This window comes from Zalophus californianus, chromosome 10 (assembly GCF_009762305.2).
Source record: "Zalophus californianus isolate mZalCal1 chromosome 10, mZalCal1.pri.v2, whole genome shotgun sequence".
Lineage (NCBI taxonomy): Eukaryota > Metazoa > Chordata > Mammalia > Carnivora > Otariidae > Zalophus > Zalophus californianus.
The window spans coordinates 55,762,622-55,834,710 of record NC_045604.1 but is presented as its reverse complement, the minus strand read 5'-3'; the positions used below and the strand labels follow the sequence as shown (position 1 = coordinate 55,834,710).

Genomic DNA, 72,089 nt, shown 5'->3' with positions numbered 1-72,089 from the left:
ATGATTCAATTAGCATGCCTATGTAATGAAACCCCAATAAAACTCTGGACACAGAAGCTCAACTGAGCTTCCTTATTGGTGATACACATCAGTGTAGGGAGACACTTCTATAGTGTTCAATGCAACAGAGACATCAAGAGTGATGTGCAGTGCAATGGTCACCAGCTAGACCCCAAGACCTGGCCTTTACTGCCCACCTGCTTGGACTCATTAACCCTTGTCTTACATTGTCTCCTAAATTCTTCTTTCTGGCTTTCTCCTTAACTCAGACAAATAAAACCTGAAACCACCCCCCAGGTGATGGCAACTGCCCTGAAAAGACCACCCACGAGCACAGACCACCCAGACTGATTAAGCTAAACCTGATTCATGCCTGTGCAGATGGACCATGGAGTGACCTCTGGCATGACCTACAATTACCTTTACCTCATGACAATACTAAATCTCCACTGGAGGAGGAGCCTCAGCCTCATTTACATAACATGCAATGTATGTATAGGCATGTTTCCCTAAGGCACATGTGTGACCTTATGCCTGCCTTTACACAGGATGATAAGGCTTCCCTATCTAAATATTCATCCTAACCCTAGACAAAAGGAACCCATTCACCCTCTCACAGGGCGTCGCAGCTTTGGAAGCCATTCCTTGTGATCTCCTTATTTGCTGCAAATAAACTGAACCCGGTGTAGTTTCTGACCTACCAAGGAGCGAACTCCTGTTGGTTTGGCTACACAACATGCCCATTCCATTAGATATACCAATTATGAAAATCTCTGGCCAAGCTTAGCAAGAAAAATTTTAAGTGAGTAGAGGTAAAAGACAGGTTGAGAAGCAGTTGAGAATCAAAGTATGGATAGTAATGAGTATAAGTTAGTTTTCCTAGAATCTTAGTTGCAGGGGAGAAGGTAGAATAAGTGGAAAGACAGAGTTAAGGAAGGGGCTTTGAATGGAGAGTCATGCATGTTTATATACTGACTGGAAGGCAATAATTGAGAAAGAATACAAAAGAGAGAGTATACTTGATGAATCAACTTCTCTAAAACAGATGTTGGGATAGGGTCCAGGTAGTTGAATTGACTTAGGAAAGGAGGTAGGAGAACACTTCTCTGAGATAGTTGAGTGCCTTTCTCTATTAGTGTTCATCAGATTGAGTTCATTCACTGCCATTCAACGGATTACTTAATCCAGTCCAGGAGAGCAAGATTCAATTCCGGGCCACAAGGGCTGCTCCTGGTGAGTTATTGTGAGAAAGGCCTTCGTTACCTCTAATTTGAACTCATCCTTTCTACTTTCTTCTTTCCAGCTTGCTCTTGGCTCAGGTGGGAAGACCCTGAGGGCAAAGCATCCCCAGATGGGATGGGAACCAAAACTACCCGTGAGCCAGCAAGACGCTACCTGTGATTGACTCCAAGACAGTGAGAGATTTGACTTTTCATTGCCTACCTGCATGTACCCACTTTTGCCCCACAGTTTCCTTATATAAACCTGGTTGTATTTTCAGCACATTGGAGAGTCTTTGAGCCACTACTCCACTGTCTTCCCACTGTTGACCTCATTGAAATAAATTCCTTTCTTGTTTCACCACCACTCGTCTCTCTTTGGATTCTGTCAGCGGTGAGCTGCCAATCCTGGTCTGTTTGGGACCTCAGGAGCCAAGTACTCTTGCACTCCTGTGCCCCCGCTACAATTTTAGTTGTTACTGACAGCCTACTCCCAGGCCTAGAGTCCGTCATCATTTCCAAGATGGTTCTAGTTGTCTGTACCCCCCAAAATAATTCCTAGTTGCTTAGGGCCACCAGGACGTTCTGGTTTCCTTTGTTGAGTTCTATTGAGCATGGGGACCAACAAAGCAAATTATCTGGCTGAGACCTATTTCCCCCATGAAGCTACATTCCAATAATTTTCCTAGGCGATGTTACTCCCTCATTGTGTGTGTGCTCTGTGGGATAGGCAGGATTGGCAACTCATTCTCTTGGTAAATGGAACCATGTTTTAAAGGCCCATTGGAAAGAGTCTTGGAAAACACTATGATGAGTTAAGTGTAAATGAATCAGAAATATAAGGATTAGATTTCCCTGGAAATATAAATGGGCTGAAAAATGAAGGGAGGGAAAAATTTCCACCCAAGGTCCTTAAGAAAGCCTTGGAATGTGTTGCCAAGAAATGACAACCTGTTTTTCCAACACTCAAATGCCATTTGAATTCTCTGCCTTTCCTTTTCAGGCACCTGACAAAAAGCGTTTGCTTGTCAGTTGTTTTCCTCCACCCTGAAGTATGACCTTATTAATTCAATTAACCAGGATCCAGTCCTTCTTCCCATTACATAAACTAAAGGGGCACCTAGAGTCACAAGAGCAGCTGATGAAAGAATGGGAGGCAGGCAGCTCTCTCTCGGGAAGTACTGAAGCTCTGAGGAGCCTTTGCTCACGGGCTTCTCAAAGGGGAGGAGGAGATTATGTTACCACCCAAAGTTAACCAGAAGAAGCTTCCATCCCTGATAAAGCTTGCTTTTCTTGAGGTAAGGAGGCACAAGATGTGCCCTTTGCCTGCTGGTTCACTTCCACCATCTTCTTATTGGGAATGAGATCCTTCCTTTCCCAGATACCATAATAATGGAAAAAAAGAACAGTTGTTCTCTGAGCTTGAGTAACTAAGCGTATCGATTAGCTTTTGTGATGTGACAAATCACATCAAATGTAGTAGCTTAAAAGAGCAAAGATTTATTATTTCTCAATATTGATTATTTGTCAATCCTATGGGTTGCTTGGGAGGTTCTCCAGGTCTGAGCTGGCTTTGCTGGTGCTTAAGGGTCTAGGATGGCCTCCCTTCCATTTCTGGGTTGTGGATAATTTCTATTGTGTAGTCTTCCATTTTTATATGTTCCAAATTATGTATACTAGTACCCATTAATATTTATATGGGTAACTATTTTTGTCTTACATATTTTTTCTCTAATATTTATGTAATTAGATTCATGATGTACATAGTTTTGTATTCTGATTTTATTTACTAAAAAATTACATTTTTAGAGTTTCCTCATCTTTAAAAATTCTCCAAAACAAAATTTTAATAGCTGCACAGTATTCTTTGATTTTAGGTATGCCTCACAATCAAGGTAACCATTTTTCTTCTGTTGATACTTACATTATTCCTATGTTTCACCATATAAATACTACTGTGATGAAAGACCTTTGTAAACAAGATTTTGAATGAGTCTCTATCTCTTTTAGATCTTTTGAAGTGTGATTGTGATGTCACAAAGCAAGAACTCTTCCAAGGGTCTGGATTTATGCCTCCTAATTTAGTGACAGGAAGGTCCAAACGTGTTCCCACAACACTGGGTGACAACTTCTGAGTGTAGCCTCACCCTCTTCTCCCCTGCAGTGTTGCTGGGAACACACATCCTGAAAAGCAAAAAAAAAAAAAAAAGGAGGTGGAGCACTTGGTAGTAATTTTCATCGTTTTGATTACTGGTCAGTTTGAGCACTTAGAATATCTTTCTTAGTCTTTTCTTTTTCAGTAAATTTTATCTTCATGACCTTTGAGGGTTTTTTTTAAAGATTTTATTTATTTATTTATTTGAGAGAGAGAGAGAATGAGAGACAGAGAGCACAAGAGGGAAGAAGGTCAGAGGGAGAAGCAGACTCCCCGCTGAGCAGGGAGCCCGACGTGGGACTCGATCCCAGGATTCCAGGATCATGACCTGAGCCGAAGGCGGTCACTTAACCAACTGAGCCACCCAGGCGCCCCCTTTGACTTTTTTTATACTGGATCTTAGTCCTTTGAACACTGATCTGTCAAGCCTCTTTAGATAAGACTATTGACCCATGCTTGTCATGTCTATGATACATTTCCTCCTGGTTTGTTATTCACATTTTATGTTTTTTGATATTACAAATCTGTAGGTGTAAAATCTATCGATATTTTCCCTTTTGATTTTTTCCCATTATTTTTACACTCAGATCTTTTTCTCTTCAGAGGTCAGAAATTTGCTCATATTTTCTGCTCTTATTTTTTTTTAGACCTTTATCTCTTTAATCCAACTTAAATTTCTTTTGCTGTCCTGTGTAAGTTTAAGTTCTAACCTAGTTCTCCCCTGAATAACCAGTTTTGCCTGTACTCTTTGTGGTCTAATCCATACGGTCTCCAGAGGCTTGTGATGCATCCTATCTCATAAAACTAATTTGTCAAATCCAATTGTCTTTTCAGCATCTCTACTAGAACATCTGTCTAATTAATGTATAAAAACTGATCTCCTTTTCTTCCACACCATCCTTGCTCCCCTCCACCCCAGACTTCCCTGTTTTACAGAATGTCACAGACGTCCTTCTATTTGCTCATGACTTTCTCTCACACCTCCTCATGTAATCCATCAGCTAATACAGAAGCCCTATGTTAAAACAGTCTGAATCTGACTGCTATTTTCGTCCAGTACCATCACCTCTTACCTAAATTATTACGACAACCTATGTGCTTTTGCATTAGGCTAACTTCAGACTGTTCTCAAAACAAAATCAGAATGGTATGTCAAATCATGTCCTTCCTCTACCCAAAGCTCCCAGTGGCTTCCCTTCTCATGCATAGCAGTGGTGAGATCTCTCTACTAGCCTAATGACATCCCCCCTATTACCTCTCCTAATGCTTCACCCCTGCCTCACTTATGTCCTGCTACAGTGGTCTCCTTGATGGTCTTTGAGAAGTGCAAGCATGATCTGGCCTTAAAGCATTAACACTTGCTGTTTCCTCTACTGGAATGCCCCTTGGCCAGGTAGATGCATGGCTCTTGTCACTCCCTGTGGTCTTTGCCTAAACATCACTTTCTCACTGAAACACTTGCTGTCCATACTATTTAACATTGCAAATTATACTCACTCCTCTTATGCCCCAAATCTCTGCCCCTCCTTTTACCTTGTTTTACTTTGTAACACTTATAACTATATGGCATACTACATTTTGTATTCATTTACTTGTTTATTGTCTATCTCCCCATACTAAAAGGGGAGTATGAGAGCAATTATGTTTCTTTTTTTTCACTGATGAATCTTCAGTCTCTAAGTTTTTATATTTATAATCCCATCAGAGTATTCTTTGATGTTTTCATTCTATTAATGCTCACGAAAAACAACAACAACTCCAGGTGTTTAAGTAGATCATATTTTTGCGAGCCATTTTTTGTTTGTTTTTATTGAATGTAGATGAGTTTCTATGTTTTTTATCGACTTTTGAAATTTGGTAGTATAAAAGGCCAGAAAAAGTATTATATGTCCTGTGCCCTACATTTTACAAAGAGTTTTTTTTTAAATAAACATTTGGTCCCAAGAATATCACAGATTTTTCATATTAAAAGACTTCCATGGAATCCTGAGTCCCTTCACAACACTTCTCAAATTTTGTTATATAATAGGATGTAATAAATTAATTGTGTGTTATAATTGTTAAGGACTTTCCTCCTTTTTCCCCATTTTCCAGTACAAGAATTTCATTCTAAATTCAATAATCTGTCCTTAGAATTACCATGTCTAAATGAAAGTGCTATATAACTACCCTTTCCTTCTAAATTAAGGCCTATTGTTTGGGGGATTTTCTTCAGTGTGAAGGTGGGAAGGTTTTTCTTCATTTGCTTGTTTGTTTTGTTTTGTTTTGTTTTACCAAAACTTGCACAATTATCTGTTGTAGTCTTAAAGAAATGTTCTTATTAATTAAAAGAAAAGTCTAAAATAACTAAATGAAATAACAAAAACAATGGAACTAAATTATAATGTACATGCTGCGGATGGTGCCAGCGTGCTGCTCTCCAGTTGATTTTTCCATTAGGTATGGTTTTCCATTAACATTATTTTTAGCTTCATATATTTACCATTCCTATAATTAAATGCTAGGGAATTAAAGAATCAGAATAGTCCCTGCTCATCTTAAACATGTCCTTTCTATTTTGAAACATGACAAAAAATAAAAAGAAAAGGAAGAGAAAAAAGAGTGGAACATGGGGGTAGAAAACAAGGAAGTTTCTTTGGACAGTTTATAAACATGGGAAGGGTAGGACTTTTTAAAGTTTTCATTAATAAGAAACCAATACCTCTTCCCCATCTCCTTCCCCTCCCTTCCCCCACTGCCTTCCTGCTCTTTCAAATGTTCACCATTCAGCCCAAAAAGTGGTGGTTCTCTTGTTCCTCAGCTGTACTCTTGAGACTCACCATGAAATAGTGTCAAAATGTATTTTACCGTAAGATCTATGAACAACTTTCTAACAGATCCATGTTACCATAAATGTGTAATATAAAATTATAATCATGAAAGTGTTACTTTGGAAAAATAAGCCATAAGTCTAAGTCTGATTGGTTGTTTAACACATCTTCCAGTAATAATGCTTGTTATTTATTCATTTATTTCGTTAAACAGATAATCAATAATGACACCAAAGATTTAAGTGAGATTTATGAAAGAATAATTTTTAAATTAGAGAAATTTTCTTCACCTTTCATCTGCAAATTAGGAAAAGACTTTCATTGTTCAACTGGTGACTTTATTTATTAGCAAAAGCTTTCCTAAAACTAAATCTCACTTTGTTGTATATTTCTCTGTTAGGATTTTGTTTGTGTGCATGTGACAAAAACTTAGAACAGAAGATTAGAATATATGTGTTTATGAATATAGCCCAGAGGTACACTGTGCAAGGCTGCCAAGTTAGTACCATGACCATCAAAGCCCTCAGCACAGGGCTTCCACCTCATTGTCCAGTCTGCAATTATCATGCAGACAGTAGGAAACAGGAAAAAAAGACAAAGAGAGTCTCTTAATTTACAGATGGCTCCAAGAATTTGTATATGGACCATGATAAAGGAGGCCGGGAAATGCAGTCTTTATTCCAAGCAGCCATTCCAATTTTAGCAGCTTAGCTAAAATTTGGGAGTTCTATTATTATAGGAGAAAATGCCACAGCATTTAATACATTAAAGGAAAGAAAAGTATACAAATAAAATTTTTAAAATATGTTAAAGAATATCAAGTCTTCAAAAAACTGAGGGAGAATGGCCAGCCAGAAGAAAATGCTTAGCTTGCATCTTGTGAAGTGCAATTAACTGTTTCTAGTAGGAGCTTCTGAATAGCTCCAAAGCACTACTCAGAGAAAGAAACTTGACTGCCCTCTTCATCTCTCCTTGTTTCCCTACCCTGCCCAACCCACAAGGAGGGGTCAAGGAGAAGTTCAATGAGAAAGAGAAGAAGCATACCTTACCCCCACTTGGAGGTGGCCAGACCAACACCAGCCCTAGTTTAGGGAAGAAGAAAGCTGTGATTATGATTGAAATAAGTTATTTCATGAAACTGGACAGTTTTAACTACTAAGCTGTGATAGTAAAGTGATTATACAAGAGATCAGAAATATCAAAGATGCACTTGGGGATTTTATCCAGGAGTAGAGAAAGAGCTTTTCTTCTGAATTAAGTTGAGAAGAACAATGAGAAATAAAAGCAAAGATCATTTGTGACTATATGCCATGAGTATTGCTTGTACAAAGCAGTAGCTACAATAACAACCTCACAGGATTTTTTAGGGAAGATTATGGAAAAAAGGAATATAAGAAAGTTGCAGAGAACAAGGCTTAGAGAGGCACTAAATAAGTGTTGGTTTTCTTCCCTCTATTCCTACTATTCCTTCCACAAATATGCATTGAATTCATACTGCTTGCCAGTTATGGTTTTCAGAATAAAGACATAGGAGGGGAAAAAATAAAAAAAAAACAGTAGAAGAGGATTTGAAAAAGAAAAATCTTTATCTCACGTCTCTTGTCTAAAGAGAAGTCAATCACTTCTCCTTGTCTAAAGAGAATTTGATGTATCTGCCTCATACCACCTAGAGGCAGCTGTTGAAATTTTAGACAATTCCCAGGAGGAACTCCAGCACTTGAAGCTTGGAATTTTAACCTCATTTTATTACCAGTCATCATATAACATATTTGTTGAGTTGTGAGCCCATGCAGTTATTTTTCTGTTAAAAGGTAACACCAACCCAAATGAGTCCACTCATAGATATAAAAAAGAGGGTCTAAAACCATTTCCTGGGTGTACTGGGCTGAAGAGAGGTCTCTTTCCATTTTCTCACCTAAAAGTATAATTTCACTTGCTTTTTCTGCTTTCCTAGTTATAGTCGCTAGTGCCTACAAATTTTATCTTTAGTGACACCTAGTGGTTCCATATTGTAATGAGGTCACTTCGGCTTTGATCCTTTAGCTAAATTCACAGGCCAAAAGGAGCTAGGCTTGTGGTTGGTTTTTCACCTTTAACCTCATCAGAGTCATGTGAGAAAAATGTCTTTGTATCAGGAAATTCAGATTCCTCCACTTCCTACTTGTAAAACAGAATATTTGTGCTCCCACATTATTGATAGAATATCAAAAATCTCTGGAAGAGAGGTACTATGTTTTTTCAAGTGGTTGTAATTGTAAAGCAGGAAACTTCCTACCTTTGGAAGCTATGAAGGTGTTACAAATTAACACTATGGGGAAAAGAGAAGCAATGCCAAAAGTTTCTTTTCCCTGGATGGAGCAGAGACAGGCTAAGGAGATTTTTAGAAAGAAAGAAATCCAGTGATTCACATTTTTCTGTCTGGCTTGAACTTGTAATTATTTAAAAGCAAAATGAAAACCAGAATTTGGCATTCCAGATTTGAAAGCCATTTCAAAATCATTTTATAACAGACCCAATTGTGGTTCGACAGTTATTTATCTTACTTTTGTCTTTTGTTTTCTTTCAACCCATAGATTACAAAAACTTAGAGTTTAAATGAATTCCCAGAGAACAGATTCCAATCCATTATGACTCTTTTCCTTCTTCCTAACTTTTACATAGAAAAAAAGCACAAAAAATGATATAGTGTACACTCATGTGTCCCCATTTTCTTTTAAAAAATAAAGAAAATATTATGGGAAAAGTTGGTCTTGTTTTCTTCCTTCATTCCAATCCCGTTCCCCATCACTATCATGCATATGGTATTTATCCTCCCGGCCAATGTTTTGTAGAAACAATTTGCTCTCCATATATGCACCCATCAAAAATATTATTCAGCGTGTGTTTTAATTATATAAATATTATTGTACTATAGGTATCATTCTTCACTTTGTTTTTTACAGCTATTCATGTATGGATACATAATCTTAGTCCATTATTTTAACTGCTGAATTCCATGGTATGAAGCGATCACAATTTGTCTATTCTCTTTACTGTAAGAAATTTTTTTCCAACTTTTTTTCCTATGGAAAATAATGCTGTGCAAGTACATTTGTAATGGTGGAGTAAGGACTTGTAAAACTCTGTTCCTCCATAAAAGCGACAAGAACACAAATTGTCAAAACCAACTTTTTTTCAGAATTTGGGGAACCAGTCAAAGGCTTGCAAGCATCTAAGGAGTGTTTATTTAAAGAAAAAAAAAGCTGAAAACCAACTTCAAAACCACAGTAGCTGTGAAAATCAGCAACCTAGACACCGCTAGAAAGGGCATAATAGGTTTGTAGCTTCCCCCAAATCCTCCAAGGAGCCATCACTGTTTGCCTTGTTTGTTTATCCGCCTGAAAAATACCATTCACAGGGCTTGTCTTTACCTGACTCAAGCTCCTTCAGTGTGAGTAGCTATATTTATAGCAGTAAATATCCATAATAAGAAAGCAAAAGGATCTCAAATCAACAACTTAACTTTCTACTTTAAAAACTAGAGTAAGAAAAAAGCAAACTAATTCAAAAGTAGCAGAAAGAAAAAAACAATAAAGGTTAGGCTGAACATAAATGAAATAGAGTGGGGGGGGAGAGAAACTAATTGAAAACAAAACTTTGTTATTTGAAAAGATAGCAAATTGACAAACCTTTCGCTATATTGCCCAAGAAAAAAGGAAGAAACTCAGATGACTAAAATAAATGGTGAGAGGACAGTACTATTAACCTTACAGAAATTGAAAAGATTATAAGGGAATATTCTGAATAGCTGTATGACAACAAATTAAATAACATAGATGAAAGGAACAGATTTCTAGAGAGACACAAATTATCAAAACTTCTCAAGAGGTAGAAAATAATTGAATAGAATTATAACAAGAGGCTAAATTAATAATCAAAACCATCTTACAAAGAAAAACCTCAGATGGCTTTACTGGTGAACTCTACCAAGTATTTAAAGACAAATCAGCATCAGTTCTTTATAAACTCTTCTAAAAAAAAAAAAGGATTGAACACTGTCCAATTCATTCTATGAGCCCAGCATTACTTTGATACCAAAGCCAGACAAATACATCTCCAGAAAAGAAAACTATAGATCAATAACTCTTATGAATATAGATGTAAAAATTCCTCAACAAAATAGTAGCAAACAGAATCTAGCAATATATAAAAAAGATTATATGCCATGATCAAGTGGAGCTTATTTTGTAACAACAATATTGATTTGTCACCCAAAAATCAATTAATGCAAAACACTGTGTTAATATAATAAAAGACAAAAACCTTATGAGCACCTCAATCAATGGAGAAAAACATTTGACAAAACTTAACACCCTTTCATGTTAAAAACACTTAACAAACTAAGAATAGAAGGGAGCTTCCTTGACCTAATAAAAAGAATCTGTGAAAACCCACAGCTGATACCACACTTAGTGGTAAAAGCTTGAATTCTTTCACTACTTCCATCTACATCTACAAGGTCAACATTGTATTGGAGGTTCTAACCAAGGTAATTCGGCAAGAAAAGAAAAGCATCCAGAGTGGAAAGAAAGAAACAAAACTATTCTCACTTGCAGATAAAAAAGATCTTGTATATAAAAATCACTTATATTTTTACACATTAGCAGTGAACAATCCAAAAATAAAATTAAGAAAAATCAATTTCAGAATCACATTAAAAAGGATAAACATTTAGGTGTAAATTTAATGGGAGAAATACAAGGCTTGTAGACTGAAAACCACAAAACAATGGGAGATAAATAAATGGAAAGACATCCTCTGTTCATGTATCAGAACATAATATCATTAAGACGGCAACATTCACCAACTTGAGATAATCCCTACCAAAATCCCCACTGTATTCATTGTAGGAATTGACAAGTTGATCCTAAAAATGCATGCAGAAATGGAAGGGACCCAGAATGATCAAGACAATCTTGAAAAAAGAGATGAAAGTTGGAGAACTCACAGTAAGTGATTTTAAAGCTTACTAAAAAGCTACAGTAATCAAGATAGTGTGATACTGACATAGGATAGACATATAGATCAATGGGATAGAACTGTATCAGAAATAAATCCTTACCATTTTAGTCAATTTATTTTCAATAAGAATGCCAAGACAATTCAAAAGGGAAAAAATGTTTTTTTTAAGAAATGGTACAGATAAATAGATATACATAAACAAAAGAATAAAGTTAAACTCCTATTTTTACATCATATACTAAAATTAACTCAAAATGCATCAAGGACCTAAATGTAAGACCTAAAAACATAAAACTCTTAGAAGAAAACACAGGTTTAAATATTAGTGAGGTTGGTTTAAGCAAGTTTTTCTTAGATGTGACATCAAAAACACAATCAACAAAAGAAAAAATAGATAAATTGGAATGTATTAAAATTAGAAACTGTCACGCTTCAGTGGATACTACCAAGAATTCACAGAATGGGAGAAAATATTTGCAAATCATATATCTGGCAAGTGTCTAGTATCCAGAATATATGAAAAATCACTTACAACTCAACCATAAAAAGATAAATAACTCAATTTAAAAATAAGCAAAGGTCTTAAGTAGACTTATCTCCAAAGAAGACACACAAATGGCTAATTAGTAGGAAAAAAATGCCCACTATCATTTGTTGTTAGGAAGAGACAAATCAAAATTACAATGAAATACCACTTCACACACATTGGGAAGGCTATAATAATAATAAAAATGACAATATCAAATGTTCACAAGCACATGGGGAAATTGGAATGCTCAGATGTTACTGATGAGATTCTGAAATGGTGAAGCCATTTTGGAAAGCAATTTGGTAGTTCTTCAAAACATTAAAAATAAAGTTCCCACATGAACCAGCAACTCTCCTTCTCAGGAATATACGCAAAAGAAATAAAAACATGTTCACCCAAAATCTTGTACATAAATATTCATAACAGTGTTAGTCATAATAGCCAAAAAGTGCAAAAGAACCCAAATCTAAATTAACTGATAAATGGATAAACAAAATGTGGCAGACCCATACAATGGAATATTAGTCAGCCATAAAAGGGAATGCTTGTACTGATACATGCTACAGCATAGATACATTTTGAAAACATTATGCTAAGTGAATGAAAGCAGTCACAAAAGGGTATATGTTGTTTGATTCCATTTACATGAAATGTCCAGAATAGGCAAATCCACGGAGACAAAAAATAGATTGGTGATTGGCAGATGCTGGGGGAAGGAGACCATGAGTAATTGCTAATGGGTACAGGGTTTCACTTGGGATTGATGAAAATATTCTAAAATTAGATAGTATGGATGGTTGCTTAACTCTGTAATATATTTAAAAATATATTTTAAAACTACCGAATTACACACTTTTAAAAAATGAATTTTATGGAATGTGAATTATATCTTAAATTTTATTTTTACTTATTTGTCGTGAAATTGTATTTTATTGGTTTGCATTTTGATGACTTCAAGGCAACTTAAGCATCTCTTAATATTTATTGATCAGTTTTCCCCTTCTGGGAATTTTTATTCATATTCATTGCCCACCTTCTATTGAGCTGGTGGTTTGCAAAACTACCCTTCCATGCCAGTAATGAATGAACCAGAAGCTTCTCTCTTCAACAGTGACAGGTAAGCATTGCCAGCTCCTTGGGCATGTCGGTACATTCTAGGCAGGAACCACATCCATTCCAGAATGGAACCTCTGAAATATATGGTCACCATGACAAATGACAACATCTCATAGGATTCCTTCAGTTGACAGAGTATTTTACCTTTGACTAAGAGATAAAATACTTGAGTTTCTTTTCACTACTCTGCCTCATTGACAATTACAGAGAAGGTATACACAAGTAAGTACTTTTTCTCCTACTAATCCTCCAGGCAGTCAAAAGCCTGTCTTCTTTCTAACATGATTACTTTTCTAAGTTTTTGTTGTTAAAAGAAAGAATTGTGGGTATATTAGGCTTTACCTCACCATGCGCCTTCTTCTAAAGTTCTTACCAAATTTGCCAATTGGAGGAGTTCATCTTTGTTAATTGACCTCCCTACTTCATGTCTATCATCTTTTCCACCACCTGCCCGCATCTCTCCTGCTTTGCAGACATTTGAGCACCTATGTTACCTGATGGCCATCTATACCACTTGTCAAGTGACACCCATCAAAGTTTGGTCTCACCCCAATAATTCAAAGTCTAAAATTGAACTCTCCTCCAGAAAACATTTCATTTTCTTCAATGAAGCTGGATTTCAAGGGGTCAGGAAACAAATCCATCAGGTAGTATAAAACCCATGAGACTAAGTAGTTTCAACGTCAATAAAAAATGCAAATCACAATTTATTTATTAAAATAAACTATACACACATAGAAACAAAGAATAACAAAATTTGTATCAAGGAAACAATTCTAGATCTGTCCTAAAATTTATTCATGTATGTATTTAATCCCGTTAGAATTTTAAAGAGCAAATTTTTGCTAAAGAAAAGCCTTTGGTAAGGTAGACTAGCAATATCCATTTAGGAAAATACAAAATGTTTGAAAATAACAATGAAATACTCCATTAATGAGAAAAGAGCTAAATTGCGAGCCCATACATCATCTCTGGAATGAGGCTTTTGTTCACATATTTGGATCCTGGGAACGAACAATCTTTGGTTCTAGTTTTGACCCAAGGATAAGCTGGTGTGGCTGGATGAGCCACAAAGATAAGCCATTGCTGCAGATGGGTCAGGATGGATAAGATAAATTCTGTGGTAGCTTTGAAGTCACCAGGATCAAATGGGAAGAATAAGGCTTCTAAAAGAACAAATTTACACACAAAATTCTAGGTCAGGAAGAGAATTCCTCCACATGAAAGTCCAGCAAACATTTGATCTGAGGATAGCTCATTTCATTCAATACTGAATAATAATTAAACAAGAATCAGTAGAGGATGTAAACAAAGATTTTACAAGAAAAAAAGCAGGAAAGTAATATAAAAATGAATGACAAATAATTTTAGAAAAATTTTTTCATAGAGCAGGTGAAAAAGACTTTACAATTTAATGAAATAACTTTATCTATACAATATGACCTCAAAATAGACATATAAGAATTTAGGGGAAAATAGTGCAGCTCAGAAAAGAAGTGGATGGGAAAAAATATTCTACAAAAACAAAGGGCCTGTCAGAAATAGTACAAAGAAAATGAACATTGCTGAAAACATGATAAGGAGCATGAAGGACAAGATCGAGGTCAACAAGAAAGATTTTTTAAAAGAGATCAAATATAAGCATAATTGGTATCACCAAGGAAGAGAATCAAAATGATAGAAGAGAAGAAAATATTTGAATAAAAATTTCTATGATAATACAGATTGAAAAGCAGGCTATGTCCCCAGAAAAATTAATTCAAGATAATCAATGGTGAATTATATCCCAGTAAAGCTACTGATTTTCAAAGACAAAGAATTGGAAATCCAGGAAAAGGAAAAATGTTCAATTAACCTATTTAAGAGAAGAAAAAATTCAGGTCACTTTTGTCTTTCCACCGCAATGTTAGATGACAGTGGAGCCGTGCCTCTAAAATCCTGGAGGAAAACATTGTGGCCTGAGAATGTTATGCCCAGCCAGACTTTAATTCAGAGTGAATGTTACAAACATTTTTTAACATGAAAGAACTTAAGGAATGTGATTCCCTTCTTCAATAGACTAACAAAAAATGAACTTTAACCCAACTAGAGATGACTGGACAAGTCATGGCAGTATGCAGTGAATCTAGCTCAATACAGGGCTAAGACATAAAGGAAAGTGAAGATTATTATTTCAGAACTGAATATAAATATTATAAAGTTTGAAAATATAGAAATGATATAATTAACATGTAAAAATTAGAAAATAAAAAGGAAAGTAATGTCAGGGCATTGATTTCATCATTATTAAAACTTAGGGGTTAATAAGTAATCAAGTAGTCAACCCTTGAGCAACACAGGGTTTAGGGGCACCAACCTCTGTGCAGTCAAAACCCACGTATAACTGTTGATTCCCTCAAAACCTAACTCCTAATAGCCTAATTAATGTTGACTGGAAGCCTTACTGATAGCATAAACAGTCAATTGACACATATTTTGTGTGTTATTTGTATTATATTCTATATTCTTACAATAAAGTAAGCTAGAGAAAAGAAAATGTTATTAAGAACATTGTAAGGAAGAGAAAATACACTTATAGTACTCTATGGTATTCACTGAAAAAAATTTGTGTATAAGGGGGCCCACAGAGTTCAAACCCATGTTGTTCAAGGGCCAACTGTAATACAAAAAGAAAGGCATAAAGTTTCATTAAGTAATCAATTAAAATTATGTGGAGAATGAGGGAGGAGAGGAAATAAAAATTCATCTTTGATTTCAAAAATTTCATCTTGGCTCACAGTTGGGAATCAACAGATTCACTCTAAAGTTTTGAAGAATAAATACATTACAAAAAGTTAGTCTTCTTAAACAAAACAACAAAAGCATAACAAAATATAGGACAAGGTAAAATCCAAATCTGTTATGTAAATAAATCAAAACTCACCTATAAGGAAAAAAGAATCTGGATGAATTACAAATAATACCCAGAAATATGCTACATACTGGGGACATTTATAAAACGAATTTCTCAAAAAGCTTGTAAATAAAAAGATGGGACAAAAGCGTTCAAGGAAAGTGTAAACAAACAATCATGACAATTTAGGAGTTGAGCTCTTAATCCAGACAGCCTTGAATTCCACACTTCAAAATAAACCTTAAAGCATTAAATATGATTTTTAAAGCAGTGCATAATGAAAAAATTTACAATCTGTAATGAAAATAAAATAATTTTAAAAATCTACATAAGAAGAATTTTAAGATGTCCCCCCAATATTCCTGTCTATCAGTATCTGTGCCTTGAATAAATCCCTCCCCTTGAAGCTGGAAAGGTAAGGGAGGATGTGGGCTGCGGCTCTGGCTGTGATGGGATGTGACTATGTTCCATAACACAGCAAAAGGGATTTTACAGATTTAGTGAAGGTTGTTAAGCAATTAATTTTGAGTTAATCAAAATGTGTATTACCCAAGTGGGAATGGCGCAAGTCTAGGTCTAAAGGTGGGAGATGGAAGTCAAATGTTGGAGTGTAAGAAGGTATTGCCCACGTGGCAGGGGATGGCTTCTATGAGCTGAAAGATGCACTCAGACACAGCCAGCAAGAAAGTGGCTCTGTCTTACAGTCTCAAGGAACTGATTTCTGCCAACCCAAATGACCTTGGCGAGGATCCTGAGTCTCAAATGAGATACCAGTCCCCGCCAACACCTCGATTCCAGCCATCTGAGAACTTACCCAGAGCCTAATCCTCTGACCTACAGAAACTATCAGACAATAAATGGGTGGTTTTTTAAGCCATTAAGTTTATAGTAATTTGTTACACAGCAACAGAAAATTAATACAATGTATATTCCATGTAACATAGTAGCATCAAAACGGTAAAGCAAAACAATCTATAAGAAAGTTACTGGTTTGGGGTGCCTGGGTGGCTCAGTGTTAAGCGTCTGCCTTCAGCTCAGGTCATGGTCCCAGGGTCCTGGGATCTCCCTGCTCCATGGGAAGCCTGCTTCTCCCTCTCCCACTCCCCCTGCTTGTGTTCCCTCTCTTGCTGTGTCTCTCTGTGTCAAATAAATAAAATCTTTAAAAAAAAAAAAAAGAAAGTTACTTGTTTATGTACTAATACAAAATACTCTTTTGCAATACTAGTAGTAGAAGACTTTAATTCACCTTTGTCAGCATGACATCAAAGATTCGGAAAACAAGTAAGAATTTAAGACATAGTAAAGACAAAGGTAAGTGTGTGTATGTGTGTGTATGCTGTGTGAGAAAGATCCGTATATCAATTTCTAGCCATAAAAACAGAGACTATATCTTTCTTCTAATGCCCACAAAAATGTCTATTCACAAAAGATAGCTGTGTTAGGTCAGAAATTTCTGTAGAAATCCCAAAATGTAGAAATAGCAAAAATACTCTCTGATCACAAAGCAAAACATTGGAAAGTAATAATGAGCTTATGAGACAAACCAAAAAAAGCAACCTACCACTTGCCATCTAAACTACTCTATTTTAAACAATTCTTGGGTCAGAGAGGAAATTAATACAGAAATAACAGAATATTGATAATATAACATCACAGGACCTAGAGCATGCAACCAAAACAGTGCACAGAACAAGATCCATAACCTTAAATATTTAGACTGCCAGAAAGGAAGAAAATATTTGGATCAAATATCCAAAACAGGACATTAGAAAAAAATAAACACAAAAATAAATCCAAGGAAGACAGTCGGAAAGAAGGCACCCCTAGAGATGAAGATGAATTTCTGAATTTGATAAGAGGAAATAATGAGACTAATAAATTCAAATTTTGATACTTTCTCATGATGAGAAGGACACTTCACTTCTATGACATTCTTTCCAAAAACCTATATTCCCAGTCTCATCATGATGAAAACACCAGATAAATGCAAATCAAGGGACAGTCTACAAAATGCCTGACTAGTACTCTCCAAAACTGTCAAGGTCATGAACAAGGGAAGATGGTGAAACAGTTACAGATTAGGGGAAATTAGGAGACCTGATGGCTGAATGCAGTGTGGGATCCTGAACTGGATCCTGGAACGGGAAAAATGGGCGAAATCAAAATAAAGTCTATAGTTCAGTGAATACAATTGTACTGATATTAATTTCTTAGTTTTGACAAATGTGCCAGGTTATGTAAGATGTTAACATTAGGGGAAATTGTGTGAAGGGTGTATGAGATCTCTGCACTAGCTCTGCAAATTTTCTGTAAATCAAACAATTCCAAAAAAAAAAAAATTAAGAACTTCAGAAGACCTAGAAAATTTAGACAGAGCAATTAAATTGGAAGAAATACAAGTGACTATCAACGGGCTATCTCCTCAAACAAACAAACAAAAGCATCCCAGGTCCTAAAGTCTCTATAAAAGGATTTTACCAAACATTTTAGTAACTAATAACTCCAACCTACTCATTCTGATAACATAGAGAAATTTAAAAAGCACTCACATTCTTTCCCATGAAGTAAATAATTCAAAAATAATGTAATTTTCCCTTACAATTTTAGTATATTATTTCTATTTTCTAAAAATATTGGATGCTATATCCAGAAATGGCAAATAGTGGTAGAAATCTTTGTCTCATTCTTGACTTCAATGAGAATGCTTCTAATTATTTCCTTATTACATCTGGTTCTAGCTTTTGTGTTTATATATCACATTAAGAAATTAACCACATATCTACTTTACTAAGAATTGTTATCAAGAATAGACTTGGGGTGCCTGGGTTGGCTCAGTTGATTAAGCATCCAACTCTTGGTTTCACCTCAGGTTATGATTTCAAGGTTGTGAGATCAAGTCCTACTTTGGGCTCAGCACTGGGCATGGAGCCCACTTAAGATTCTCTCCCTTGCTCTCAAAAAAAAAAAAAAAAAAAAAGAATAGACTTAAAATTTTATCAGATTGTTTTGCCTCCACAAAAATTATCATGCAATTTTTTTTCTTTTTAAAGCGATTAATGCTAATAATTGTGTTATGGGTTCTTTTTTACCGAACCATCCTTGTAGGTTTGGAATAAATACCACTTGGTTATAGCTCATTATTCTTTTAACATGGTTCTGTATTCTGTTTGCTAATCTTTTTGTTAAGTGTCATTCAGTAACATTCATCATGAATTTATCTGAAGTTTTAGTGTGCATGTGTATGAGGGTATTTGGGTACGTGTACACATACTGTCCTTCTTGGGCTTTGCCATCAAGGTCATACTAACTTCAGATTTGGGGATTTGCCCCATTAAGGTGACAAGAGATTAAGTTGATTCCCTTTTAACTAGTCTCCTTCTTCTCTCTGACTAGCAACTGGTCTCCAGACTCTACAGTCCAGTATGAAATGGCATCACATGGTAAGTGATATCCTGTAAGACATGACTGTAACTGAAATCTCTTGGGTTAAAAAAAATAACTTGTTCACTGTCTCTATTACAGGGATATCATAATTAGTGTTTAAAATACCCGTGTTTAATGGAAGGAAAAAAGGCAGTTTGATTGAAAACTGTTTTTAGTTTTTTCTTCCCTGCAGAATCATGTTCTTGCTCACCCTCATGTACCCTTAGAAATGACCTTCAACACTAATTCAAAAATGATGAAAGTTTTGACCGACCATCCCACTGCCCCCCCCACCCAATCTCCTAACTGATTTGCTACAACAGCCTCATATCCTTCCTTCCATCATCACTGTGGAAAGCCTTCTTACCAAACTGGGTCAGAAGATGTAGGGAGCTTTGAGAGAGGGAACCCTTTTCCCACTCCAATTATAGTGAGACTAACACTGACACAGCATTTATAACATGTTAGGCATGCTCTGAGTGCTTTAAATAAATAACTCATTTAATCCTTGCAACAGCCCTCTATGGTAAATACCACTGTTATCACCACTTGGCAATTCAAGAAACTGAGGTCAGGAAGTGAACTGTCCATGGTCATCTAGCTACCAAGTGGCAAAGCCAGGTTACAAACTCGTGGAGTTGGGTTCTCAGGTGGCCAGTCAAAGTACCAAGCTATACTGTGTCTCCCCTACAACCAAGAATCTTTCCTGTCCTGGCGATCAAGGAGAACCTTTGAGTAAATTATCAAGTTGAAGATTTTAAATAAACAGGATTCAGTATTAATAATATGGTAATGCTGTTCAAATAACCAAAAAAGATGGAAAATTCATGGAATCAGATTTAGATGCCAATAAGGGAGACGACTTTCCAGGAGAGAATCAAGGGTAGAGGATTGGCAGAGAAGAGAGGGATAGAGCACAGTGGCAACAGTTACAGGAAAAATAGAACCACGGCACATTTGTCAAAACTCAGAAATTAATATTTGTACAATTGTATTCACTAAACTATAGACTTTATTTGGATTTTGCCCATTTCTCCTGTTCCAGGATCCAATCCAGGATCCCACACTGCATTCAGCCATCAGGTCTCCTAGTTTCCCCTGATCTCTAACTATTTCACCATCTTCCCTTGATCATGACCTTGACAGTTTTGAAGAGTGTTGGTCAGATATTTTGTAAAATATCCTCCAGTTTGCATTTATCTGGTGTTTTTCACATGATTACACTGGAAATAGTGGTTTTGGGGGAAAATATCACAGAGGTAAAGTGTCTGCATATTCCATTACTAAAATGATGCCCAGGAAACTAGCAATAATTCTGGGGGTGGGAAATAGGGTATGGGAGCTGGGGCAAAACTTGGAGACTTTGCCCATTGTTTACCCTTCTATAGTGTACATATGCATATATTACTTTTTAAAACCCTTAAATAAATGGGATATCATGCTTTAAAATTTATTCAAAGAGACACTTGTATAGATAATATAAGTTTCATTACTAGGTCAAACCATGTCTTTGTCCTTAAGGACAAATGTACAATCTATCTCTTGCTCACACTTGTATAGATAATCTAAGTTTCATTACTGGGTCAAACCATGTATTTGTCCTTAAATGTACAATCTTTTTCTTGCTCTTGTAAAGGGGCTCTTTACTATACATGTCTGCAAATGTCCCTCACTCTCAAAGTCTCAATTTTATCTTCATTTTTACCTTTACTTTCTCTTAGCTTTTATTTATTTTTATATCATTGGATTTTTTTTCTTTATCTCTAAGCCACCTACAATTGCCCTTTATTTCCTTGTGGGGAGAGGGGATCTTAATTAATAAATTAGTGGAGAGCAAGATATCTTCCTATGTAAATTTGAAGCTTTTCTTTTTCTTTTTTTGCTAGTAGAGATTACAAAGTGGAGGTTTTCCATTAGTGAGGGATGACCATGCAAAATTTTGATCCACTAGGATATACACACTATTAGAGAAATAGAATAATCCAAACACGATCATTGCCAACAAGAGGATGATGAGTTTTATTGAAAATATGAAGTGTACAGAAAATTTAGAAAGCCTGAAGAGTTAATTTGTGGTATTTAAATTAGTATATTAGATCCACAAATTTGTCTCTGGAATCACAATAGGAATTAGTGAGGCAGCTGCTGAGCCTGCACAGTTAAGAACATGGTCCTATGAAGGTTAAAACCACACTACAATTTCAGGTTTTAATTTGTTTTCAGAAGCAGGGTCTATATTTCTCTTAGCTCTGGGAAAGATCAAGTCCAGAAACCAAATTATATTCAAGAGAATGACATAGACTTGGGTTGGAAGTAGTTGAATGTAGAAAAAAAGAAAGAAAAAGATGGTCAGATGGCTCTTGGGATATAAAACATAAACTTGTTTGATGTAGCTGTCAGGGTGTAAGCCTAAATTGAGTTTCTGTTAGGATCCAAGCATGTCTGGACCACTCCCATTGAGGCAGAACTAACAGAATGAAAGAGCCTGCAAGAAAAGAGCATATCTCAAGTGAAGATTATCAAGGTGGCAATTCAAGAACAAGGGGCTGGTGGAAGGGGTTGTGAGAGACTCTCACGAAGGCAGCTCCTGAGTCCTAGTGTGATGGGGCTACTGTGAGAGAGAAAAGCAACGAGCAGCTGAAAATGGCAAGAGTAAATGAGGTTGCCTGTGGCTCTTGCTACAACTTTAGTGCAACCCCAGTTGTCTGGATAATGGCCATCAGCAGCCATGGGACGCTCTCAGTATGCACTAGCCACAGCACCAATGCTTCTGACAGATGGCAGCCACCACCTCAGCAGAATCCTGTGGCTTCCACAGGGATGGGCAATGTCCTCACAGCACATCAGCAATAAAGGAGTTATCACACTTTCAAAGGACTATAGATAGCTCAAATATATAAAACAAAATCTTTCTGTATCTAATTAGACAAATCTATCCAGTTATTTCTCTTTCTCAAAAATATATCAGCTATTTTTACTCGTTTATACTTCCAAAGTATATACTTAGACTTTGGAATATACGTTTCAAATTTCTCCCAGAATTTCTTTGGCATTTTAATTAGAATTGCACTAAATTTATAGATTAATTTATAGAGAATTTACTTCTTTAAATTATTGTCTTGTCATCTGGAACATATATTTTTTTTCCACTTACTTGAATCTTCAGTGAAGTTTTTTTCTTCATGTAGACCTTGTACATTTCTTGATCATTTATTTAGGGGTATTTTATAAACTGTATGGTTACTGAGTGTAGAATATATGATTTGCAAATTTTCTCACTGTGCTCTGCAGACATAGCTAAGAAAACTGCCTAAACTAAATATGACAAAAATGTCATCCTATCTTTTCTTCTAAAGGTTTTATAGTTTTGCCTCTTAAATTTAGATCTCTCATCTATTTTGATTTATTTTTGGGTAGGCATAAGGTAAATATACAAATTTGTGTTTTTAAATATGAATATCCATTGTCCCACTTTTATTTTTGACATATAATTTCATCACATTGTTGCAAAACAATGTGACCTGCACAATTTCTATCTCTGGGAACTTAAAGAGATTTCCTTTGTGACATGGATATGTGATAAATACCTGTCTAGTTGTATTTTTGTTCAAATATACTAGACATTCAGTCATGTTTCAATCTAAAAACTCCAGCCATTTATCTCTAAGAAATTATCTTGCATTATTGACTGAACAACATTCTTTCTTATGTTTTCTGCATCCTTTCTCTCTGGGACTTCTATTAGTGAGATACTGGATTGTAACATTTTAAGACATCCCAAGATCTCATGGCTTTAAATTTTTGAACTACCCACTATCTGTTACACATGAAAACATACTGAAGAATCAACTCAGGACAGAACAAAGTGTTTCTCCATATGAAAGGATTGAGGTGTGTGTATTAGTGAATTGACACATCAAAATGTTAATTGACAAGACAATTTCAATAATGCTGTAGGACTGTTTGAGAAGAAATTAAGGCCTTGGGTATTCATATAATTAAAATGTAGTTTTGTGCTTCATTCCAACTGCTATTTTTAAATGTCTGTCCCTCGAACCATGAGAGACTATGGACTCTGAAAAACAAACTGAGGGTTCTAGAGGGGAGGGGGGTGGGAGGATGGGTTAGCCTGGTGATGGTTATTAAAGAGGGCACGTTCCAAGTGGAGCACTGGGTGTTATATGCAAACAATGAATCATGGAACACTACATCAAAAACTAATGATGTAATGTATGGGGATTAACATAACATAATAAAAAAAAACTTGAAAAATAAAAAATAAATAAATGCCTGTCCCTAGTAAGAGTAAAAAGAAATCTGGAAGTTTTAAAAATGTTAATATTAATTAATGTAAATATTAATATAATCACTGAACCAACACACGCTATTTTTTCAGGTGTCCCTGGACTACTTGTTGGAATATTTGTGGCTCTCCATGGGTTAGGTTTTACCACTTCCAACTTGACCAGATAATGTTGACTGATGAGGATAATAATTTTTCTGGCCATTGAAGATTTATTAGTTTAAAGAGGAAACTTTCCATACTGAATACAGAAGCAGTCTGGTAATATGACCTACCTAGAAGTGTTAATGTTCATAGATACCATTAGTATAATCAAAGTGGATAATAAAAGGCATAAGAGATGGCAAATTACAGCCATTGATGGACTGGGGAAAGCTGACTTGAAATTGTTCCAAAATAAGTGCCAGTTCCATAGCCCTTTCTAAAATGTGGACATAAAGAAAGTATCTGCAAGTACCAGCTGGCTAAATTTTATCAATTATTTGGAGTTAAAATTTTCTGCTTCAATGAATATCATAGGAAACTTGTGAATCATTTTTATATTATTATGGTAACCCTTAATGACCCAACCCAGGAGTCTAACCCAGATATAAACTAGGAGTGTGTTACAGACAGGAGTCATTAAGAAGCCTTCAGAAAATGAGAATAATTAGAGATCTTCATCCTCTTGAACTGTTGGAGTTGATGTGAACATGATGGTTTTCATGATCTGTTTACTTAATTTCTTTTTTTATATTACATACTAAGAACACTATCTATTACAAGTTCTGGGGGTTTAAAAGATTATATTAAAGAGGTGAGAGGGAAAGAAAGCAGTAAATTTTATCAGCAGAATTCTATCAGATATTGAGACAGATATGCGTGAACATAGGGCTCCACAATAGGTCGTTACCAGCAAGTTTGGGAATGCATGAATGAAACCACGTTGAGACTTGGACCTGAAACACTTTGACTAACCAGTACCAAGTAGATACTACTAGGCATTGACACTGGACACACTAACTGGTTATAATATCCATGTATACTTGAGCTTAAAATAAAGTTCCTCTTTTTGCTGGCCCTAGTCCAAGAAAGTTGGAAATCCTCCCCATTTTAGAAGTCATGGAAATTTGGGTTTCTGTGTCTGTAGAGGTCCTATGCTTTTACAGTTGCTGTAACTTTTGAGTTACCTCAAAAGAGTATACTCTAGTGGCCATCAACAAGGCAATTCACCAGAAATGCTCACTGCTCTGTTTGGGGTAGAGGAATCAAAGAAAGCACAGGAGGCAAAATTCCACCTGAGAAAAAATGATAAAAAGAAAGGCATGAGGTCTCTAGGCATACAATGTCAAGGTCTCTTCAATGAGTATTAATATTTTATACCAGAATCAGTCAAAAGGCAGGGACTGTACCAAGTACATATGGTTTTGAATGGAAATTAAGTGGTTTTGCCACAATAATACAATCTTGCTTTTTTGAGAGTTTCATGTATTGACTTTGGTCTTATAGGAAGGAAAAGTAATCTTTAGCTAGTAGAGCCTTTTTCTTTGTTCATTTGTGTATAGATTCATTTGTGTCTGAAGATAGCTGAGGACCCCAGATCCAAATGTGAGACCTGAACTGCTTGCATCAGCATTGTGAACCCACCAATCTGGGGATCTGCAGCAACCCTGTCCTGAACTCTTCCCATCCAAGTCTCTGATGGCTTTCATGCTCCAAATCTGAAAGATATTTTTCTGTCTTTTTCTTGTATGACATTTAAGCAGCACTGGACACTGTTACCAGTCACTATGTATCTCTTAAATCTCTCCTATTTCCACTGCCAATACCCTAACCAACCCTATTCTATTACAACCTCTCTCCTAACTGGGTAACATTAGCCTTAATTTTTCTCCTTGCAACCACTTTACCTTGTTAAATGAAGTCTACAAAGCAGCGCTGTGATCTTGTTCTCCTTTGATTAAATGATTCCTCATTGTTTTTAGAGGTGAGTGGTAAATCTTCAGCATTCACAAAAGGACTTGTCCTGATTTGGCCTCTCTGGCGCCATGACTTACAACTCTCCTTACTCTTTTTGCTCTAGCCACATGGCCTTCTTACCTATCCTAATGCAGTGGGGTTCTCAATTCTGGCTTCATACGAGAACTATGTATAGATCTTAAAAAAAAATTACTATTGGGACGCCTGGGTGGCTCAGTCGGTTAAGCGTCTGCCTTCGGCTCAGGTCATGATCCCAGGGTCCTGGGATGGAGCCCCGCCTAAGGCTCCCTGCTCAGCAGGAGGCCTGCTTCTCCCTCTGCCTGCCGCTCCCCCTGCTTGTGCTCTCACTCTCTCTCTGGCAAATAAATAAATAAAATCTTCAAAAAAAATTACTATTGCTAGGGCCATACCTCCAGAGATTTTGATTCACTGGTGTGGGGTGAGTTCTAGGCATCTGGACTTTCTCAGCCAGGGTTGAGAACCACTTCTCTAATGCATCAAACCCTTTTTCAACTCAAGTCCTTAGTACACACTGTTCCTCTGTTTGAAAAACTCTTCCTCCACTTGCTTCACCCCCATAATCTCTAGGTTGAAATTAAAACTTCTTTTAAAGGTAAAATTTCTCCTTTACTAGGTAGCTTCCCTTAATAATCCCTATAATTCCTCTTTTAAGACACCACAATTTCTGTTATTTGTTTCAAGTTTGCCTTCCCATAAGATTAAAGCCAAAAACTGTCTGTCTTCCTTCTGCTCTATCCCCACTGCCTAACGTGTAATAAACACTAAAAAATATCTGATGGTTAATTGAAAATGTCTGTGTCCTGGGAATTCAGCCTTGGACAGGTATTAAAGAACTATTTAGTCCCCCACTTTCCATAACAAGATTCTAGGCTGAAGGAAGATTTATAAGGATGGCGAAGACTTTTTGATGAGGGAAGTGTGTATTTGGGGTCCCATCATGAGACTAGACCATGCTTATCCATAAGATCTTGAAGTGTCTGGAGAATTGGTGGTGTGCGCCCCACATCTTCCTGGAAGAAAACTTTCTAAGGAAAGACAGCTGAGGCACAAAACTAGTTTAAAGAGAATGATCCATGTAGAAAGATTGGGGCAATTCTATATAGAGCCCAGTAAATTCTCTTTCAAAGATTTCTCTCACCAATCTTCCTAGGAGTATAAGTCATAAACAAGTAAAAATTAAAAGAACCACAATCCTGAGAGTGCACAGTGTGGTTACACTGGTTCTGTTGGCTTCTGCAGTAATGGAAAATAATTTAACTGGCTTTGGGAGTCAGGGACGAACTAATCCTGGGTGTAGTCTTCAGCTCTCTCAGTATCTGGCCTGGCCACGGTTGGAGGGATGTGAGAACATCAGCAAAAACATCACTACCTTCAGTAAGGCACCAGCACAGACCGGAAGCCGAAGAGTTAAAGGCATTGGATTTTCATGCCCTCATTTCAGATTCTTCATCTCTCTGCACTTTGGTATTTTGTTATTGTCAAAGAAAGGATGATTCTAGTGAGCTAGAGATGAAGGAAAAGGTGCCGACTCACAATATTTGAGAAGACCATGTCCATGAGCATTCCCAGGATTGTTTGGGAGTTACTAGAGGGGAGTTCAAATTCCCTCAGAATAATGATTATTATGGTAATACCATTTCCCCCCAGGCTAAGGTGGCATCAGAAACACATAATGTATGTGATTTGAAACATCTGAGGTTTAAGGAACTAGTCAAGTTGGCATGACTCCAATTCCTCTGGCCAAGAATGACAACAGATATTGAACAAAAATGTCAATGATATAAGATATATATAAAAAGCAGATGGCCAGCTTAAAGAAGAAAGCCAAAATAATAAATATGGAAGCTTAAGGCCTACCAGGCTGGTCCTAGAACCTAGTATTATGAAATATATTACAAAGTACAGATTTCCAGGATTGTGACCATTTCATCATTTACTCTGGGTTTCCAATGAAGAGCCACAGTGATTAAGGAGTAATTGAAAATGAGAAGAATGAGAATTTATCCATATAACAGAAGTTAAAGCCAGAGTGATAATCATAATTCTCCAGAGGAGGCACTGAAAAATTTCTGGGAACACTGGTGAGCATGTTATAGAGTCTGAACAATAACAAAAACCCTAACTGGGGAAAGCAGGTGAAATTCCTGGCCAATTCCTTTAACTTCCTAGATTGACATCACTACAGAACCAGTTTATAGATGTTAGACGATCCTTATCACTTGCTGATGTGTGCACTGGCTTCTGGCATTACGTTAACTTTAGCGGTACCTATGGTGCAGGCCAAAGCATGTCCACAGCAACAAGGGGATGTGCTGTAAATCCATTATTCAACAAAAACATAATGCCAAAGTAATAGGAGCAGAACAATAACTCGATGATGGAGTTGTAGTAACAAATTTGGCTCCAGGGCGCCTGGGTGGCTCAGATAGTTAAGCATCTGCCTTCGGCTCAGGTCATGGTCCCAGGGTCCTGGGATCGAGTCCCACATCGGGCTCCCTGCGGGGAGCCTGCTTCTCCCTCTGCTTCTCTCTCTCTCTGTCTCTCATGAATAAATAAATAAAATCTTTAAAAAAAAAATTTTGGCTCCATGAGAAAAAGAGAAGCTAGCTAATAGATGAGAAGCAGAGGTCCCTGTTATTATAGATCAACTAATTGGCAATTTATTACTGTAAAGCAAGCTCCAAGATTGAGAGGAAATAGTTCACTTAAAAAGTGCTTCTCAATCCTGGCTGTACATCACTATCATTGAAGCCTTGGTTTTGTTTTGTTTTGTTTTGTTCTTAATGTCTGTTCTTGAATACAGAACTATTAATTCTCTGGAGGCATGGCCAAGGAATCAAAATCAATATTTTTCAGCCCCTCAGTGTATAACCAGTATTGAGAACCAGTGATTTAGATTAGACTTGAAGTGTTACAAATTGATTTCCAAGGACTAAAGCCCAGTTAGAATTTTGTCTATGAGGAAAGTTCCCATTGAGGCAATAGTCCCAAAAGATCATTACTTATATAGAGACAGAATGTTCAGTTAGTCACTGCCCAGAGAAATGGGTACTAGTGGATTTCTGGCCAAATTGCAAGAAAATGGTGACAAGGAAAAAAAATGTCGAATATCAAACTAGACAAATCACCATTTATAGTTCTAAGTCCCAGTGAGAGTTGTCTGCCATATAGAAGGTTTTATGTTCTCTGAGTAATGATAACATGCAATATGGTAATAAGCAACATAGCAAAGAATTATTCTCTTAAGATTGAGTAGGATCATGTTTGCTGTTGTTAGGAATCAATGATGGATATGGATATAAATATTTTAGAGAAAGGGGCACCTGGATGGCTCAGTCAGTTGAATGTTTGGCTCAGGTCGTGATCTCAGGGTCGTAAGATTGATTCCTGTATGGGACTCTGCGCTCAGTAAGGAGTCTGCTTGAGATTCTATCTCTCTCCTTCTCCCTCTGCCCCTCCCCCTGCTCATGCACTCTCTCTCTCTCTCAAATAGATAAATAAATCTTCTTTAAAAAAATCTTCTTTTAAAAAAAAGATTTAAAAAAATCTTCTTAAAAAAAAATATTTTAGAGAAAGAACAATAACTCTTGCACCACTCAGTCTGAGCCCAGCCCAGAGAGGGGGGTGTTAGGAAACATTCAGCGTGCTCTTCCCCAGGAAGGACATTATAGTACACAACGTACTTGTGTCTACTGGGGAAATGCCAGTTTTTAGTTCAGATCCCAAACAGGAAGTTTCTCTTACTGTCCTAGTCAGTTCAGGCTGGTTTAACAAGATACCATGGACTGGGTGGCTTAAACAGTGGAAATTTCTCAAACTTCTAGAAGCTGAGAAGGCCAAGATCAGAGTACAACAGATTCAGTGTTTGGGTGAGGTTGCTCTTCCTGGTTTTCAGATGGTCACCTTCTCCTTGCATCCTCATGTGGCAGGAAGAGAAAGAAAGCAAGCTCCCTTGCCTCTCTCTTATAAGGGCATGAGCCCCATCTTGGGGTTCTACTCTCATGACCTCATCTAAACCTCATTATCTCTCACAGGCCCATCTCCAAATACCATCACAATGGGGATTAGGGTTTCAAGATACGGTTTTGGAGGGGACACAAACATGCAGTCCACAAGATGGACTTTATAGACTGGCATATAGCCCTGTGCATTGTAATAGCTCTCACATCCCACGAACACAGGACATATCCCACAAACGCAGGACATATCCCACAGGGCATTCAATGCTGGAGTCAGAAGAGGAGCACTGAACAGACAGGAAAGGGCTTTTGTTAGGGTGATAAGTAATCAGTGGTGGGCATTTGCATATGCATTAGAGGGCATAAATGCCCTTAGAAACAGCATTAGTACACAGCAGGACTTTAAAAAGAACTTTGAGTTACTTCAGAAATACAGACGGAGAATTTCCATAAACAGTATTATTGGGTCTGAGGCAAGAAGGTGACCCTGCAAGGGAGGCTTGCATCAACAAGACAAGGATGCACACAAGGAAAGAGATGCTCTTCCTCTAGGCTTTCTCCAGTTTCTTCAATAAAGAACTAGAAAGTCTTAATGGAATCTCATTGATTATCATTGATAAGTTCAAATAGCTGTACATTGACCTGCACATGGTTCTCATTCTATGGTGTGAGACGTTCTTCAGTAAGGCCTGACTTAAATCATCCTGCTGGTATTTTTTTTAAGAGACCTCTACACTGAGTAGATTGCACTTAAAAGTGACAGTGGTGTGCAGAGGAGCTCCTGGTAATGAACACGACTAACAAAATTTTCTCTGGAAATGCTCATTATAGAAGCACAGTGGTTGGCTGTAAAAGGCCACCATTCGGGCCGAGATGCTATCATGGATTTAAATTAGAGTGTTCTCAACACTATGAACTCTTGGATTTATATTCCAGTCCAGTCTCTGGGAAGAAGAGAACTACATGTGATGTCTCACAGCAGCCGATATTGATTCTTTTCTTTTTCCTGATACTTCCAGGAGAACATAGCTGCTTGCCTATGGAATGCATACTCAGGCCTGTTAAGTGACCAAGCCATGATCCTCGCTATCAACTCCAGGTACAATAAGCTCTAACGCTCTCCCATTTCACTGACTGAATATCTTTAAAATGCAATAGAGAAAAATCACAGTTGTGAAAAACAGAAAATGGCTCCAAATCCCACCATCCTGATTCAGCAGCTACTATATCTTTCTTTCTCATGTTCTTCCTCAATTCTTAAGTATTGTACAGATCAGCAAGTAATCTAATTATTGTAGAATAATAAGCAGATTTTCTGTAATATTTTTCCTTTTGGCTTTATATCGTAAGTTTTTATTTTTCTACATACTCATATTTTCGTTTTAATGGCAGTATAAGATTCCCCAATTTTGAAATTTTTAAATTATATTTTATTTTGCCAATATTATGATAATCATCTTTGTACATAAAGATTGTATCTTCTCTGAAATATTTTTTTGAAATAGCATTCTGAGGGTGAGGTTACTGATTTAGATGATAGGCAACCACAAAAATGCCCTGCTGCTGGGAATCCAAATTGGTAGACAGCCCTAGCTGCTCCCTGTGTAGATCCACCAGTATGACTGTCCAGGAAGCATGGTGGGACAGTCAACTCCAATGGGTGACTTTGAATCTAGGAAACTCATCAACTTGGCGGAACCCTCTGTAGAACTTACTGTAGTCTAAGACACTTTCTACCCTAAGCCTCCTTCCTGCCTTCTCTCCTCTTAGAAATCTCATGCACCTTTAATACTGTTTTGGCATCTGCTTCCCATGAACCCAAACTATTATGGATGGGATGAAAAGCTTCTTAGAGCTTTTTTTTTTTTTTTAAGATTTTCGATTTATTTGACAAGAGAGAACAATAGCAAGAGAGGGAACACAAGCAGGGGAGTGGGAGAGGGAGAAGCAGGCTTCCCGCTGAGCGGGGAGCCCGATGTGGGGCTCGATCCCAGGACCCTGGGATCATGACCTGAGCTGAAGGCAGACGCTTAACACACTGAGCCACCCAGGCGCCCCGCTTCTTAGAGCTTTTAATAAGGAGTCAGTTTGCTGTCCAGAAAAGCCTCACTAATAATAAATGTTTCTTCAAAGCCTAGTCATGAGAAGATATAGATACATACATACATTTTTCTACTTTACTGATTTAATAGGTTCAAAATTGTACCTCATTATTATTTTAATTTGTATTCCTTTCAAAAAAAAAGCAAGACTCAATATTTTCTGTATGTTTATTATATTTATGAATTTTCTCATGTAGGAATTTTTTCATGGCCTTTGCAGCTTCATGAGGATTTTAATGATGGCATATACTTAGTAAGCTTATCATGGCATTTTTATGGTCTTAAAATTCTTTATTCTTTTTTATCTTATCAAAATTGATTTTAGTGTCATTGCTGTTTATTTTTTCTTTCACTTTTTTGTATGACATCTGGTATAAAATTAATTCTACATCATACTTTACTATTATGTACACTTTCTCCTAGTTTTCTGTTACTTGAATTTTGTTACTCTCTAGGCTATAACAGATATTTTTTATGTTATGAACTAATTTAAATTATCTTCACAATTCCATTATGCAAACCAGAAGTCAACAAACTTGGCCTATGGGCCTATAGGCTAAATCCTGCTGTTTTGCAGCCTTAACCAACTTGGCCACCCAGGCACCCCCTTTTTTCATATTTTTAAATAGTTGGGGGAATTATAAGAAGAAGGATATTTCACAACATGCAAATGCTATATGAAATTCAAATTCCAAGGTCAATAGACAAAGTTTTGTTGGAACACTGCCACATTTATGTATTTATTCATGCATTGTCTACAGCTGCTTTTGCATTATGATGGCAGACCTGAGCAGAGATCATTTGGCCACAGCAAAGTCTAGTATACTTGTCATTTGGACAGAAAATGTTTGCTGATCACAATACAGATAGCACTTATTTAAAATGCTTCATTTCCAAAGGCTTGTTTAAACTCTGAATGCTTTTTTATATTCATCTGCATAAGGGCATAGTTATGCGTTTAAGGGTTCCAAGCTATTCTTGAGTATCTTGATGGCAGTGGTAGATATAGGAGGCTTTACGTGTGATAAAATTGTGTAGAACTAAATACACACACACACACGAGCATAATTAAAACTGGGGAAATCTGAACAAGATGGTTGGAAATAATCAGTATCAATGTTCTGGCGCTGATATTATACTACAGACTTTGGAGAATGTTACCATTGGGGAAAACTGTGGGAAGTATATTAGATGTTTCTATGTATTATTTTTTTTCTTTTTTTTAAAGATTTTATTTACTTATTTGACAGAGAGACACAGCGAGAGAGGGAACACAAGCAGGGGGAGTGGGAGAGGGAGAAGCAGGCTTCCTGCCGAGCGGGGAGCCCGATGCGGGGCTCGATCCCAGGACCCTGGGACCATGACCTGAGCCGAAGGCAGACACTTAACAGACTGAGCCACCCAGGTGCCCCTCTCTGTATTATTTCTTACAACAGTATGTAAAGCTACAAATATCTCAATAAAATTTTTAATTAAAAAAAGAGTTCTAAGAACACATTCTGACCCAACATGAAATATTGTCAATAAATTAGTGCCACATTTGGCGAGGTAGGGGAGATAGAGTATTTATCCAGGTATTTTCTATTCCCATATTAGGTATTCTCTAGAATTTACATTCCCCTCCATTGTTTAGAATTTTTTTGTGGTGCCACCACTAAACTATTTTGACTTAGTGCTGTTTTGTAATAGATTTTATTATCTGTGGGGTGGCTGGGTGATAGACATTGGGGAGGGTATGTGCTATGGTGAGCGCTGTGAATTGTGCAAGACTGTTGAATCACAGATCTGTACCTCTGAAACAAATAATGCAATATATGTTAATCAAAAAAAAAAGATAGCAGGAGGGGAAGAATGAAGGGGGGGAATTGGAGGGGGAGATGAACCATGAGAGACGATGGACTCTGAAAAACAAACTGAGGGTTCTAGAGCGGAGAGGGTGGGGAGATGGGTTAGCCTGGTGATGGGTATTAAAGGGGGCACGCTCTGCATGGAGTACTGGGTGTTATGCACAAACAATGAATCATGGAACACTACATCAAAAACTAATGATGTAATGTATGGTGATTAACACAATAAAAAATTTAAAGAAAAAAAGATTTTATTATCTGATTGAACTGGATCTTCCTTATTTTCTTGATTATTTCCAGCACAGTAACTTATCAAAATCCCTCCAATTTATTTTTTGAGTGGAAGGTAAACGTATTTTATCAACTTCTGATGAAAAATCACAGACCTGTACCTCTGAAACAAATAATACATTATATGTAAAAAAAAAAAAGAAAGAAGAAGAAGAAGATAGCAGGAAGGGGGAAAATGAAGGGGGAAATCGGAGGCGGAGATGAACCATGAGAGACTATGGACTCTGAGAAACAAACTGAGGGTTCTAGAGGGGAGGGGGTGGGGGGGATGGGTTAGCCTGGTGATAGATATTAAAGAGGGGCACATACTGTATGGGGCACTGGATGTTATGCACAAACAATGAATCATGGAACACTACATCAGAAACTAATGATGTAATGTATGGTGATTACATAACGTAATAAAAAAATGCATTAAAGAAAAGAAAATGTCCTGAAATTTTAATTGCACTTTCAGAGTTTGTAAAATAATTTGAGAATAATTGACATTTATAATCTTCCTATTTATAAATCTATATTTCTAATTATTCAAGTTCTGTTTTATGTTCTCCCTTAAAAGCTTGTGGTATTTTTAACATAGATTCTGCACATTACTAGACTGATTTCTTATTTATATTGTATTTTGGTCCCCCCCCATTTTATTGTTTGGACAGCAATTTCTGATACGTTGGGATGCATATGGGATTCTTTTGGGGGGGGATATATTTATCCTGTGTTTCAGCTCACTGAAATATTTTTATTAGACCATGTCTTATTTGAAAAACAACAAACTTCAACACAATATTTTAATAAAATAGGAAATTGAACCCTTATGTTGTTCCTGTTTTTAATAAAAACTCTTACACTGCTTCTCAATTAACAAAATGTTGGTTTAAATAAAACCGTTCAAGAAAATTATTCAAACTGTTCACTTTTCCTTAAAAACTGATGTTGATATTTATTAAATACTTTTTCAAGATTGATTAAAGCACAATTTTTAATTTAATCTATTAAGGTATGTGTTTAATTAATAGTTTTTAGGATTTTGGTCTATCATGTATTTGATGTTAAATCATAATTGGTGTTATAATATTATTTTTTTCAAAAAACATTAAAAATTTAAACTTTATACTCTTAAATGAAATTAGTTAATTTTTTATTATTTTAATTCCAGTGCAGTTAACATATAGTGTTATATTAGTTTCAGGTATACAATCTGGTGAGTGATTCAGCAGTTCCACATATTACTCAGTGCTCATCAAGATAAGTGTACTCTTAATCCCTGTCATCTATTTCATCCATCCGTCCACCCACCTCCTCTCTGGTAACTATCTTTAACCAGACTCTGTAGTTAAGAGTCTGTTTTTTGATTTGTCTCCTTTTTTTTCCCCCTTTGTATGTTTGTTTTGTTCTTAAATTCCACATGAGTGAAATCATACAACATTTGTCTTTTTCTGACTGGCTTATTTTGCTTAGCATTATACTCCCTAGATCAATTTACGGTGTTGCAAATGTCAAGATTTCACTCTTTCTATGGCTGAGTAATATTCCATTATATATATATATACGCCATTTCTTCTTTAATGCATTCATTTATCAATGGATACTTGGGCTTGCTTCCATAATTTGGCTATTGTAAATAATGCTGCTATAAACACAGGGGTGGTATATATCCCTTTGAATTAGTGTTTTCATATTCTTTGGACAAATGCCAATAGCCAGATTACTGGATTCTAGGGTAGTTCTATTGTTAATTTCTGAAGACCCTCTGTATTGTTTTCCACAGTAGCTGCACCAGTTTGCTTTCCCACCAAGAGTGGAAAGGGTTCCTTTTTCTCCACATCCTTGCCAAAATCTGTTGTTTCTTTATTTTAGCCATTCTGACAGGTGGGAGGTGATGTCTCATTGTGGCTTTGATTTGCATTTCCCTGATGATGAGTGATGTTGAGCATCTTCTCATGTGTCTCTTGGCCATCTGGATGTCTTCTTTGGAGAAATGTCTATTCATGTCTTCTGCCCATTTTTTAATTTATTTGTTTTTTTGGGTGTTGAGTTTCATAAATTCTTTCTATATTTTGGATACTACTTTTATCGGACATGTCATTTGCAAATATCTTCTCCCATTCCATAAGTTGTCTTTTAACTTTTTTGGTTGTTTCCTTTGCTGTGCAGTATTTTATTTTAATGAAGTCCCAGTAGTTTATTTTTGCTTTTGTTTCCCTTGCCTCGGGTGACATATCTAGAAAGAAGTTGTTATGGCCAAAGTCAGAAATTATTGCCTGTTTTCCCTTCTAGGATTTTTGTGGTTTCAGGTCTCACATTTAGATACTTAGTCCATCTTGAGTTTATTATTGTGTATGGTATAAGAAAATGGTCCAGTTTTCATTCTTTTGTATGTAGCTATCCAGGTTTCCCAATACCATTTGTTGAAGAATTGTCTTTTTCCCATTGCATATTCTTGCCTCCTTTGTTAAAGATTAATTGGCATATAACTCTAGTTTATTTCTCAGTTTTCTATTCTATTCTATTGATCTCTGTGTCTATTTTTGTGCCAGTACCATAAAGTTTTGATTACTAAAGATTTATAATATAAATTGAAGTCCAGAATTGTGATATCTCCAGTTTGTTTTTCTTTTTCAAGATGATTTGGCTATTGGGTCTTTGTGATTTTATACAAATGTTAGTATCATTTGTTCCACTTCTGTGAAAAATGCTGGTTTTTGCATCTTATGTTCATCAGAGTTGTTGGCCTGTAGTTTCTCTTTTTTGTGGTATCTTTATTTGGTTTGTATCAGGATAATGTTAGCCTCACAGAATGAATTTGGAAATTTTCCTTCCTCTTCTACTTTTTTAAAAGTTTGAGAATAGGCATTAACTCTTCTTTAAATGTTTGGTAAAATTCACCTGCGAAGCCATCTGGTCCTCAACTTTTGTTTGTTGGGAAATTTTTGATTGCTGATTCATTTCATTGCTGGTTATCAGTCTGTTCAAGTTCTCTATTTCTTTCTGTTTCTGTTTTGGTAGTTTATGTGTTTCTAGGAATTTATCTACTTCTTTCAGGTTATCCAATTTGTTAGAATATAATTTTTCATAATATTCTATTATAATCATTTATATTTCTGTGGTGTTGTTATTTCTCCTCTCTCATTTTTTATTTTATTTGAGTCCTTTCTCTTTTTTTTCTTTATAAGTCTAGCTAAAGGTTTATCAATTTTATCAATTTTTCCAAGAACTTGGTTTCAATTGATCTGTTCTATTGTGTATTTAGTTTCTTTTTCATGTATTTCTGCTCTAATTTTTATTATTTCCTTCCTTCTGCTGGTTTTAGGTTTTGTTTGTTGTTTTTTTCCTAGCTCCTTTAGGTGAGGTTAGATTGTTTGAGATTTTTCTTGCATCTTGAGGTAGGCTTGTATTGCTATATACTTCCCTTTTGCTGCATCCAACGACTTGCTGCATCCAATGATTTGAACCATTGTGTTTTCATTTTCCATTTCTCTCCATGTAATTTTTTAATCTCTTCTTTGATTTCCTGGCTGACCCATTCATTGTTTAGGTAGCATGTTAATTTTAACCTCCATGTTTTGGTGCTCTTTCCTGATATTTTTCTGGTGGTTTGATTTCTAGTGTCATGAATGATGGTCATAGAAAATGCATGGTATGACTTTGATCTTTTTTAATTTGTTGAGACTTGCTTCATGGCCTGTTATGTGATCTATTCTGAGAATGTTCCATGTGCACTTAAAAAGAATGTGTATTCTGGGGCACCTGGGTGCCTCAGTTGTTAAGCATCCAACTCCTGATTTCAGTTCAGGTCATTGATCTCAGGGTCATGGATTGAGGCCCCATATCAGGCCTCTGCACTGAGCATGGAGCCTGCTTGGGATTGTCTCTCTCCCTCTCCCTCCCCCCCACCTGTGCACACTCTGTCTCTCTAAAAAAAATATTAAAATAATGTGTATTCTGCTATTTTAGGATGGAGTGTTCTGAATATATCTGTTAATTTTATCTGGTCCAGTGTGCCATTCCAAACCAATGTTTTCTTGTTGATTTCTGTCTGAATTGTCTATCCATTGATATAAGAGGGGTGTTAAAGTCCCCTGCAATTATTGTATTACTATTAGTTCCTTTAAGTTTGTTATTAACTGTTTTATGTATTTAGGTGTTCCCATGGAGGGTGCCATAAATATTGTTATATCTTCTGGTTCGATTGTCCATGTTATCATTATATAGTGCCTTTCCTTGTCTCTTGTTACAGTTTTGTCATAAATTCTATTTTCTCCAAAGAGAAAAGCCATAAGTATGGCTACCCTGGCTTTCTTTTGTCTTCTATCTGCATAATAAATGTTTCTCCATATCCCTGCTTTCAATCTGCAGGTGTCTTTAGGTGTGAAATAAGTCTTTTGTAGGCAGCATATAGATGGGTCTTGTTTATAAATCCAGTCTGTCACCCTATATCTTTTGTTTGGGGCATTTAGTCCATTTACATTCCAAGTAATAGGTATGTATTTATTGCCATTTTGTTACTCGTTTTGTGGTTGTTTATAGCTCTTCTCTGATCCTTTCTTCTCTTGCTCTCTTCTCTCAGTTTGCTGGCTTTCTTTAGTGATATACTTGGATTCTTACTCTTATTTTTTGCATATATATTATTGGTTTTTGATTTGTGGTTACCATTAGATTTGTATATTAGATTTTCTGCATATACCAGTCTATATTAAGATGATGGTCACTTAAGTTTGAGCCCATTCTTTACTCCTCTCCCTACCACATGTTTGGGATATGATGTAATTCTTCACATCCTTTTATTTTGTGAGTCCCTTGACTGATTTTTGTGGATATACTTATTTTTATTGCTTTTGTCCTTCCTATTTTCTTACTTTTACTTATGGTCTTTCCTTTATAATCATACAGTCTCCTTTAACATTTCCTGTAAGGCTGGTTTAGTGGTCATGAACTTCTTTAGTTTTTGTTTGTCTGGGAATCTCTTTCTCTCTCTTTCTCTTCTGAATTATAGCCATGCTGGAGAGAGTATTCTTGGCTGCAGATTTTTTTTCCTTTCAGCACTTTGAATATATCATGCTACTCCTTTCTGGCCTTCAAAGTTTCTGCTGAAAAATCTGCTGATAGCCTTATGGGGTTTCATTCGTATATAACTGTCTTCTTTTCTCTTGTTTTTAAAATTCTCTCTTTATCACTACTTGTTGCCATTTTAATTATTGTGTCTTGGTGTGGACCTCCTTGGGTTGATTTTGTTGGGGAATCTCTGTGCCTCCTTGGATCTGGATATTTGTTTTCTTCCCTGAATTAGGGAACTTTTCAGCTATTATTTCTTCAAATAAATTTTCTGCCCCCTTTTCTCTCTCCTCTTCTTCTGGGATCCCTATAATGAGACTGTTACTCTGCTTGATGGAGTTGCTGAGTTCCCTAAGACTATTCTCATTCCGCATAAATTTTTTTTCTCTCACCTGCTCAACTTGATTACTTTCCATTACTCTGTCCTCCAGGTTGTTAATTCATTCCTCTGCTTCCTCTAGCCTGTTATTTATTCCATCTAGTATATTTTTAATTTCATTTATTGTGTTCTTCATCTTTGATTGGTTCTTTTATATGTGTTTGTCATAGGGTCTCACTCATGTCCTCCACTCTTTTCTCAAGTTCAGTGAGTATCTTTATGATCATTACTTTAAATCCTCTATCTGACATATTACTTATATCCATTTTGCTTAGGTCTCTTGCTGTGGTTATGTCCTGTTCTTTGATTTAGAACATATTACTGTCTCCTCACTTTGTCTCTCTCTGTCTGTTTCTGTGTTAGGAAAGTCAGCTCTGTCTCCTGCTCTTGAAAGTAATGGCCTTTTGAAGAAAAGGAACAGTAGTGCCCTGCAGGGCAGTGTCTCTGATTCACCAGAACCTGACACTTCCGGGGTGTCTCCTGTGTTTGTTACATGTGCCCCTGCTGCTGTGTTTTATCACTTCTCCCTTCAGTGCAGTCATCTGCAGTGGCTCTGTTTGCCTATGGGCAATGTCTTGCGCCTGTAGTGTTAGTGGACAAGTCTGGGGCCACCTCAGGCTTAAGTTGAGTCAAACCAGGCATTTGCCAGAGATGAAGTAGCACCAAACTGCAGGGCACTTTCCCTGTGTTGCCCCCTGAGAAATTTTTGTTAGTGGGTGGGGCCTTCAATCAGAACAACTGTCTGTCCCACGTGCTGCTAGGGCTACCCTCTGACTGTCATGTGTGCCTATCTTCCCCTTGCCGTGGGGCAGAATCCCTTTGGAATGGTGCTGGCCATTGTTGGCACTGCCTGCACATTGCCAGGCTTGCAGGCCCTGTTTGAATAGGCCAAGAACATTTTGGAGTGGATGTGTCACCACCAGTGGAATGAGCTGATGGGGGTGGGGCTCACAGTTTTAGCAAAGTGTGCATTAGTCTTCCATGGGGCTGCTGCCACCAGGGGGACTGAAGTCCCACAAAGTGGGCTAGGAGATGCAGCGTTGGTAAGGTTTGTGCCCATCTTCTCAGGGAAGAGACAAACAGCACCAGAACTGAGGCAAGCTTGACTGGAAAGGGCACATCCACTGAAGCTGGGGGCAAGGTTGGGAGGGGGGGCAAGGTTGGGGGGGGGGCTGCGGCACGGAACCCTGTGTAAGCAAGTTAGGTAGTGAATGCCTGCTCAGTGCTGGTTCCTGCAAGTGGCCGTGTGTTTATGCTGAAGGGCAGGGGAGGGAAATGGCAGAAGTCCCTCAGGGATCCTGCCAGTTCCTTTGTTCCTGAAGGAGTTCCCCAGTGCTTTCTGTCCCTCCAGGACATGCTCTGAGATCGGTAAATAACATTCCATCCCATAAGCCCCAGGCATTTTTCAAAACTGCTGCTTTTATGCTGCATCTCCAAGGGCTGTTCTTCTGCTATCCCTTTAAGGGCAGAGACTCTGCTTCCTATCGCCTTCTAGGCTTGTCCCAGAACCAAGCCTGCTGATTTTTTAAATTCCAGGCTTTAAGTCCCACTGGTTGTAAGAACTCATGAAATTTGGTGCTTCTAGTTTTCAAGCCAAATGTCTTCCCTGTGGGGACTCCCCAGTGTTAGGGTCCTTTTCCGTCCTCTCTCTGTGCCTGCAAGCTCCGACCCTCCCACAGATGGCCCCTGGTCTGTTTAGCTCCCCACCATGTCTCCGCCCTTTCTCTCCTCTTAGATATGGCCTCTTTACCTTTAGTTGTAGAGTTTGTTTTGCCAGTTTTCAAGTCCTTTTCTGGATTATTTACACTGATGTGGGTATTATCTAGTTGTATCTGTGGGACAAGGTGAGCTTCGGCCCTCCTATCCTGTCAACTTCCCAGCCTCTCTGGAATTAGTTAATATTTTTGAGATTGTCTTTTAGAATAGAATAACCAGTTATAAACAGATCCCCGATTAGCATTCATTGGTACTTCCTCTGAGCTTAAACTCATTTACTATTTTGTGTTGAGATGTGTAATTCACCTTGCCTAGGTGAATTAACTAGAATTTACAAAATAGTGCTATACAAAGACAGATAGTAGGTACACATGAAGACCTTATGTACTAAAATAATACTTTATGTGCCAGATAATACTTGGCCAAAGTATGACAAACAAAATCTGTAAGAAATTTTATAAAATAAAAGGAAAACTATATGTCAAACAGACCAAGTTTCTGATATCAGCTCCACCGTTCCCAGATTTTGTGACTTTGAAGTTACTTAACTTCTCAATGCCTCAGATTCCTTGTCTAAAAATTGAAAGTAATGATAGTACTTAACTCTTAGTATTGCAATGAAGATGTATTGAGATAATGCGTGCAGGGCAAGTAAAATACCTAGTGCCTGGTGTTAAAGTCCTCAATATCAGTGCTTCTTAACCTATTTTAATTCTCCTTTGGGAATCTGATGAAACTTTTGGACTACCCCTCCCCACAAAATACAGACACATAGAAACAAAAGTTGGTATATTATTTTATAGGATTCATGAAAAAGCAGGCCCTAGATTAGAATCCTGTTTCATATTTTTAGCTTTTTTTTTTTTTTTGGAACCTAAGTGTGTTAAAAATACCCCAGATAATAATTTTCCTTTAATTAAAAAAAAAAAAATTGTTATAGCTTTTTGTACTTTGGCCAAGTATTATTTGGTACATAAAGTTTTAAACAAGCTATATCTTCATATATACTTGTATAATTTAAGTATATAAATCAGTTTTGTTTCTGTTAAACACATACAATAGCTTACTTCTTTTTTTGACTACTGTAGGCTTTCTTTTTTTTTTTAAGATTTTATTTATTTATTTGACAGAGAGAGACACAGCAAGGGAGGGAACACAAAGCAGAGGGAGTGGGAGAGGGAGAAGCAGGCTTCCCGAAGAGCAGGGAGCCCGATGTGGGGCTCGATCTCAGGACCCTGGTATCATGACCTAAGCCAAAGGCAGACGCTTAACGACTGAGCCACCCAGGTGCCCCCCGACTGTAGGCTTTCTTAATATTTAGTTTCTGCTTCCTCTTTTTTTCTTTTTTAAATCTTTATTAAATTTGCCAGCAAGAATCATTATACTTATTATTCCTCCCTTTCTCATTTTATACTTGTTCACTTTGCCTTTGCCCTTTATTTCTTTGATTACATTTTTAGTAGCTTTACAATTTTGTTACATGCTTAGTTTGTCATTTTTCTCTCATTTTATTTTTTTATATTTTAAAAAGATTTTATTTATTTATTTGAGAGAGAGTGAATGAGAAGGAGGGAGAAAGAATCTGAAGCAGACTCTGCATTGAGCACCAAACCCAATGCAGGCTTCCATCCCACAAACCTCGAGATCCTGACCTGAGCCAAAACTAAAAGTAGGACGTTCAACCAACTGAGCCACCCAGATGCCCCTTATGTTAAATGAGAAAAATTCTAATAGTATTCTAGTATTTTTAAGTACTTTGAATTTTCTCATTTTTAAAATAGATTTCTCACTGTGATTTGAGAATCAAACATATATCCTTTTATATTTTGAAACTTTTTACAGCTTGTAAAAAGCCTTTTACAAATATGATAAATATTTGTCAGCACTCCATGATTATTGAAAAAGATAATCCTTGATACCACATTTAATATAATTTATTTATACCTCCTTATTAATTTTAATAAAGATCTCCTCTTTTGCAGAATTTTTAATTTTTACCTACCATATGCTGATAATTGAATGCTTAATCTTCTATGACTGTGTTTGTTTTTCCTTGTATCTTTAATAATTTCTATTTCTCCTTGTATTTTTAATAATTCAATACCTTGTACCTTTTAATAATTATTTTTAATAATTTAACTTTTTTCTATGTGTTATTAACTATTCCTTCTATTATTTCAAATGGTAGTATACATCTCTCTTAATATTCTTTCATTTGAACTAAACATTTTATCATATTAAAATGTCCCTCTTGATTTATTTGTGATCATGTTTAATATAATTTCCCCATATTTTTATTAGGAGGCATCTACTTTGTTTTATTCAATTGTGATTCTTCAAATTATACTTGCAAAAATATGTATTGCCTTTTGCTTACTGGGATCATTTAGTGAGGAATGCTTAGTCTTCCTTCTCAAGTTCCTTTCTATATCACCTGGTTGTGCACCCTGGAATATAAAAAAAGCATTTACACTGAAATTCTTAATTTAAGATGTCACATATTGTAAAACACATTGTAATTTAATAACTACTCTTTTGAAAGCAAATTATATGTGGATCCAAAAAAGTATCCTTAACGGCAATTGTCCACGTTGACCCAGAGATTTGCATGTGTCTTTCTTTAGTATCACCAGTGTCTTACACTCAACCATCCTCACATTTAAAATTTGAAGATCTGTTGCCCATTAGCAGTTATGCATGGCCTTAGAGGATCATGCTATTTTTCTAATCTTTATTCATGACTTGGAGCATTTTAGCATTTTTAGGACTAGCAGTATGATTTCAAAGTACGTTGAAAGAAACTATTTTCTGTTTCATCAAAATCTTAATTTTGCATTTTCCTAAGCCAAGTTATTTATCCCTAAAAGATAAATACCTTCCCCCTGAAAATTCTACTGGAAACTCTTGACAGATAGCTGTTCAGAGTCTGATAATTCATTAAAGCCATGAATAAGCCAAATTAATCTTCCCTAGATTTGAAAATTATCTAATGTATTCTAAGAGATTCCATTTCAAACAGTGGGTATTAGACACTTTGATTTTCCTGTCCAGTAGAGAAAAGATATTCTGAGTCTAGCATAAAATTTCCTACCTTACCATCTATATCACCATTTTTTCAGAAAATAAGAAAATATTTTCACCTCAAAAAAAATCAGGAAGGACTGTTATCCACATCACACATATCTAAGGAATAATAACTATGTCATAACTTATCTTTTCAACTGCTGATGGGCAGGTTTCTTTTGCCAAGAATTGGAGGATGCATCCCAATAATTTCAGAAATATTAAACTGTAAGAAGCATAGTATCACAGTTTAGAGAAAATGTGGCAGTAATATAGTTCAACTAAAGCTCAGCATGGCTTTGTGGGCTTGCCTGGAAATGTAACCACTTTTTACATTATTATGTCTATGGAGAAATATATTCTGGTTTCTAAATAACTGATTGCAGATGATTTTTAAAAAGAAACTCATTCCTGTATATTTAAAGCACCATTGTCATTTTTATGAGAATATTTAAAACCCACATGTTATACAAAGCCGAGAGCTGGGCCTCATTTTATAGTACATTCTCTCTTGCACAAGAAAAAGCCACTAAACTTAAGTTACATTTGTTCTCTCCTCTATTTAATAATTACACATTTTTCTCACCAGCTTTGTAGATCCCTTACTGCAGTTTGAAACCCAACTGAAGATAATAGAGTCCTCCTTTAAAATAGTATTTGCTATACCAACTCTTGAGAAAGTGAAGGAAATGGGAAACAATGAAGATGACCAAGAGGACCTGAAGGTGAGTCTTTGTTTTCTTTATTTATTATGAGATATTGTTATGCACCACAGCAGTCCTGCAGAATGCCTCTCCACGGGTCATAATCTTTGTTGTTATCTCATTCACCCTTTTTAGATACAATAGATTAACAACAGTATATTCCAGCATTAATCTATACCCCCTGGACTCCTTGTGAATTCTACAAATCATGGGATTTAATGGATTGTATAGGAGTTATAGGAACAAATGAGTGAAGAGATTTTTGGTTAATTGTTTTAGCAAGGACAAGAGTTTATGGGCAAATGCTGTAAGAAAGGAAATAAGAGCAGACAAAGGAGGAGAGAGGAATATCCCTACAGTAAGGTGAGCAACATCTCCGCTATTTCCTCAGCACAGCTACCCAGTGCACCTGCCCTAGAAGGTGGAGGTGCAATTCATGGCACAGGGTACTGAGAGAGGTCTCATCTGTATAGCTGCCTCTCTCCTTTCTTACCTTCAGTTTATGAGGAGAACACAGGACCCCAGGACACAAAACCATAGACATTGAGTAAAATTATATCTAATTTTATCTGGCTGGCTGGTTGTGTAACTTTTTTTGTTTTTCAGAATTTATATCAAAACATTTTAAACACATTTGAGGACACTCTTCTGATCTTAGTGTCTAAAGACCTCTATAAACTGCAAATCTTAAAGGTAAAGTAAAGGGAAAATAAGCAATTTTGTTTTCTTGTCTTAAATCTAAAGAGCTCACTATATTTCAGTTATTATTTCCCCTTTCCCATATTATGTCTTCTTCAAGTATTTGGTGGCTGATTTTTTTCTTTTCCTCCCAAGGCATATAATTATCCCCAAAATGAAATCATTTCCCTTTCTTTGAATTACAGAGACATAATTTTAAGAATTCAATTTTGGGAAGATGGCATCAACAAAACACTTAAGAAGCCAAATGTTATGTGGCAATGTAAGAGTGAATACAATATAGGTTAGCAGAAAAGAGAGGGTGATTGGCTTGAACTACCTGCAGATCCATGCAACAATACTTTGATGGTGTCTATATGCTTGCCTCCTCCTCAACAGCTCTGGAGCTAAAGTGTCCTATCTTCATGGGTACCATGGTATCAGAGGAAAGCCTAACAACTGTCCAAATCCCGACTTACATCCAGACCTCACTGTGTTTTTAACATCCCAGGCAGAGACAGGAGACTGCTCAAGATGTCTTATGATCACGGGGGGCACTTGCCTGGAAATACTGGGAAACCAGAACGACTTACTCTACCAGCAACATTATGAGTTTGTGCAAATCATAAAATACATTCAAGTAAAGAAGCAGAATTGGTATCTCTGAAGACAAGAAGGAATGTGAGGGAAAATAAAATATACGGAGTTAATTTGTGCCTAATTTGAGTCAAATATTTTCTGTGCATTTTAAAAACTTAACCTCACAACCCTTTAAAGTAGTTATTATTATCCCACTATTACAACCATCTCCCCATGCATGCTCTTTCAACCAATAAACCACTGTTTTGTTTTGGTTTTTTTTTTGAGCATTTACTCTACATCAGGCACTAAACTGAATGCTTCAAATATAGGTTATCTCATTTAATCCTTAAAATAACCCTCTGATGGTTATTTTCCCCCATTTTGCTGATAAGAAAATGGAAGCAAAGAGAGGAGCAATAATATGTGTAATGCTAACGAATGGAGGAGCTACTCTAACTTGGAAACCTGTTACTTAACCATGTTGTTCTTAAACCTTCCATGTCTAGAAACTCACTTGATTCTCAAAAAGAGCTAAAAGCCCACTCCTGGAAAAGGCACAGGCTGAACTCCCCGCCCCGGGATTTAGAGACTCTTCTGCCCTAGGAAATGGATTTCAGAACAGTTTTATGCAATGGGAGCCAGTGAAAGGGAGGAGATTTAGCATAAATACTGTGAACTCCAACAGAGTGCCTTAAGAAATCTGTTGGTGGTGGTTGGTATGTGAGGCATATGCAGTCTTCTTCCCTTCCCAAGCTTGTAAGCTTGTCCTTACATCTGAAGATTTAGAACAAATAGAAGTTACAGCAAGATGGAGTTGAATCAAAATTAACAAGAATTTTCTAACTGAGCTGCCTCCAGGAATATTCCCTGCAACTATGAGCCAGAAAATATCTGAGTGTTGAATCTGTGGAGGAAATTCTGGAGTAAGATGACACTTCAGGATCAGATGACATTTCAATTCTTTTTTAAAACTGAAAATCAGATCCTGTAATTAGAGAGAGAGAGGATATGTACTTTGAAAGAAAAAAAGGAGAAGCAACTAACAATCCCATGATAGCCTCCTTTTAAACTTTGTGTGATAACTGACGAAGTGACTTATAATGCACATCATTAGTACATATTCGTTGTATAAAATTAAATAACATACAACCTAAGTGTAGTTACTACAGTAGATGAAGTAGTATACTAGATAGCTTGTAGTATACAACTAGCTTTGTTGTCATCTTTTTGAGATAAATGTAGGTTAGAGGTGAAATAATCAGGAGTCCATGGGGACTCTTGACTTGAAGTTGGAGGGGACTTGTAGAAATGGAAACACCATGCTCTAGGATGATTCTTATGTTTTCCACAGGACATGGCTGTGTGGATGAATGAAGATAGTTCGTACCTGCAGGAGAGAATTATAGTGATCATCAGCAGGGTGCTAAGCTTTGCATCCAGGAAAGTCAGGGGATATGTAAGTCACAGAATGCAATCATGCCACCTGTTTCTGAAGACTGCATTTCTATAGTGCTGCTTTCCAAGTCTTGGGTCTCGAAAACTCTAAAGTGCCTGCTTGGTACGAGCATGCTGGCAGGTTGGGATATTAAGAAAAGAGTCAATATACTACATGATTTTATGTCAATCGGAGCACAGTCTCTCAACCAATTGATTAAGACCCTTTATGCTTACACAAACAGAATGAATGTGTCAAAATTTTTGCTGACTCTCTGGATCACAATTAATGTTATTTGCAACCTTAGTCCTTCCATCCCTACTTTCCTTCTTTCCTTCTTATTTCTCCCTTTCTTAAAATATTTTTAAAACCATTGTATATGTATTTGAAATTTAGACAAGTAATTCCTGAGTCTTTTCATTGTAAAACATGCTAGAGATAGAGAAGTCTTCTTTACTATCTTCTCCACCCTAATCTCCTCCCTAGCATGCTGCTGTGATATGGATCCTGCCAGACAGCCTTCTGTGTACACACCCACATAGACATGCACACACTGAGATACGTAGTTTTTTTACTTAGTGGTTCTTTATTAAAATCACATTATATTTACACATTATTCTGCAATTTGATTTTTTCACTGAACAATATGTTCCTCAGATATTTTCATAGCAATATATGTAGAGTTATCTCATTCTTTTAGCCAAAGCATATATCCCATAGTTTTAATGTATTATAATCTACTTATAGATGGACATTCAGGTATACTTAGGTTTTTTTTCTAGTTCAACAATATACAAATAGTCATCTTTGTTCAAGTACATATGTACTTAGAAACACTTAGAAAGATAATAGATCAAAGAGTAGGAATAGTTTATACTTTTAACACTACAAAATTATCTCCAGTTTGTATTCCTGTAGATATTAGAGTGCTTGTTTCCTTACACCTTCACCAACACTGGGAAGTTATTAGACTTTCTAATTTTTGCCTTTCAGATGGAGAACAAATTGGCATCTCATAATTGCCAATATTTGCTGAGGTTTTCTATATTTTTAATAAGATTATTGTCTTCCTTCTAAAAAACCTTACTATTTATGAACATTTCTCTCTCTTATGGATACTGTGTATCTAGCCTCTGTTTTGTAATTCATCCTTAACTGTGATTTTTAAACATACACTTCTAATTGCTTATCTGATTGTTTGAATCATTTCAGGAGTTCAGAATAAAGGGGATCAGAAACACACATTCATGATATCATCTTCACGTACCCATTTTCTACTACTTAATCAAATAGCTTCCAGACATATTGAGACAAAAAGCCTAGATAAACCTTAGAACACATCTGAATTCTTACAATTTTGTTTAAAATCAGCTTTGGTGGAGTGCCTGCGTGGTGGCTCAGTCAGTTAAGCATCTGCCTTCGGCTCAGGTCATGATCTCAGGGTCCTGGGAGCCTGCTTCTCCCTCTCCTCCCTGCTCATGCTTGTGCTCTCTCACTATCTGTCTCTCAAATAAATAAAATCTTAAAATCAGCTTTGGGATGTAATATAATCTACTTACATGAGGAAAGGTAGTTCATAATGTTCTTGGCATCATGTTGATTCTATTTCAAAAGAGAGATGGAGTGGTTTGTTTTAATCTTCTGGTTCTCTGGTTCTCTAAACTGGGTGGCTATCCATTAAAATGTTTGAAAGGCTAATCATTACAAAATTTCTAGCAAGGCTTGAGATTAAGTGTAGTTCACAACTCCAGCCTATTTTCTGCACAGTTCATAAATGTTTCATGCACTCAGCAAGTATTTGATGGTGACTGTCTGACCAAGATCTATTCACATGCTTTTATCTGCTTTTGCATTTTCATTCAGTATACATATATCCATTCATTCATTCTAGTGAGTTCCACTCAGGTAATAGGTAAGACATTTTGGAGTTTTGTCATCTTCTATCACCTCTTCTCAGTTCATTCTCCCCTACACATAGCCCACCCCTCAACTGTGAAAAAATAAATGTGCAATTCCACTTCTGTGGCAGAAGGCTCTCATAAATTGAGGGTTCCTACCTATAACTGAGATTCGTTTGAGAAGCCAAGTAGGATAACCTACTATTTTGTTCTGCAATGTTCACTGAGTGCCACCAGGTGGAAGCACACTAGCATTTTCCAGAACATGGAAGCTAAGCTAGCATCAACCAGTTCATCAAAGTCAAGGAAGCATAAAACTTAACTTTCTCTTTATGATAATGTCCTCTAAAGATGGTTAAGTCCATGAAATTAATGGAGAAGAGAGGACAAATATATGAAATAAAATAGCTGAATGTATTATTAAATTAAAAACTAAGCTCCCCACAGACCTCGTCTGTGTATCTCTATGTCTGACATATTGAAGTTAATCAGTGAAGATTTGTTTTGCCCTTCTCTAATTACATGTAACTATCCATTCTGTTCTCAGGTGCTGTCCATTCACTGGAAAGACTTTTCTTTTTTTCATAAATTACCCTAGCCTTGTCTTCCAGGGTCTCAGAGGCCCTTGTCCTATTGAACAATCCTGACTACCATTTGTATAGTCTATCAAAAATTCTTTTTAACATAGTAATTCTTTATGAACTATGTGCTATCATGGTGAAAAAAACTTCTACAGTCAAAGAATATTTGTCCCTTCAATTAAACTATTCAATTTTCAAACAGGCAAGGAAATGTGAGCTAAACATGTCATCTTATATCATTAACAGAAAGATTTTCCCTGGGTTTGTTCCTTTGGCATATCAGCATTTGAAAGATGGGTGGAATTTAAGGAGGACAATGGCAGTGGAGTAGGAGGACCCTAGGCTCACTTTGTCTCATGAATACAAGTAGATAATTAACAAATTATCCTAAATACGCCAGAAATCAACCTGAAGACTGACAGAACAACTAAAGGTAAAGAAGAGTCTAAATCAAAGATGGTAGGAAGTGTGGACACACAGTTTGGGAGAGAAACGAATCATGAACGCTGTGGTGGGGAGGGAGCCACAGTCGAGGAGAAGGGCAAGAGATAGACTAGCACAGAGGGAAGCACACAGGGAAGATGATTTCCCCATGGCAATTGGCTTAGAAAGCAAGAGAGGCCAAATTTCATAAGTTCTTGCAACCACTGGAGCTTAAAGCCTAGAGTTGTAAAGGTTAATAGGCTTGGCTCTGAGAGAGCCACATGGTGCTGCTAGTAGAGAGAAGGCAGAACAAACAGCCTGTGGACATACAGTGTGGAAACAATGATATGAAGAACACTCAGGGCACACAGTGGGGAACTTATTTGTTCTTCTCTGAGTGTGTCCCAGAGAGGCAGCATTCATGGAGACTCCTCCAAGAACAAAGGAACTCCCCTGCCCCTCAGAATTAATCCAGAGCCATGTGCAGGAACCAGCACAGCACCAATACTAGCTTCCTAACTTTCTTACACCAAGCCCTGACACCCCATGCTCCAGTAGAACCACCCTTCCTAATCACACTTGTCTCAGTCCCAGCCCAGCAAGCCCCCTTTCCCAGAAGAATGGCCCAAACCCCTGCCCACACTGAGTCTCCTGACCTGGGAGTTTTGCAGGGTTTCAGTTCAGGTAGTGGTGGCGACAAGCCTCATCTCACAAGCAGACCAGAGCACATCTAGTTAAAACTTGCCACATTCAGGCCTGGAACCAAGCACCGACCACAATAGGCAAAGAGAGCCTCTGCAGATAACTGGCCTGAAGGATAAAGTGGCCAGGGCACAAGAGCAGAGTGCACACAGCACACACTGGAGATACTCCCCGAAGCAACAAGCCCTGGGGAGGAAGGGACACTATACTACAGGACACTATAGGACTTCTTCTTCATAAGGCCAATATCTTCAAGAACAAGAGATGTAGCTGACTATTCTAACACAAAGAAGTAGGTACAGAGACTTAAACAAAATAAGAAGACAGAGGAATTAGTTCCAAATAAAAGAACAGGACAAGCCCACAGCCAGATCTAAGTGAAAAACATAAATAACATGCTGGATAGAGAATTTTAAGTAATGATCATAAAGATACTTGCTGGACCTGAGAAGAGAGTGGAAGTCATCAGTAAGACCGTTAACACAGAGATAAAGAATTACATGTCATAGATAAAGGGCTCAATAAATGAAATCAGAAACAGGACTGATGGAATGAACAGCAGGCTGGGAGAAGCAGAGGAACAAATCGATGACCTAGAAGACACAGTAATAGAAAGTAAGCTGAACAGAGAAAAAGAATTATGCAAAACAAGAATAGACAGGGAATTCAGTGATTCCATCAAACATAACATTCATATTGTAGGAGTCCCAGAAGTGGAAGAAAAAAGAAAAAAGCAAGGAGAAATTTTATTTGAAAAAATAATAGCTGAAAAGTTTTGGGGAAAGAAACAGACATCCAGATCCAGGAGGCACAGAGATTCCCCCAACAAAATCAACAAAAGCAGACCTGCACCAAGACATATTATAATTAAAATGGTAAAATATACTGATAAAGAAAAGAATTTAAAGCAGCAAGACAAAAACATCAGTCAGTTACAAGGGAAAACCCATGATGCTGGCAGGAGATTTATCAACATGAACTTGGCAGGCCAGAAGAAAGTGGCATGATATATTCAAAGTGCTGAATGGGATATATGTGCAACCAAGAATATTCTATCCAGCAAGACTGTTATTCAGAAAACAAGAGATAAAGAATTTCCCAACAAACAAAAACTAAAGGAGTTCATGACCACTAAACCAGCCCTGCAAGAAATACTAAAGGGGACTCTGTGAGTGGAAAGCAGAGACCAAAACTGACAGTATAAAGATAGGAAACACAACAGCAGTAAAAATTAATATTTCTGTAAAAAAAATCAGTCAAGGAACTCACAAATAAAAAGATGTAAAATATGACAACGTATAACTAAAATGTGGGGAGGAGAGAAGAGAATGCATTCAAATTTAAGTAACCATAAACTTAATATAGACTGCTATATACAGAAGAGGTTATATACAAACCTAATTGTAACCATATATCAAAAACCACTAACAAACATGCAAAGAATAAAGAGAAAAAAATCCAAATATATCACTAAAGAAAACCAGCAAGCTACAATAGAGAGAAAGACAAGAAAGGATCAGAGAAAATCTTCAGAATCAGTCACAAAACAGGTTAAGAAATGGCAATAAATACATATTTATCAATAATTACTTCGAATGTAAATAGACTAAATGCTCCAATCAAAAGACATAGGCTAACAGAATGGATGAAATAAAACGAGACCTATCTATATGCTTCCTACAAGAGACTCGTGCCAGACCTGAAGCCACCTGCAGATTGGAAGCAAGGGAATGGAAAAACATTTATCATGCTAATGGGCATCAAAAGAAAGTCAGAGTAGCAAAACTTATATTGGAAAACTAGATTTTAAAACAGATTATAGGGTGCCTGGGTGGCTCAGTTGGTTAAGCATCTGCCTTCGGCTCAAGTCATGATCCCAGGTTCCTGGGATCAAGTCCTGCATTGGGCTCCCTGCTCAGCGGGGAGTCTGCTACTCCCTCTGCCCCTCCCCCCGCTTGTGCTTTCTCACTCTCTCTCTCTTTCTCTCTTGCAAAGTAAATTAAAAAAAATTTTAAAGAGATTGTAACAAGAGACAAAGGGCACTATATAATAATAAAATGGACTATCCAACAGGAAGATATAATAATTGTAAATATTTATACAACCAACATGGGACACCCAAATACATAAAACAATTAATTACAAACATAAAAGAATTCATTGACAATAATACAATAATAATAAGGGACTTTCCCATATCACTTACATTAATGGACAGATCATTCAAACAGAAAATCAGTACAGAAACAGTGGTTTTGAATGACACTAGACCAGAAGGATATAACATATATTCAGAACACTCCATCCTGAAACAGCAGAGTACACTTTCTTTTCAAGTGCACAGAATATTCTCCAGAATAGATCACATACCAGAGCATGAAAAAAAGCCTCAACAAATGCAAAAAGATCAAAGTCATACCACGTAACTTTTCTGACCACAACATTATGAAACTAGAAATCAACCACAAGAAAAAATTTGGAAAGACCACAAATAAATGGAAGTTAAATAACATGCAACTGAACAATGAACAGATCAATCAGGAAATAAAAGAAAATTTAAAAATTACATGGAAACAAATGAAAATTAAAACACATGGTTCAAAACCTTTGGGATGCAGCAAAAGCAGTTCTAAGAGGGAAGTTTATAGCAATACAGGTCTACTTCCAGAAGTAAGAGAAATCTCAAATAAACAACCTAACCTTACACCTAAAGGAGCTAGAAAAAGAACAGCAAACAAAACCTAAAACCAGCAAAAGAAAGAAAATAATAAAGGTTAGAGCAAAAATAAATAATATAGAAACTTAAAAAAAAAAGAGAGCAATAAAACCAGGAGCTTGTTCTCTGAAAAAAATCAATAAAATTGATAAACCTCTAGCCAGACTTAATATGAAAAAAGGAAAAGACTCAAATAAATAAAATTACAAATGAAAGAGAACTAACAACCATCAACACAGAAAAATAAACAATTATAAGAGAATATTATGAAAAACAATATGCCAACAAATTGGACAAAAACCTAGAAGAAATGAATAAATTCCTACAAACATATCACTATCAAAACTGAAACAGGAAGAAACAGAAAATTTGAGCAGACTGATTACCAGCAATTAAATTGAATCAGTAATCAAAAAACTCACAACAAACAAAAGTCCAGGACTAGATGGCTTCACAGGTGAATTCTACAAAACATTTAAAGAAGAGTTAATACCTAATCTTTCAAACTATTCTAAAAAGTAAAAGAGGAAAGAAAACTTCCAAATTCATCCTATGAGGTCAGTATTACCCCAATACCAAAACCAGATAAAGACACCACCAAAAAAAAGAGAGAACTACAGACCAACATCTCTGATGATCACAGATCCAAAAATCCTCAACAAAATATTAGCGAACGGAATCCACCAATACATTAAAAAAATCATTCACCATGATCAAGTGGAATTTATTCCTAGGATGTAAGGGTGGTTCAATATTCACAAATCAATCAACATGATACATCACATCAATAGAACCATATAACCATTTCAATAGATGCAGAAAAAACATTTAACAAGGTGCAATATCCATTCATGATAAAAAAAACCCCAACAAAATAGGTCCAGAGGGAACATATCTCAACACAATAAAAGCCATCTATGAAAAACCCACAGCTAACACCAGCCTTACTGGGGAAAAACTGAGAGCTTTTCTCTTAAGGTCAGGAAGAAGACAAGGATGCCCATTCTCACCACTTTTATTCAACATAGCACTGGAAGTCCTAGCCACAGCAATCAGACAACAAAAAGAAATAAAAGACATCCAAATTGATGAGGAACAACTGAAACATTCACTATTTGCAGATGACATGATACTCTATACAGAAACACACACCCAAAAAATCAAAAGCTGTTAGAATTGATAAATTCAGTAAAGTCACAGGATACAAAATCAATCTACAAAAATCTGTTGCATTTCTATACACTAAAAATGAAGCATCAGAAAAAGAAATTAAGAAAACAATCCCATTTACAATTGCACCAAAAATTATAAGATACCTAGAAATAAACCAAATCAAGGAGGTTAAAGATCTATACTCTGAAAACTATAGAAACACTGATGAAAGAAGTTGAAGATGACACAAAGAAACAGAAAGATATTCCATGCTCATGGATTGGAAGAAAAAATATTGTCTATTACCCAAAGCAGTCTATAGATTTCATGCAATCCCTATGAAAATACCTCCAGCATTTTTCATAGAATTAGAACAAATAACCCTAAAGTCTGTATGGAAACACAAAGGACCCCAAATGGCCAAACAATCTTGAAAAAGAAAAGCAAAGCTGGAGACATCACAATTCTGGACTTCATTTATATTACAAAGCTGTAGTAATCAAAACATGATGGTACTGGCACAAAAACAGACACATAGATCAATAGAACAGAATAGAAAACCCAGAACTAAATCCACAATTATATGGTCAATAAATCTTCAACAAAGCAGGAAAGAATACCCAATGGGAAAAGACAGTGCCTTCAACAAATGGTGTTGGGAAAACTGGACAGAAACATGCAAAATAATGAAAATGACCACTTTCTTACACCATACACAATAATAAACTCAAAATAGATTAAGGTTCTAAATGTGAAACCTGAAACCATAAAAATCCTAGAAGAGAACACAGGCAGTAACTTCTTTGACATTGGCCTTAGCAACATTTTTCTAGATAGGTCCCCTGAAGCAAGAGAAATAAAAGCAAAAATAAACTATTGGGACTACATCAAAATAAAAATGTTCTGCACAGAGAAGAAAACAACCAACAAAACTAAAAGACAACCTACTGAATGGGAGAAGATATTTGGAAATGACATATCTAATAAAGAGTTGGTATCCAAAATCTATAAAGAACTTATAAAACTCAACACCCCAAAAAACAAATAATCCAATTAAAATATGGGCAGAAGACATGAATATACATTTCTTCAAAGAAGACATCCAGATGGCCAACAGACACAAGAAAAGATGCTCATCATCATTTACCATCAAGGAACTGTAAATCAAAACTACAATGAGATATCACCTCCCATCTGTCAGAATGGCTAAAATCAAAAACACAAGGAACAACAGGTTTTGGCAAGGATGTGGAGAAAAAAGAACCTTCTGGCACTGTTGGTGGAAATGCAAACTGGTGCAGCCACTCTGGAGAACAGTATGAAGATTCCTCAAAAAGTTAAAAATAGAACTGCCCTATGATCTAGGAATTGCACTACTGGGTATTTATCCAAAGAATACAAAAACACTAATTCAAAGGGATACATGCACCCCTATGTTTATAGCAGTATTATTTACAATAGACAAGATATGGAAACAGCCCAAGTGTTCATCAACAGATAAATGGATAAAGAAGATGTGATATATAGACACACACACACACACACACACATATATATGGAATATATATACATATTATATATATGGAATATATAGGGAATATTACTCAGCCATAAAAAGGAATGAATCTTGTCATTTTCAACAAGGATGGAGATAGAGAGTATAATGCTAAGCAGAATAAGACAGAGAAGGACAAATACCATAGGACTTCACTCATATGTGGAATTTAAGAAACAAAGCAGATGAGCAAAGGAGAAAAGAGAGAGAGAGAGACAAACCAAGAAACAGATTCTTAACTATGGAGAATTAAACTGATGGTTACCAGAGGGGAGACAGGGGGGGCATGGCTTTAAATAGGTGATGGGGATTAAGAAGCACACTTGTCATGATGAGCACCAGGCAATAGTCACTGTATTGTACACCTGAAACTAATATAATACTGTATTCTACTAACTATAATTAAAATTAAAAAATAAAAAGTAAAGTTGGGTGAAGGATTTCCAATCAAAGCTGACAGATTGTCCACATGCCTTTCTCTCCTCTCCCTTTAAAGTCCTCACAAAATGGTAGCAATGACATTTGTGAAATTAGTAAAAATTTTCAATGGGATAGTGATGTCAATAAACTTCTGGATGATAGATAAGACAGAAAATGTTAACTGACAAAGACTAGCACAGGAAGCTGAAAGGCAGGTGCACATAATCATTAGGAGGAGGTACAGCTTTTCATGAAGAAGTTTGCCCTGTGCAGTCCTGGAGAAGCGGGAGCTATGGAAGCCCAGTAGTAATGATAAAGAATAAGAGGCAAAGGAAGGCCAAAAATATATGCATTAACTAACTGAAAGGATTCACCAAAAGTTTATATAGAAGAATCCATACTGCCTTCTATCCCCCTTGATACACACACTATATTCCACAGGGACATGGTCCACTGGCAGGTAAAATTTGAGGACTTTTTCTCAAAATGTTTAGAAAATCCCTGAGAAAATCGTCTTGATTATGTTGTTTCCATATAATTCAGCATGACCCCAGCTTCCCCACCTAACAACCCAAAAGTTAAGCCCACATTTTGACAAGCCTTGCTCACATATATAAACCCCGCCAAGAAGCATTACATTTTTAAGTATGACTAGATAACCAAGATTTGCCAGACATTTGATTAAACTCTCCCAATACAAGAGTCAGCCCAAGATAAATAAAGAGAAAAACGTGATTATCAAAAATAAAAAGACAACTCAGGGCACAGGTGAGACTTTAGCCTCAAAAAAGGTAGAGAAGACATATTTATATGCCAAAAGAAGATATAATTAAAGTGAGCATGACCTATGCATTGAACAATTTTACTTAGTCACAATAATAAGACCACATTATTGATTTTCAACTTTTAGAGTCAATCTATACATCGATCACAAAAAACTCAAATAAGTTACTGAATACAATGTAAATGCTATCAACTTAATGCAAAAACAAAAGTGCAGAGAATAGTTTAGTGGTTCCTCAACAAGTTAAATATAGAATTAACATATGACCCAGCAATCCTAGGTATACACACAAAAGAATTTAAAACAGATGTTCAAACAGAAATTTCTACACAAATGTTCATGGTGGCACAATTCACAATAGCCAAGAAGTGGAAACAACCTAATTGTCCATCAGCAAAGTGAATGGACAAATAAAATGTGGTATTTCATACAATGGAATATTACTTGGCCATAAAGATAAATGAATTCAGATATATAATACAACACTAATGAAACTTAAAAACATTACACTAAGTGTAAGAAACTAGCCATAAAAGTTACATGTTGTATGATTCCATTTATATGAAATAGTAGAATAGGCAAATCCACAGAGACAGACAGCAGCTTTGTGGTTGCCAGGAACTGGGAGGACAGAGGAATGAGGAATGACTGGTTAATGGTACATGGCTTTCACTTGAGGTGATGAAAAAATTTAGAACTAGAGGGGCGCCTAGGTGGCTCAGTCAGTTAAGCGTCCTCTCTTGGTTTCAACTCAGGTCAAGATCTCAGGGTCATGAGATTGAGCCCCATGTTGGGTTCCAAGCTCAACGCAGAGCCTGCTTAAGATTCTCTCTTTCCCTCTCCTTCTGCACCTCCCCACTCTGCTCATTCTCTCTCTCCTCTCTCTCTCAGGAAAAAAAAAAGGATTTAGAGCTAGAGAGAGGTGATTGTTATTCAACATTGTGAATGAACTTAATGCCCACCAAATTATGTACTTTAAAATGATTAAAATGATAAATTGTAGGTTATGTATATTTTTTGCCACAATAAAAAAATGCAAAATAAAGTATAGGCAAAAGAAGTAGGGAAGTAGAAGTGATAGAAGAAAGTTGAAGGGAAATAAGAGTGCTCCAAAACATCTACTACATAAAGTGGGGGATCAACAAGATATATTATGAACAAGAAATGAAATGTATTACTATGTTGGGCGCCTGGGTGGCTCATTCGTTAGGCGTCTGCCTTCAGCTCAGGTCATGATCCCAGGGTCCTGGGATCGAGTCCCACATCAGGCTCCCTGCTCAGGGGAAGCCTGCTTCTCCCTCTCCCACTCCCCCTGCTTGTGTTCCTGCTTTCACTGTCTCTCTCTGTCAAATAATAAATAAAATCTTTAAAAAAAAATTTTTTTAAGTATTACTATGTTATGAAAATAGAAAAGGGAATGACTAAAAATAGTATATACATAATGGGTAATATGCTATATTGAGAGGATTGTGGCAAAGTGGAAGGATGTAATTGAGCTGAACCCTAATTTATCACAGCAGGAAGAGATAAGCAATGTCCTAAATTGATATTAGAACAGAAATGGAAGTCCATCTTAGAGATAAAGAAGTGACCTCCAGAAGAAGCAGCTAAAAAACTTAGGAGTGGCTGCCTCTGGAATTTAGCATCTAAAACTATCATTATTGTTGAGATAAGGAACGGGGGGGCCAAGATCTTCAAAGAAGGATTCCAGTAAGAAAGGGTCAGAAAACCAAGCAGAAATACTTAGGCTAAGGGATTAATACTGAGAAGCTTCTTTTCCCAGATTTTGAGGTTTTTTTTTTTTTTCTTTCCAGCACTTGAATAGATTTTCTAAAAAACAGGACCATATTGTATTAGAAGTTCCAAAGTCTTATGTTGGAGAGGGTGTAGCTGTGGTTGGCACACTTCTGAAGGGGCTGTGCAGTGCAAATCTGTGTGCTCCATGGTCCATATGGCCTTCTTCTTATCTTGTCTTATCCAAGGTCATGTTCCCCATCCTCTTCAAACATGCCAATACAATCTAGACATGGCCACACCTACAATGGAGACAACACCTAGACAGACCTGATCTAGCAAACAGAATAGACAGACCACTAATAGCTTCATTTACAAAAACACCTGGTAAGAATTGCACATCCACAAGTTCTTGAGAAGGGATAATCAAGAAAGGCCATTTGAGGCAAAAGTTTTAATACAGGAAGACTTTAGGGCAAACCGCTATAAATTGTTCCCAGTGTCCGTGAACTAAACTGAGAGAAGTACTCCTCCATCATGCCCAATACAAAAACACAACTCTTCAGTCTGGTGATTCTAAAATCTTGCCCTGACATGGAAAAAGAAAGTTGGAATGTAACTCCAAAGAAAAGAACATCCAAGGAAAGAAAACATGTCTTCCTAGAACCTAGAGTAGAGGCATCCCATACTGTCTTCTTCTAGATTCTCCTAAGTCATAGGACTCCTAACATAGAGGGATTCCAAGCCCAGGCTTACAAAAAAGTATGGGCAGAAAGAATCAAAGAACATCCACAGAAGCAAAAGATTATCTCCCCCTCTTCTACTGAGACTATCACTCCCAGCATCCGTGTTCACTTATGCCTTTGGCCCATGACCCAGGTTGTTTCCCACTCTTCTTTAAGAATAACTCTGTGTGCATGTGCGTGTGCGTGTGTGTGTCTGTGTGTGTCTGTGTATGTGTGTAAGATTGAGAGAGAGAGAGAGGTGGGTCAAGCAACATAAGAGACAGGGATAAGGGGACATAAGAGATGAGAAAGAAGGAGAAACAGGCCTTGGAATCCTCCCAGAGGGTTGACTTGGACTTTTTTATCACCAACATTTGCTCTAATCCTCAAAGAATCTATTTAGTAAAAGTAATCACCTGTCTTAGAAACAAGAAGACTCACTAGTTTACCAAACCTACATATAAATAGAATTATTTGTTTAAAAAAATGATAATGGTACTCAAACCTTCACAAAAGCAGAATGTGTCTTCCACCTCTCTTTTCTTCTTGACAAATAAATCAAGATTTCTGTCAAGGAAGTTGTAGGAGGAAATACATAAATATTGTAATAGTAGCTTTGACATCAGAAGTAAATGCCCGAGTTTTAAAAATGAATTTCCCTGGGAAGAATCAGAACAATTCTAGGAGGAAAGTTACATTTCTCCAGTGTAACTGAAGAGTGTCATCTGAAGTGTGCCATACATAGAGAAGAAAGCATGAAAATTTTAGGGTATCCATCCCCTGCCCCAATATCCTGGGAATTTGCTACCTGAAAATTGCTACCTGACTCATGGTATAGAAACTAGCATTAGTTGAGTTGCTATTCTTTCCAAGCACTTTGCTAAGAACTTTTTTTTTGTCATAAATAGTCCCCCCAATAACTATTACAAGGTAGCATTTATTATCCACATTTTATAGATGAGGAAATTGAGGCTCAGGAATAGATTTGAATATAGGTTTTTAAATTCTGGGCTCATCCTCTTCCTAGGCTTATATATATATATATATTATATATATATTATATGGATCAAATGCAGACATTCAATGTTAACTATGAATAGCAATACATTTTTTACTCCTTTGTTTTTCCAACAGGCAAGTGTTGATGCTCCATGTTTGGGTGTCCTGGCAGCAGAACTGTCTCTTCTGTGTTGCCACAATGATCCCTTAATCACACAACAAGCATCCTCAGGACTGTATCACCTCCTCTGCATTGCAAAGTGTCAGAATGGTAAGAATGATTTACCATCTCTTCTAATGGATACTAAGAATTTGTCCCTAATTTTTCTACTGTGGATCCCAAGAAGGCGCTATGTCTGCAGATTTCTAAATCCTACCCCAAGATCTATAGCCCCACTTTCTAAAATATATTTTGTAATCTTTTTAGAATTATCAAAATATGCTAGTAATGTTTGGTTCTTCAAGATGTATAAAGTATTGTACTTAGTGTTGGGTGTTAATGGTGGGGACAGGAATGCTGTGGGGAGGAAGGGAAGAAGAAGAAGAAAGATTGCCAATGAGACTTTTAAAAAGGAGGCATATTTTTCTCCTCTAATGGGGCATTCAAATAGAACACTCAGATTCTTCAGTGGTTGGGAAAAATTAGCCCAAGACTAAAGTAGATGCTGCTCTGGACAGCCTAAAAAAGCATAAAAGCAAGTCCTGAAAGTATCAAACTATTTCCAACCAAACTATTAAACAGAGAAAAGATTTATCCTCCCATAATACATGACTATTAAATATACAAATATAAATATATAATCGTGTGCTCGCTTCGGCAGCACATATAATAAATATATATATTGTTCTTAAGGCATTGAACATCAGATAACAAAGGACAATGATTCCTGAGAGATGGGAACAAATGAACAAATGAGGTGAAGATTACAATTGCCTGAGCTTACCACCTAAAGTAAGTTTTTAGGCTCTAACCCAGTAGTCTCACCAAGTTGAAGAGACAGAATTAGGAATCTAAAGAGGTCAAGATACCTAGGGTTTACAGGTCTGAGTACCAGAAAGGAGTGCACAAAGGCAGAACTCCAGAGACCTGAAGAGGGTCCCCTTTAACCCTTCAGGTATGGAGTGATCCGAACATGCATGTGAGGAAACTACCTGAGGACAGGGAGAATGGTTAGAGAGAAAAATCCAATGAACTCACAAAGGCTGGGAATTGTGCCTATGACCATAAGCCAGAATTTAAAACTTCATAATTTGTAAGTAATGAAGTACTCAAAGTGTTTTGTTTTATTAGAAGGAAAAAAATTATCTCTAGACTAAATTGTTTTAGTGTCATGTAACAAAGCTTAAAAACAAGATCTAAAAAATATCAAGTAATCTCCAAATACTTTAAATGCTCATCAGAATGGAGCTCAAGACTACTCCTAGGAATACAAAAATTCCAACACTCAACAAGTTAAAACTTATAGTGTCTGACATCCAGTAAAATTACTAGGTATGCAAAGAAGCAGACTACAACCCATAATGAGGAGAAAAATTAATCAAAACTGACCCAGATGATAGAATTAGTAGACAAGGACATTAAAACAATTATTGTAATATATTCCATTTATTTAAGGAGTCAGAAAAAGATGAGCATGTTAGTAGAGATATAGAAAAATTTCTAAAAGACTTCAGTTGAACTTCTGGAGATGAAAACTACAATATCTGAGATGAAGGACACTCCGGGAGAGATCAACAGTGTAATTTAAAGAGAGCCAGAGGGGGCGCCTGGGTAGCTCAGTGGTTAAGCGTCTGCCTTCGGCTCAGGCATGAGGGCTTCCTGCTCAGCGGGAAGCCTGCTTCTCCCTCTCCCACTCTCCCTGCTTGTGTTCCCTCTCTTGCTATGTATCTCTCTGTCATATAAATAAGTAAAATCTTAAAAAAGAAGAAAGAAGAAAGAAAAAAAAGAAAGAAAGAAAGAAAGAAAGAAAGGAAGGAGAGAAGGAGGAAGGAAGGAAGGAAGGAAGGAAGGAAGGAAGGAAGAAGGAAGGAAGAAAGAAAAAAGAAGGAAAGAAAGAAAAAGAAAGAAAGAAAAGAAAGAAAGAAAGAGAGAGAGAGAGAGAGAGAGAGAGTAGAGAGAGAGAAGAGAAGAAAGAAAGAAAGAAAGAAAGAAGAAAGAAAGAAAGAAGAAAGAAAGAAAGAAAAGAAAGAAAGAAGAAAAGAAAGAAAGAAAAAAAAGAAAGAAAGAAAGAAAGAAAAAGAAAGAAAAAGAAAGCAAGCAAGCAAGCCAGAGGAAAAAAGACATTTCATTCAGAGGAACAAACGTAAAGATGACAGCAAATTTCTCATCAGAAATAATAAAAACCATAGGCAATCGTGCAGCCTCCCAATGTACTGAAAGGGAAAAAAAGTCAATCTAGAATTCTTTAGTCAGCAATAATTCTTTTAAAAACAAAAGTGAAATAAAGACATGTTTAGATATACAAGAGCTGCCAGAATTCATCACCAGCCGATCTGCACTATAAGAAATATTAAAGGAAATCCTTCAAGAAAAAAAAAATCCAGGTGAAAATCTAGATCTACATAAAGGAATTAAGAGTAATGGGGTGCAACTATGTAGGTAAATACTAAAATTCTCTTCTCATTATTTAAATCTTTTAAAATGATAATCACCTGTTAAAGGCAAAAAATAATACCAATGTAAAAGCTAAATATATGACAATAGTTCAGAGGCTTGAAAGAGGAAGTATGACTACAGTTTAAGGTTCTTACACAGAGTCATGAAATATCCCTTAAAAGTAAACTGTGAAAAGTTAAAGATGTATACTATAAGCCTTAAAGCAGCCTCTTAGATGACATAGCAAAGAGTTACATATAATAAACCAAAATGGAGATGTAATGTTTTAAGTACTTTTAAAGAAGACAAAAAAGGGGTGTCTGGGTGGCTCAGTTGGTTGAGCGACCAACTCTTGATTTCAGCTCAGGTCATGATATCAGGGTCATGAAATGGAGCCCCTGAGCACCAAGTCTGCTTAAGATTTTCTCCCTCTCCCTCTGCCCCTCCCCACCCCAGCTTTCTCTCAAAAAAAAAAAAGAAGAGAAGAAAGAAAAAAACAAAAAAGAGGAAAAATAGAAAGAACAGGTGGGGAAAATAGAAAACAAATAGTGAAGACTGAAAGCCATGTAGAGTAATTGTAAATATTCTGAATACCTCCGATTAAAAGGCAGAGATTATCAGATTGGACAAAAAGCAAGACTCAGCTATATGCTGCCTATAAGAAATCCACTTTAAATGCAAAGCCACAAATAGAGTAAAAGTTAAAAGTTGGAAAATGATGTATAACATGGTAATATTAGTCAAAAGGAAATTAGAGTGGCTAAGTCAATATCAAAATATATATATATGTATATATATATATATATATATATATTTCAGAGCAAAGAATGCTTCCAGGGAAAAAGAGGATCATTTCATAATGATAAAGGTGTCAATTAATTAATAAGACATAATAATTCTAAATACATGTCCCTAAAAACAAAAATATATAAAAATAAAAATCAATACATTAAACAAAAATGAATAGAACTGGAGTCGATATAGAATTACAGCCAGAGAATTCAGTATCCCTCTCTCAATAATTCATAATTACACAGAAAATTATTAAGGATATAGACTTGAACGAACTTGACCTAATTGACATTTATAGAACACTCCACCAATAATGGAAAAATGAACATTCTCAAAGAAAAATGAAATTTACCAGAATAAACCATATCAAGCCATAGAAAAATGTCTTTAATTCATACAAAATATATTCTCTGACCAAAATGGAATTAAATTAGAAATAAAAACCAGAAAGATATCTGGAAAATTCAAAATGTTTGGAAACTAGGTAGTCCACTTCTCAATAACCCATGAGTCAAAAAAATAAATAAAAATGGAAATTGAAAGTATTTTGAGTAAAATGAAAATATAATACCCATAAAAAAACTCCTTGAAATGATCTAGCAGTTAAAGGAAGAAACTATACCAATCCTAATCAAATTCTTACAGAAATGTGAGAATGAGGGAATGCTTGCCAACTCTTTCAGTGAGGCCAGCAACATTCTGATACCAAAAGCACATAAAGACTTTACAAGAAAAACAAAAACAAAAAGACTACAAACCAGAGTTCCTCAAGAACACAGGTGCAGAAATTTATAAATAGATCCATATATGTATGGTCAAATGCTTTTTAAAAAAATGTTTTTATTAACATATAATGTATTATTTGTTTCAGGGGTACAGGTCTGTGATTCATCAGTCTTACAAAATTCACAGTGGTCACCATAGCACATAACCTCCCCAATGTCCATCACCCAGCCACCCCATCCCTCCCACCTGGTCAAATGCTTTTTGATAAAAGTTCAAAGCAAGTTCAGTGAAAAAAGAGAAAATATCAGTAAATGATGTTGGAAAAATTGGTTATATATATGCAAAAGAAAATAACTTTGAACTGTATCTTATACATAATGCAAAAGCTAATTCAAAATGGACCCATAAGACTAAATGTAAAATCTAAAACTATGAAACTGAAAGAAGTCTTTGTATCTTGAGTTAGGCAAAGTTTTCTTTTTCTTTTTTTTTTAAGAGGGGGGATTGGGGAGATGGCAGTGGGGAGGGGCAGAAGGAGAGGGAGAGAGAGAATCTTAATCCCCTAATTCGTCTCAAGGCTAGATCTCAGGACTCTGAGGTCATGACCTGAGCCAAAATCGAGAGTTGGATGCTCAACCGACTGAGCCATCCAAGCGCACCAAGGATTTCTTAAATACAACACCAAAAGCATGACCTATAAATTTTAAAAATGAAAAATTAAGTATTTCTGCTCTTTGAAAGACCCTGTTAAGAGAATAGATAAACCATACACTGGGAGAAGATTATGTACAAGTTCCATATCTGAGAAAAGGCCTATATCCAGAATTTAAAAATGCATGCTCAAACTCAGTAAGAAAACAGATGACAAATTAAAAAATAGTAAATTTGAATTTGAGTTATTTGAATCATTTCACCAAAGAAGAACAGATGGCAAGGACGCACACCAAAAGATGTTCAATATTTGGTCATAAAAGGCATGTAACTTAAAAACTGCAATGAGATACCAGTAGAATGTCTAAAATTGAAATGCTGACCATACCATATGTTATTAAAGATGTGAAGCAACTGGAACTCTCACACATTGCTAAAGAGAGTGTGAAATGATACAATTTTGGAAAACAATTTGGCAGTATCCTGAAAAGATAAACACACATCTACCAAATGATCCAGTCATTCCATAACTTAGGATTTACCTAAGAAAAATGAAAGCCAATATCCACACCAAGACTTGTACACAAATGTTGATAGCACCTTTATTTGGAAAAGCCAAAAATTAGAAACAACCCAAATGTCTATCAAAGGTAAATGGATTAGCAGATGATGGTATATACATACAATGGAATAGTATTCATCAGTGAAACAGGAATGAACTATTGATACATACAACTCTGATCAATCACAAAATACTTTTGCTGAATGAAAAATGTCAAACAATGGAAGAGTACATGCTATATGAGTCCACTTATATAAAATTAGAAAATAGAAAATACAACTTGATGGAAAGCTGATAACTGAAAGCAGATCTGTGGCTGCCTTCGGATCATGGGTGGGCACAGGGAGCAGGTGTGGTGGAGGGAATGAATATGGCGGTTGTTGGTTTTTTTTTTTTTTTACTGCAGTAATGTTTTCATTGGTATATACATATATAAAAACTTACCAAATTGTACATTTTAAATAAGCTGTATTTAAATTAAATCCCTATAGAGCTGTTAACAAACAAATGAAATCACTGAAACTCACCTTCTCTGGAACTAAAGACATCTGCATCTGAAGTTTTCATTGAGAGCTTTTGGCTTTCCTGCTATACAACTTCCCCAGCTCCTTGCAAAACGCCTCCAAGTCTGCTCTTCTACCAATAAACACTCCAACTTAGCAACAGCTTTTCCAGTGCATTGAGTGATGCATTTGATGGTGATGGCCTAAATGTATTCAATATCTGCTCAACTTACGAAAATTATCTGTCTTTCATTCATATTTCACAGAGGCCTCACTTAAACACTTTATGGACTCTGGATCAGTGCTGCCATAATATTTGATGTGATTAAACTATCAGCAGAGAATTAAATGTTCAGAATACTTTAGATCTCCAGAATTGGGTAGGAAGGAGAAATTGGAAATAGCAATGTCATAGAAGGAACTAATGATCAAATAAAAACCTTAAACTTTTTTCCTGAATATAGCGGATATTGAAAAAAATAAATCCACAATATATGATAAGTCTGGAAATCAGTGCCTCCTGCCTACTCCCTCTGAAATGGAATTCCTACCTAAGGTCTTACAATGGGACAAAACTAAAATTACCCAGGTAACTTGCCCCCCTCCTCACTTTATTCTATGGCTTTTATCTCATGTGTATTATTACTTTTAGTGGCAACTTATTTCAACAGTTTATATTTTTAATAAATGTTTTCCATGTTTTTAAAGTTCAGTGAAGCAGAGTAAATAATGTGTAGAGTATTTGGCTCTCCAATTTTCATCTCTATGAATAAGAATGATGCCTATTATTCCTGAATATAGCAATTTATATTATTTTATGTAATCCTTACAGAATACACATAGGAGTTTTATACTTCTTTTTGTTTGATTAATAAATATGAACTAAAGATGGGGAACACTGGTTATTTAGCAAACTTAATGGAGTCACCAGTTAACAGGCTTTTCAATAGTATTACATTTCATTCAACAAACATCAAAATAACCTGCTTTAGATTTTGTTTTAAAAAGCCTATTAAATTAAAAAAAATTTAAGTTGAAGTGATAAACCTCGGTACCAAGCAAATCGTTTTTACATTGACCCAACCCTGGGGAAAACCATGAGGCTCCATGTACTCCCTCACTTTCTTCAAAGTACATGGGCCTGAGGCACCTGGATGGCTCAGTCATTAAGCATCTGCCTTCGGCTCAGGTCATGATCCCAGGGTCCTGGGATCGAGCCCCGCATAGGGCTCCCTGCTCTCCCACTCCCCCTGCTTGTGTTCCCTCTCTTGCTGTGTCTCTCTCTCTGTCAAATAAATAAAATCTTTAAAAAAAAAAAAAGTACATGGGCTTATCTATATGGTTGAGAGATCACCCAGCTCTGCAGCTTAGGTTGGGCTGTCCCAACAGATGGCCTTCTAACCACACATATTGAGCCAACAGCTCAGCAAAGCTGCTGGGGAAGCCCTTTAGGTGAGTTCATCTCTTGGGATGGGAGAGTCTTATGGTTCCTCCTAAAACTACATACATAAAGCAGTGTCTTCTCCTCCCATGGCTGAGATAGATAGAATTGTGGGAGGCTGAGGAGCTGTGGAAGTGATACATTTTACATAACATTGTCAAAAATACTGCTTAGATATCTTAAATATGCGTTTGCACAATGGTGCATTTTTCCAAAATCAAGCATTATTCTTATCCACGTCCCCTCAAAAATCATGAGACTGGTTGACTATGAAATTGTCCATTTACATGAAGAAACCAAGCATCTGTATAGGTTTACTAGAAAATTCTTCTACATTCTTGCATCCTCTACTCCAGTGCCCTGGAATTGGAATCCTGAGCACCGTGATTGAGCTAGTGAGTGGAGGACTGGCAGCCTCCTCAGAGCCCCTTCCAAGCAGTTCATGAGGCTAGCTACCACCAATTTCAGGTTGCATTCTGTCTTTTCTGAGTTTAATGTCCTTCAGATCTGGAAATCCTGGGGTTTGAGGGGAGGGTGGCCTGGGTCCTTATGTTCATGACCTCTTGTTTGGTTCCCATTTGTGAGACCAAAGCAGGCCAGTCGTGGCCCCCTGTGCAAGAGCGGTAGCTGGGAAACTCTGAGGTGGGACTGTCAGAGGTATACTGGAACAGGTGGGTTGAGAGAATCTAAGTTTGTAACAAGGGGATCAAGAAAACTATAGCCAGAGACAAAGTCCAAAGGATGAAAATAGAAGGATAAGCATTAAGGCTTTTAGCCAAGAGAGCTAGAAACAAAATACCATGAAATGGGAGGATCAAATTTAAAAAAGAAAAAAAAAGAGCAGTTTACAGATTAAGAGACTGTTCTTTTATACAGTGACCAGTTATAAGAGAGGACACTGTCTTCTAATGGAGGCACAAAGTGTCATAAAAGTGTCACAGACTAAACCAAAAAAAAAAAAAATGTTTATACCAAATAAACTAATAATCTCACTCATGGGAATGTATAGAAATGAAAAAACTCAATATATCTATTTATGAGAAGAGGTTCTTCACAGACGTGTGGTTTATTTTTTAACAGACTGTGTCAAACACAGAGAAATAGATTATAAATTGTGGAATATCAAGTTAATAGTATATCATGCAGCCATTACAATGAACAGCATCAAGAATATGTAATAACGTGGTATAAGAGTAAGAAATAAGGGGAGATAGAGGTGATTTCTAAAGAATTCAGCTGGTCCTATGGGACTGGTATATTTCTGAAGAGTTACATGTAAATCCCATTTTATAGGCAGTCCCTGTCCTCTGATGTAGTCTACTGTCATACTTGGATCTTCATGTGACAGAAATTTCTAACAGTAGCTCTAATTTTCACTAGAAGTTGTTCTTCTACAAATTTTAAATAGACACTAAAATAATTTCATTGAATAAACAAATAAATAGTTAAAAGAGAATATTCCCCCATTTCAATGTTTTTTCTTTAATTCAACAAATCATATAATGAAATCTGGCTTTCTTAAAGAAGGGCAAACTATTTGTGATACTCAGTCCACCTCACCAAGGCTTAGTGACCCTCCTTTAGCTTTCTTCCATAGCATTCCAAGAATACCACCCCTCGTCCCTGTGCCCAGTAGGAGGGAGCCTGGTGGCCACCCATTCTCGCTCAAACCTCAGGTTTGCCCTATTGACCAAAAAGAGCTGTGCGCCATCCTTTTAAGAGGGATGCAGATAAGCTTTTATTGGCAAGATTAGGTACCTTCTGTACTTGGGAAAATGACATATGTGTGTGTGTGTTTATAATATAATATGCAATATATATACACATATATTTATGTATATGAAAGGAGAAAATGTGACTCATTCATCTTTCTTAACTGAGAGATCATGTAATTCTGTTCTTATTTTATGGTCCATGGATATTCCTCTGACTTTAAAAAAAAGGATTGTTTGAATTGTAGTTCTTGTACCTCAATCATCGACATATGATCCTTTTTTTCTCTCTTCCTGCTTCTTGACCCTTCTCTGGGAAAAAGTCCACACCCTTGAATCACCCTGCCTGTCTTACTTCATCCCCGCCTGCATCTACTGATCATGCTTGTTTCTGATCTCAGCAAACTCATTTCCGAAGCTAAAGAATCTCACAGTAATTTCTAACATCCGAACAGCTGAATTGGTGTAAAATCAATATTTTACAGTTCCTCCTAATTGTAATGCCATGGTTTTTCATTTTTTCCTGGCCTGGCCCCAGAGCTGACTTACCCAGATAAAAGTGTTTTAACTGCTTTAAAAATCAGAAGAAAAAAATAAATGTAATTCCACTTGAATTATAGTCATCTCAATATCAATACAGTTGTAAAATATGACTTTTAACATTTTTGAATGGAGAAAGAGAGCCACAGTAGCAAAAATGCCTAAGGCCTACAAAAATCTCTTGGCCCTACCTGGTCCTGGAGCTTCCTTCAGGATGACTGAATTCAGTAGTCTTTCTTTCGTTTCCTGTAGGTAAGGTGTGAGGTCATGGCTCTCCTTTTTGGTTTCAGAGTGTAGGACACACCCTACTGCCATCCTTGCTGACTGACTTTGTGTGGAGTCTCCTGATGAGACTCTCTTCACCTAATTATATAATCGCATTCAAGGCATCAACCATGCTGAAATTGACTCTGGAATGTCATGCGCATAAGGTCACCATGGTAAGATACTTGACAGTGAGTAGAGGAACACAGATTTTATTCTCTAAAGGGCTCTGTTGCCTTTGTTATATGCCTACTTCTTTTCCTATGTATTTCTTGCCATTGTTCATTATGTTACTTTAATCAGATGAGGCTTTTTTTGATGAAATATTTCAAGCACACAGAAAAGTTTAGAAAATAATGTCATGAACCTTTACCTATGAGTCATACCAAATCATAGTATCTTGACACATTTTCATCAGTTTTCTTAAAGAATACATTCAGAAGAGTAAAATAGTATAGATATAATTGAAATCTTCTGTGTAACCACCAGGGGAAGTTTTCAAGGACCCTCAGTTTGCTGTAGGGCTGACTACATAATTTGTGAGGCCAAGTGCTAATGAATGTGGGGCTTCCTGTTCAAAACATAGGGAAAAGGTGTCATTAAATATACAAACGTGAAGGTTTTTTTCCTTTCCTCCACAGTCTCTTTCTCTCTCAATTTGTCATGGCATTTTTATTTTCTATTTAAAGTCTTTCTAAGTTAAAAAAAAACTAAATATTTAAATAGCACAAATTTTACCATCTTTGTATTGTGCAATGCCAGTGATATATGTAAATATAACAGCGTTTAATTCAACAAAATAATGCAATTCACATTTCATAGCTCATACAAGAATATGTTTTGGCTCAGGTCATGATCTGAGGGTCATGAGATCTAGCCACACAGAGCTCCTCGCTCAGTGTGAAGACAGCTTGAGATTCTTTTCCCCTCCCTTTCCCCCGGTGCTCCTCTTCCTGCTCACATGCACTCTCTCTCTCTAAAACTAACTAAATAAAATATTTTAAAAATAAAATAAATCAGTTACAATGGAAAATTGTTCATGGTTAAAATTATCCCTGAAAAATCCCTGAGTTGCACATATAGTATTTGGGTTTACAATCTCTAAATAAATCTAACACGGCAGGTCTTTTCTTAAGAATTAAAGCAGATCATTATTGGTATACTTGAGTGTACAGTAACATAGCTGGCTTGTTTTGGGTCACGCTGCATGGAAAGGAAAAGGGGTTGAGAAGAGTTCTAAATCCATAGTTAAAAGGCCTATTGAGAAGAGCAATGTTTAATGTCCCCCATTCTTGTTCCCCATGTTCACCTTCGAGCATATGCAGTATGAGGAATGTCCTGCACTCTTAACACTTCACTTCTTTATTTATTTGCTTCT

General features: G+C 36.5%; 1 protein-coding gene across 3 annotated transcripts; it reads left to right on the top strand.

Moving 5' to 3' along the window:
- Positions 1-12,952: 12,952 nt before the first annotated feature.
- On the top strand, positions 12,953-45,901 carry MROH9 (maestro heat like repeat family member 9). Of its 3 annotated transcripts, XM_027612291.2 has the most exons (8): positions 12,953-13,053; positions 16,950-17,035; positions 19,118-19,164; positions 30,409-30,488; positions 44,426-44,561; positions 45,147-45,233; positions 45,425-45,501; positions 45,618-45,825. In XM_027612291.2, the coding sequence occupies exons 2-7, from the start codon at positions 16,981-16,983 to the stop codon at positions 45,476-45,478; spliced, it is 459 nt and encodes a 152-aa protein (XP_027468092.1). In that variant the 5' UTR covers positions 12,953-13,053; positions 16,950-16,980; the 3' UTR covers positions 45,479-45,501; positions 45,618-45,825. The 3 variants fall into 3 exon arrangements, with proteins under 3 accessions (XP_027468092.1, XP_027468091.1, XP_027468093.1); XM_027612290.2 differs by lacking the exon at positions 45,425-45,501 and having other exon boundaries at positions 45,730-45,901; XM_027612292.2 differs by lacking the exon at positions 45,425-45,501.
- Positions 45,902-72,089: the final 26,188 nt, after the last annotated feature.

Excerpts from the sequence above, each read along its gene's own strand:
- MROH9 (XM_027612290.2), top strand. The coding sequence starts at position 16,981 with ATGACATCAAAGATTCGGAAAACAAGTAAGAATTTAAGACATAGTAAA. Across the intron at positions 17,036-19,117 it reads AAGACATAGTAAAGACAAAG|CAACTGGTCTCCAGACTCTA; the intron begins GTAAGTGTGTGT and ends CTCTCTGACTAG. Across the intron at positions 45,234-45,729 it reads ATAAACTGCAAATCTTAAAG|GCAGAGACAGGAGACTGCTC; the intron begins GTAAAGTAAAGG and ends TTAACATCCCAG.